Source organism: Coffea eugenioides, chromosome 2 (genome assembly GCF_003713205.1).
Source record: "Coffea eugenioides isolate CCC68of chromosome 2, Ceug_1.0, whole genome shotgun sequence".
Lineage (NCBI taxonomy): Eukaryota > Viridiplantae > Streptophyta > Magnoliopsida > Gentianales > Rubiaceae > Coffea > Coffea eugenioides.
Genome location: NC_040036.1, coordinates 15,685,917 through 15,758,005, shown reverse-complemented (window position 1 = coordinate 15,758,005; position 72,089 = coordinate 15,685,917). Strand labels below are relative to the sequence as shown.

General features: G+C 33.7%; 5 protein-coding genes and 3 pseudogenes across 7 annotated transcripts in view; 2 read left to right on the top strand and 6 right to left on the bottom strand.

Annotated features, from left to right (window-relative positions):
* Positions 1-2,498, bottom strand: part of LOC113762422 (BES1/BZR1 homolog protein 4-like) — a 4,963-nt gene extending 2,465 nt beyond the window's left edge. The window contains exon 1 of one of the 2 annotated variants that reach the window (XM_027305873.1): positions 2,037-2,498. In XM_027305873.1, coding sequence (XP_027161674.1) covers positions 2,037-2,252 — 216 coding nt within the window. In that variant the 5' untranslated portion in view covers positions 2,253-2,498. The remainder of the gene's footprint in view (positions 1-2,036) is intronic. The other variant, XM_027305871.1, reaches the window with a different exon arrangement.
* A 9,252-nt stretch (positions 2,499-11,750) lies between these two features.
* LOC113763092 (heat stress transcription factor A-4c-like) lies at positions 11,751-14,172 on the top strand. Its single transcript, XM_027306800.1, has 3 exons — positions 11,751-11,942; positions 12,676-13,023; positions 13,145-14,172. The coding sequence occupies exons 2-3, from the start codon at positions 12,811-12,813 to the stop codon at positions 14,066-14,068; spliced, it is 1,137 nt and encodes a 378-aa protein (XP_027162601.1). The 5' UTR covers positions 11,751-11,942; positions 12,676-12,810; the 3' UTR covers positions 14,069-14,172.
* Positions 14,173-16,342: 2,170 nt separating this feature from the next.
* LOC113763093 lies at positions 16,343-25,157 on the top strand. Of its 2 annotated transcripts, XM_027306801.1 has the most exons (7): positions 16,343-16,494; positions 16,672-16,752; positions 16,849-16,891; positions 17,187-17,253; positions 19,403-19,483; positions 24,246-24,373; positions 24,918-25,157. In XM_027306801.1, the coding sequence occupies exons 3-7, from the start codon at positions 16,887-16,889 to the stop codon at positions 24,934-24,936; spliced, it is 300 nt and encodes a 99-aa protein (XP_027162602.1). In that variant the 5' UTR covers positions 16,343-16,494; positions 16,672-16,752; positions 16,849-16,886; the 3' UTR covers positions 24,937-25,157. The 2 variants fall into 2 exon arrangements, with proteins under 2 accessions (XP_027162602.1, XP_027162603.1); XM_027306802.1 differs by lacking the exon at positions 24,246-24,373.
* An 18,333-nt stretch (positions 25,158-43,490) lies between these two features.
* On the bottom strand, positions 43,491-44,690 carry LOC113757831 (isoflavone 2'-hydroxylase-like). Its single transcript, XM_027300938.1, has 3 exons — positions 44,406-44,690; positions 44,147-44,269; positions 43,491-43,685 (listed from the first exon to the last, which is right to left on the bottom strand). Exons 1-3 carry the CDS (start codon positions 44,688-44,690, stop codon positions 43,491-43,493), a joined length of 603 nt encoding a protein of 200 aa, XP_027156739.1.
* Positions 44,691-46,024: 1,334 nt separating this feature from the next.
* On the bottom strand, positions 46,025-48,118 carry LOC113757822 (annotated as a pseudogene).
* Positions 48,119-54,573: 6,455 nt separating this feature from the next.
* LOC113757813 lies at positions 54,574-55,612 on the bottom strand (annotated as a pseudogene).
* Positions 55,613-60,056: 4,444 nt separating this feature from the next.
* On the bottom strand, positions 60,057-62,365 carry LOC113763601 (cytochrome P450 81E8-like). Its single transcript, XM_027307452.1, has 2 exons — positions 61,478-62,365; positions 60,057-60,914 (listed from the first exon to the last, which is right to left on the bottom strand). The coding sequence occupies exons 1-2, from the start codon at positions 62,363-62,365 to the stop codon at positions 60,288-60,290; spliced, it is 1,515 nt and encodes a 504-aa protein (XP_027163253.1). The 3' UTR covers positions 60,057-60,287.
* Positions 62,366-68,435: 6,070 nt separating this feature from the next.
* LOC113757800 overlaps positions 68,436-72,089 on the bottom strand; it is an 11,234-nt pseudogene continuing 7,580 nt past the window's right edge.

Sequence of the window (72,089 nt, the reverse complement as noted above, 5' to 3'; positions counted from 1 at the left end):
AAAGGCGATTCTAAAGCATATCATGATGGAACCCCAAATATAAGAAAGATACCTGTCCCCCCCTCACCCCTTTCCCCTCTCCTCCAACCCAAAAAGTCTCTTTACCAAAAGACAGAGAAACATACAAATCACCATCATAGCAATGTCAACTGCATCGTTAGACAATTCCCTCCCCTTCCCCCAACCTACAAGGGGAAAAAAACAGAAAAAGGAAAGAACACCCAGCACAGTAAACCCCAATAACTCAAACAGCCATGACTGAACTGGACCACAGCTCCTCTTCATCCAATCCCACTTTATTCAGCAACTGTACAAAAATCCTCCACGTTTTTTTCTGTGTATGACCCGGGGTGGAGAACTTGAAAATGATATCCCAATTTCCTTGCCAGCTCAAATGAGAAGGTTGGATAACTAGCTCTGCTGACTTTTTACAAGGTTAAAACCACACGCTCTACAGCCTTGTTCAAAATCATCGCTGGCTCACTGCATGTAATTATCATAAAGTTTCTCATATCTACTTTCCCCATCTATCTCATGTTACTCCTACAGGCTACAACTACTATACCAATTTTGAAACCAACCCAAAAAGATAAACAAACAAAACTAGAAAAAGTGAGCAAACACTTTAGGCCCACAATTGACAATCAACACACCCCACCTCCACCGCAAAACCCAACAAGCCCACGCTTCCTTTGAGTAAGAAGAAAAAGGTGTTAAACCCGGGAATCTAGGAAGAGGATAGAACCCAGACAAACCTGAAAAAGAAATTTTTTTATAAAAAAGAGAGAGATTTACCAAGTAAATTAAAAAGGGAAAAAAAAAACCCAGTTTGGCGTAAACCCCATTTCATGATTTAGAGTCCAGTAAGGAGCCTTTGCTCCAAAATTGTACAGTTTTTAATGATATAAAATTTCTATCGTTTCGAAAAAAAAAAAAGATTTAGAGTCCAGTAAGTGCTACACCATTGGTTGTACTCTTCCTCTGAAAAGGTATACTCGTCCTAATCAAGTACCACCAGTAGTGAAAATATTGTATGAATTTTACATGCCTAAAATGCCCTTTTGAAATATGAAAATTTCATAAAAGAATAAAAATGTAAGCCACCGTCAAAGGTGAAATCTAACCACAGTAGATCTAAGCTGCAACTCGCAGACAAGTACAGGTGGAAATTTGACGGATGCCCTGACGTTTGGGTAGCTGAATTGACTAAACTACCCATATTAGTAAATTTAATTTACCTCTACAAACATGAACTTATCCCCATTTTCAAGAGGCTATTTTTGTCTAAGAGTGAATTCTCCAGGTGGGATGTCCAGAAACCTTCCCCTGACGATCAGACTGCATAGATTGAATCTAAGACGTTGTCTTTTCACCATCTTCTCTTTCATATTTTTTATTGTTTTTCGGGCTCAGCTAAAAAAATTCCAATAAGAAAAAAAGAGAGAATCTTTTGAGCTTCGAGCTTTTAATCTGCGGTGGTTAAAATTTGCAGTCTGAACGTGATCTACTTTCTTCCCAACTGCAAATTTTACAGACGGTTAATTTAAGTCATCTTTACCACTTTTTTTTTTTTTTTTTTTGTCAAAAGTCATCTTTACCACTTGAATAGCATTTTTATTAAAAAAAATAATATAGAAAAAGACTAATCTCCAACGCTACCATGCTAACGTGCGCTGAAAGCAAGTGGAGCGCAATTTAGCAGTCGGCATCCGGACAACTATATAGCAAAAGCAGTTCACTGGCTCAATCAACAGCTCAATAATGAACCGGTAAACCATGCTAACATGAGCTGAACGCACCCGGCGCTCTTTAGCACCCATTCAGTCTTCACTTCCAATAATGGCTACCTGGCTACTAACGTTCATTTTTAAAAAAAAAAAATCATAAAATACTTGAAAGTATTGTTTGAAGATTAAAAAGTGTTTTCAAGGGAAAAAAAACAATAGAATCAAATTCCAGATCGACGGACGATTGGAAACTTACGACATCACCGGCGAAGAATTTTTTCTTTTTTTGAATAGGATAAGTCGTCTAACCTTTCTGTAAGTGGTGCCGTCTTCTTCAACGACCCAACCGGCTTCATTACAGAGAGCTTTCAAGACTTCGTTATTATCGCAATGCTTGGGGAGCTTATAATTCCCGTACATCCTCAGTCCGGCGAAGATCTTGGCGGCGATCGCCCTCCGCCGCCGCTCTCTCCGCTTGTTGTTCTCTCTTTCCTTCCATGTCGGAAGCCTCGTCCCCGACGTCATCTAATGAAAAGGAAAAAAAAACAGATACGACGCCGTCTATCAACCAACTCCCACCCAGCTCCACCGGAAAATTGACAAAAAAGCACCGGTTGAACCGGGTTGGATTTATTTCGGCCGGTCTAATTGGACCGGGTTGGGTTTTCAATGAGTGAAATGATGAGATGAGAGTCGAAATAAATGAACGAGGACGGAGGATTTGAGGGGTTTAGAAGACGAGCGAGCTAAATATTGGGGTATGGGTGGGAATTTGCCACTGGGATTGTAAAGAATTTACGAGATGTGCCATTCATGGATTATTTTAATTCCGATGAAGACCTGGAAATGCGGGTCGTGCACGTGTTTAGTCTTTTGTAATACAGAGAGAGGAGATTGTCAATTGCAGCAGTTGCTGGGAAAGTCTGTGAAAACGTGGGATGATGCGGTTTTATACACGGCAGCGTTCTAGCTAAGGTTTCTTATTTATTTATTTACTTTTTAATATAAATAGGAGATTTCAAATCCAAAATCTCTTATTCAAGTCCTTTCGAATCATTCAATCTACCCCATTTTTTTTCAATTAAGATTCTGTTGCTTCATTTTGATCTAATATTATATTTTATTACTCTCTTGTTCTACTTTTTAATTTTGTTTAAACACTCTCCTTTAATATTATAGTTTCCCTAGAAAAATTGAAAAAAGTTTAGGTGAAATAGACTTTGATTAGATATTTAATGTTATTTATGAATGGACTAAGAGCTTGAAAATAATTTGAATGAACACAAATTTGACTGCAATGCTATATAGCATTGTCGAAAACCAATTAGCATTCACTATTGTGACACCTTATAACGAACAGGTATGACATTGGTCTTTTCAAACCTTCGTCCCTTGATTTTTGACGCTAATCAATATTATTGATATCAAACAGTTCGATATTTAAGGATTTACTAAATGAATACATGCTATGCTATTAAAATAAAGGGAAATTATCTTTATTTCTCAAGCATTATGCATCAAGGAATTTAGAGATATTCTATATAGATTGAAGATTGTTTTCAAAAAATTGCAGAATGATATTGTATTGCTTTTTATAATGTGATATATGTGAGTTTAAAAATATAACAAGGTGATTAGAAAACATATTTACGATGCACAATAAAAAAATTTTGCCAAAATATTTAGAAAAGGTTTTGAAAATGTTATAAATACATAATAAATGGATAGGAAGAATTCAATCGTATTCTTGAATTTGAAAGTCTTAGGGTAACAAATTTTTTCAAATAATATTTCACTTGTATTATAAACACAATTTTCAACTCAACTTTTTATATTCTCAACTTCTCTTTATTTTACATACATCACATCATAAAAAATACTATAGTAATTATCTCAAATAATACAGCGTCCAAACTCGCGAGATTTGACTGACTAGATTTCTAAGTTAGAGCTTTGAACAGTAAAGAAATTTATAGTTTTTCTTTATAAGAATGGTAAGACCTCTAAAAACACACACACACACACACACATATATATATATATATAAGGACCTCTAGGATTAGTTTTAGTAGTATAATTGAGTCTTCAATTTAAATAGTGTGTCCACTCCAAATGTGAAAACAAAAACATGCCGGTGGTAAACAAAAACACTAGCCAACTTTTATGCTAGCACGGGAAGGGATGAGGATGGAAGAAAGGTCAAAATCGTTTTGAAAAAAAATCAAGCTTTGTTGAGAAAAAGATGAAAATGACTCGCCATTTAATGCATCGAATGGTCAATCTATCAAAGAGTTTAGGGAGTGTAAACTTTTGACTTTTGGCGTTCTTCTCCTTTCCACAGCAAGAAACAGCTACAAGAAATTGAGTAAAAATTGTTGAAAACTTTTAACCGGACAATGAGATGAGCAATTTGCGTTGCCAAACGAATATATTAAACTAATACCGTTAATATCTCATTTTCAACCAATGAAATAAACTTATCTCAATTTTTAATAAAGTAAAAAAGAAACACCCTTTTTCAAGGTAATTTTGTAGTGCTATCTTTCATTAATTTAAAAATATCCTTTTGCATTTTTTTTTGTTTGCAAACTTGACACTCCCTTTTGCTCAACCTAACCATAAAAGATATAGGTTGAGAAAATGTTATTTTAGTTGTTATACTTAACAAAAATACAATCATCAGGGTTGATCTAATCGTCAATAAAGACTTTTAGAGTTTTTTCTGTTATCAGATTCAAAAATGAGATATATATTGTAATACTTTTTTTTTTTTTTTGAGGAACATAGAACCGAATTGACTAGTGTTTTTTTAAATACCCTTTGACAGTCCAAACTTGCTAGTATTATCAAACTATAATACCTCTGACGATGCTAAATTTTAGCATAATTTACTTTCACTCTTTAGTCCAAAAGCTCCAGAATACTAAAACGAGAAGGAATTCGTCAAGAAAAAAAAAAAAAAGGAGCAGCATGGGAATTCGTCAAAAAGGCCGGAATTCGTCAGGAAAAGGAAAGAGAGCAGCGTTTGACTAGGTTCGGTGCGTGGGACCCAGATCCCAAGTGTCATTATCCATAACTCGACCGCTATTGCACGTGCGTCGCGGGAGACAAATTAGACTGGATTTTATTTGAGTAAATTACACCAACCCCTTGTAGTTATACTTTTGTCTCACTTTGCCCTCTAGTTGTCTTTCTCATCACTTTACCCTTTGTTAGACCTTGCGCTTTTTTTTTTCTTGTTTTCTTTCTTTCAAAATATAGCATAAATTAATTTTTTTTCCATTCACTATATGGGATAATAAAATAAATAAAAAACATTTGGTTCAAAAAACAAGGAATCAAGATTACCATTGAAGGCATAGTCAATAGAATATTGAATAATTATAATTAGTGCAAAATGATGTACATAGCTTATGATCATTTAGTTATTCATAGTACAAGATTTTAAAAACAAAAAAAAAAAAAATTGCATCAAAGAACTGATTCCAAGTATGCAAAGGCAAACAAGTATAAGTATGGCAACCTCCCTCCATCACCCCGCCATTGCCTACAAATTCTCCCGTCCCCCGTCCCGCTTTCCCCGCGGGTGTCCTCATTAGGCTAATAAAAATTTGTTATATAATTTTATTATAGTTAAATTTTAGCAAATAATCAAGTACACATAATCAAATTATTATTTATTGTAATTTTACAATTGAAACTTATAAAAACAATCAAACAAAAGTTATTTGAATACAATCCAACATGATGAAATAAATACAACTAAAGTAGTCAAGTTTTCACTTTTGGCACAAATACAATCACTAATTCATTATTGTGCTTGTGCTTTTTTTCGAGAAAAAAATATTATTGTATTAAGTGTAATTAGGGATTTAGTATAAATGTATTAGTAAATTTAGTAAAAACTAATTAATAATTTGTATTAGTACACATATATAATTATTAATATAATTGATAATATCAATTATATTACATATACTAATATACATTATATAATACATATAACTAATAATATCATTATCATAAGTTTGTAACTAATTAAATTATATATTATATATATAATTATATACATATATTTTATATATTTATTTTTTTAAAGCGGGTGGTAGGGCGGGGTTACATTCCCCCTCCCCATTAGCCCCCCGCGGGGCGGGTGCTCGCGGCCACCCGTCCCCATTGCCATCCTAAAGTATATAGTGCACCGGTGAAATGAAAGAAATGAGAAGAAGCAAAAAGAAAATGAACAAGGAAAAAAATGAGAAAATTACTATGGGAATAACTTGTCTAATAACACATACAAATCAATCAAATAGGGATTAATTACTGACATACAAATTTGAATGAGTTAAGTGAGACAAGCGTATAGGTAAATGTGGGCTTAGTATCGTTTACCCATTTTATTTTTCGGTTAAAAATTGAAAAACATAATATTATTACTTATTTGGAATAAAGGGGAGTGGGTTGACCTAGTTTGAGAAATCACTGAATCATCATTAAAATGATTCGAAATTCCAAATCCAAATCCAATGTCTTGTAAAACTACGGCCCAAAGAAGCACCAACAGTATTTCAGCATTAGACTTGAAGCCCAATATGTAGCCAATCAGTACTTCAAAATTAGCTACGCTGAATTTTTGGTCAAATGATGAATTTACAATAACAATTACTTCATGGATATCAATCCAAAGTTGGACCTGTATTTTTTTTTCCAGGTTTGAAACTAGATTGTTTGTTTGTTTGATGAAACTTAAAAGTCTGGATGCAATTTAGATCCATCAGCACACAAAATAATTTTAGTTTGATTATCTCAATGTGACCCAAATTCGATTTGTGTTTCCTTTGAGTACATGTAGTGGATAATAGTGACAAGGGCAGATTTGAAAACACATAAAGTGATAGGAAATAGTAGTAATACCAAACTAATAAGTATATACACAGACTTTATTAGTACTGTAGAGACTTTATTGTGATAGAGATATTGTAAACGGTAGTTTTTATAGGCCTAGTCAAATACTTAGATAGATATTATCTATCTATCAATACTAGTACACAAAGTGGGAGAAAAGCAAGGGTTGTAGTGTTAGCATTTTCTATGACCTTTTAGATTTTAGTTGTTACTCTCATTGAATGGTTTCTATAACAAATCCATCAAAACTAAATCATGAACTCAAGATTAACTTCTAATAACTTTCACAATTTTTTGTTTAGATTTTTCTTACAAATATAATATAAGGTGTAGTTTTACTTCAGTATCTTATGATAACCAGTTCTCATTTATTAATTTTGTGTCTTATTAACTAGTCAACTAAAGAAAAGGGCAGCTTGGCCCTCCTTGGGACTCAAAAAAATAACTAAAATTATTAAACCTAATTATTTTATTATTTAATTATCATATGTCGTAATAACTAGAATGTGGGGTAATATTGAGGCTTAAGGTCAATATGAAACAAGCCTTTTTTTTATATTGAAAATAAATATATAGGACTAATTCAGTAGGCTACCTTTGGAGATCGATAATGTTTAAGAAATTTGGAATTGGATTATATGGCAGCAGTTTTAATCGAAGTAACGAAATATTAAATAAAAGCCCCCCGGGGGGGGGGGGGGTGTGTGGAAATGTTTGACTTAGCCAATAATTAGAATAACTATACAAGGACCTCATTATCTCAAATTATTCGTTCTAATTGCATTTATTTAGGTGGTAATAATTTTGAAATTTAGCATATTGCTTCTATGATAATATGACTTGTATATATGTTAATTTGTTTGGATTCATGCTTAGATGAGCTCTTTTAGCAAGCAAACATTATTATATTCATGTTTAGATATGTTGGGCCATGACAAGTGTTAGTACAGGTCCTTTGAAAAAGTGAAACACTGATGAATGATCTATGCCAATCCCTGCGACAAAGTTAGGAGGTTAGTTTTACTCGTATCGAGTATTTTGAGAATTCAGATTATTTGATGCACAGTTCGGAGTCGCTTGAAAAGATAATAGTTGAATGAACCTTGCAAGAACTATTTACCAAGTTGTTCAACTTTGTGCGTGGAAGAGAAGGACATATAGGCAGCCAGAAAAGGTGAAAAATTATTGGCAAAGGAACTGCCAGTGGGAGCTGAATTGGTGACACTGCAGTGGGAGTAGTGAGACATTCGTGTCAGTGGGAGTAGTGGGAGTAGTGGTAGTTTAGCATGGCAGGAAGCCCTTGAGATGGACTTCCATTTTCTTGTTTCTTGACAGTAAATTAATCTCTTTTACCCTCTTTACTTGTGTTATTCAAAGGATTTAATGTTTTTGGGCTTGTTTTCTTCTTCTCCAAAAGGACTAGGAGCTGAATTTTGTTAAAAGGTCACCAACTTACTGTTGGTGTTGGAGGGAAAAAATAAACACTCATTATTGGTCTGTCAACTCTTGTGGGTTGCATATGATGGGCTCGTTGGGTTCAGGAAAACAATTAGTAGGTGTCAAGATTTGGGAATCACACTTGTAAAGTCCAAGAATCCAACAAAACTTGAAAAAAGCATTACATTTGTCATCATGTAGTGGAAGCTGAGGCCCCCCCTCCCCCCGGCCCTTTTTTTTTTTTTTTTTATTTTATTTCAAAAAGGGCTAAGCATTAAGAAAAAAAAAAATTCAGTTGGACAATAAATTACAACCCATTTTTAATTTTTTTTTAGCTTTTTTTTTATGATCCTAAAAGGTGAGTGTAAATTTCATTGAATCCATCTTTTAATTCACTAAAAGTCATGATGCAAAGATATGCCAAAATGTATACATTTAGACGGTGTTTGGTAAGTAAGTATAAGAGACAGGAGTCACTATCAAAATTAACGTAAATAGGTATGAGATGCAGGAATCAATATAAAATATTAGTGATATACATATATATTGTATGATGGACAACCATGGGAATTGTTCAGTGGAAATACAAATGTTGGATCGATAACCCCTTTTATTTTCATGGGTTTTAAATTGATTAAATCTTAAATAAAATGAAATTCACTCCATTCCAAACCAAACACAAATGACAAACTCGTACTCATAGCAGGGTTCCAGAACACAAACCAATCCCCTCCTTAATTCCTCAAACAAATCATCTTCTCATAAATGCAAATGAACCATCTTGCATGCATTGTCGTACCTTGAGGAGAAAGGCAAAAAATAATCAACCTTTCTCTTTCATTCCAGATTAAAACTCTAGAATGAAAGACTATTCCAAGACACCGCGTGCTAGGCTTCACACATTTATCCAATAAAAATTCAAGAATCCAGCAAAACTTAATGAAGAAAAAAAGGCGTCACCTTTCAGTTACCGTGTAATGATTGCTACGGCGCACTCTAACCTTCTTTTGACAATAAGGCAAAAAACAAGAATACGTACATACATAGATGCATGCATGAGCGTGTCTATATATATACACGTCAATTGGACAGACAATAAATTACGAGCTATTTTTTATATTATATTTTTTTACCATGCTAAAGAGTGAGAATATAAATTTCCATTGAATCCATTTCGTAACTCGGCGAACTTGTGTTGGAAAGATATACCAAAATGTTTTCATTTAGACGATGTTTGGTAAATAGGTATGAGTCATACGAATTCAAATCAAATTAATGATATACATACAGATTGTATGGTAGATCATCGTGGAAATTGTTCAATTGAAATACGAGCGTCAAGTTTTACCCTCTTAACATTTTCATATGTTCTAAATTTATTACCTCTTAAACAAAATGAAATCAACCCCATTCCCAAACCAAACTGTCTGGATGAATGACCAAAACTCATAGTATTAATGGTAGGATATATAATTCAAATTCACGAATGTGAACCAAACACCTCCTTAATTCCTTAAATAAATCATCATCATCTCATACATGCAAATGAACCAGCTTGCATGCATTGTCTTGCCTTGAGGAGAAAGGCCAAAAAAAAAAAAAAAAATAAAAAAATCAACCTTCCGCTTTCATTCCAGATAAAAACTCTAGAATGAAAGACTATTCCAAGTCACCGCGTGCTAAAAATTCCAAGTCACCGTTTTTATCCATAAAAATTCCACAAAACTATCCACAAAGTCGTTAGCCATCTCATTACCACAAAAGCACTCACGTCACTCAAATGTAAAATATATGTATAGAACCAAAAAAAATATATATATTACTTTAACAAGAACCAAATAAAATAAAATATCTCAAGAAAGAACTCTCCAACGCAATCAACGACGTGAAAAATGAATCACGTAGAAAAATAGAATAATAAAAGAAAAAATCAGCATCCAATCCAGACGACACCGTTGCTGTCAACATCTCTACTTAAATCAACAACTACGTAATCAATAATTCAGTTAACCTGGTAGATGTTTTCCCCATTTCGTGTGTATTAGTGGAGTCGTTTATTATTATTATTATTATTATTAGTTTTTTGTTTGTCATTTTCTGTTTGATTGTGAGAATAATTTCTTCGAGGCCACGCAGCTTGTTTTGGAAGACATGCATTACTTGGCAAACGGCATGCATATAATAAGCGAAACGTGAGACCCTTTGCCCTTTTTATTTTTTTTTCCCGTCATGAAATTTGATAAAGGATTAGAAATCCATCCAAATCATTTTAATTGCTTGAATAGCTTAAGAGACATTTGGGTTTATAATTTAGTAATTATCTAAATGCGTTTTAATCATTAGAATAATTAGTGATTTATAAATTCAGATACCTTTTGAGTAATATAAACAACTAGATGGATTTAAGAAAATTTCAAATCCTTCGTCAAATCTCTCAATCCAAACACAGCATGGATATGCATTGACACAATAGGTATAAGCACACAAAAAAAAAAGGTGCAAGCAAAATTAATTTTTTAATGCCTTATAAATAATGTCCAAAGAACTGTCTCAGTTACTTAAATTCAAATTCAACATATTTGAATGATCAATTACAATTATATAGTACAATTACTGTGACAATTGCAGAAATTCCTTCCCACGAGTTAATTGAAAATCAAATGACAACATAGTCATAGTTTATTGGGATGATATAAGTAAGGCCTGTGGACAACCACCTGATAAGTTCAATGTTTTATTATTCAAAAGTACGTTACGTCCAGTTACATGTTTAGCATGAAATTGCATGCCGCGAACTTTGAAAAAAGAAAAAAATCCTAAGAGCAATTTAAAATTTTCCCCAAATTGCTTGCTTTCATTGCATTTGTCAACCATTTAGCAATTTCATGATCAGATTTTCTTGATTTCAATGGGAAAATTCATAATATGTGAAGAAAAATTAGAATTTTGCATATATTAAACGTGCACGTGAATTGAGTATGGTTATCCTCTTTATCAAAAAAAAAAAAAAAGCATTGGTTATCCTCAAGAAGAGATGAAGTGCTAGCATATGTGGCTGGGGACTATCAAACTGCAGCATTTCAAAGACTTTTTTTTTTTTTTTTGTGTGTCAAAAGCACTTCAACAAAGTTAGAAACAAATTACTTCATGATTGCATAAAAACAAACCAAATGCCAATTTTGGCCAACCTTTCTCCAACCAAAAAGCTTCCGACAACACATGCAAATTAGTTGAAGTGCCAAATTTGAGACACAAAATGCTTTTAAATAGTGCATCAACTTTTTCAACCCTTTCATTTGCCAAAAATAGCAGAATTCGATTTATTATTGATTAATTTATCCCGCACTGTCTGCGTCAGTGTGTATACATTAAATGTATATCAGATCATTTTAATTTAAATTTGGACACAAAATTTTGCATATAGATACTTACTGTGCACGAAACATTTACCCTTTATATTATTATTTCTACGTGCTAGGACTGAAATTTCTTTCCATGTATCAAGTCAATTCTTACGACATGCGACGTTGAACATTAATTGTGTCATAATTGTTCGTTTTGCACGAAATGTTCATCCTTATCTGATGTTTCCAACCTTACAAGAAAAATCCTCATAAATTGATCCTTATAAATTTACACTCCCAGTCCTATTCATCCGTCTTCTCATTTCAATTTTCATGAACACTTGGAAAACTGAAAACCCCACCCATTATCTTGTACCTGACGGTTCAGACCTTGATTGGCTAATTCTTGCAGATCCCAAAAAAACCGTAAACATACTACCTACCTTAACCGACCGTTGAAGACCCTTTTGAGAAATTTCTGGGTTTCTCTGTCTGAGCGACCGTCTATCATTTTCTTTTCCTCTTTCAGGTAAAATCTCAAACACCTTGCTTACAGTTCGACAGAACGAATTCTCTGCTTATGCATATGTGTATTTGATTATACATATATGCATATGCAGATTCTTGTTAAAAAATTTGATGCTTTTGCTTGAAGAAGGGGACATTGGTTGATGTTTTAACGGCTTTGAGGTTTAAGTGTTGCAAGTGATTTTCAAAGAAAATGACCCATTTGTTGACTTTTTTCATTTATGGTGAGGAATTTTTGTTTTCTGGGATGAATGTTGGAAGGGTTTAGCTTTGTGGGGTTGATTTACAGGGCTGTTGGTGATAAAGGGTTTACGAGTTTTGCTTGGAATTGTTGGTTATTTGTGAAAAGACTTGAATTTTGACTGAGTTGGTTAAGGAATTTGAACAGGAAAGTCGTGGGTTTTGGAATTGATAGGAAGTTTGTTGGTTTGTTTGAGAGGGATTTGGGGCTGCCAAAAGACTTGAGCTTGGTTGAATCCAAGGAAATTTGAGGAATTTGGGAATTTATCTTGGGGTATGGTTGTTTTGGCTATATAATTGTTGTAACATATGAGAAAAGAAGGGGTTTGTCTGGGTGGATTTTGGTTTTTGATTGGATCAAATGAACCTGAGACATTTTCATATTTTGGGGCTCTGGTTTTGACTTTTGTTGGGAAATCTTGATTCCTAATGTCATTTCGCTTGCCAATTTTTAAGTGAAAAACCGAGACTTCTTCGTGTATGGTGCATTTCAGGATCTCTGAACCTGGTTTCAAGTGGTCTTTCAGGGACTTGAGGGAAGGGAATGTGATCTTTTGTGGAAGGGTTTCGACTTCATTGAATACTAATCCAATTGAGCGTAAAAATTCAAGGCTGAATTTTGCTACTTGATGGATGAACCTTGCAGTTCAAATGCGCTGCCACCTTTCCTCACGAAGACATACGAGATGGTGGATGATCCTTTGACAAACGCCATAGTTTCATGGAGTTGCAATAACCGAAGCTTCATTGTCTGGAACCCTCCAGAATTTTCAAGGGATCTACTGCCCAATTACTTCAAGCACAATAACTTTTCCAGCTTTGTCAGACAACTCAACACATATGTGAGCTAGTTTTTTATTTTCTTTGTGTTACTTTTTCGTGTTAACTTTGTTCACATGTGTAATCTCCTTTGTTAAGAGTATATGTTCTAACAATTTTGGGCATATGTAACTCCTTTGGCAGGGATTCAGGAAGATTGATCCTGAACAATGGGAATTTGCTAATGATGATTTTGTCAGAGGGCAGCCACATCTTCTAAAGAACATTTATAGACGTAAGCCTGTTCATAGTCATTCTGGACAAGGTGCTGTTGAGTCTCAGTTAAGTGAATCAGAAAGACGAAGGTACAAGGATGATATTGAGAGGCTGAAGAGCGATAAAGAGGCACTTCTTTTTGAACTACAGAGGTATAAACAGGAGGAGCAAAGATTTGAATTACAAGTGCTGGGTACGACAGAAAGTGTTCAGCTCATGGAACAGAAGCAAAAGAACATGATGTCCTTCTTGTCTAAAATTTTGCAGAGACCTATACTTGCTTTGGAGCTCATGCCGGAACCACATATTCATGAGAGAAAGAGAAGGATTCCGGGAAACAGTTATCTAAATGAAGACATCAGCAGGGCAAATACCCAAATAAATTCTCAAATTTTGCAAAAAGAGCATTTAGATGCAAGTTCTCTTTTAGCTTTCAACAAAGATTTGCTGGAGGAGTTGGACTCTACACTGTCATTCTGGGAAAATATATTGATCAACGTTGGTCAAGCATGTGACAGACTTACTTCATCTCCAGCCTTGGTTGAATCTACAAGTTGTGCTGGGAGCCCTGTTGTGTCTTACACAGAGCCTAATGCTAATGATGTCTCCGTTGGGCCCAAGATCTCTGAGATTGACATGGACTGTGACCAGAATACTAACACTGCTGTCATCAACGATACTGCTAACTCAGACGAACTAGTAGCTATGAATTCCACTAATGTACCCACTAATGGACCAACTGGGGTCAATGATGTATTTTGGGAACAATTCTTGACTGAAAATCCTGGTTCTAGTAATTCATCAGAAGTGAAAGTAAACATCATGATCATGGCAGGTTTTGGTGGAACATGAGAAGTTTAAATAATCTTCCAGAACAGTTGGGACATTATACTCTTCCACCAGAAAGAACTTGATGTCAGTAGGTCATGTACCGCACACGCCTTTTCTTTTTGTGGGGGGGGGGGGGGGTTTCAAAATACTTTGAATGCTTAATCGCTGCCTCTTTGGCTGGTTGTGAATACAGAGCTGAGTGTTTTATTGGCATTAGATGACATTTTACATATTATTTTCTTTTGCTCTTTATTCCACTTTCAAATGAGTTTTCTTTTTGTTGTTCTTCATGAACATGAACAGCTATAACAAACATAATAATTCTATAGTGAATTTTGTTACTCTTAACAGGTGTGGAATACTTGTTCCTTTCAGTATCATCTTGGTTGGTTGATAATGTTAATGACTATATCCATAAATGTTTTCAACATGGATGGGGAGATCAATGTTGTTGATTGTTTTCTCGTGTTCTGTCTATGCTACTTGGAGTGATCTAATTAGCAAAATTTATGAGCATGGTATATAGAATTACTGATTTTATAGACCCTGCTCGGAAAAAACTTATTAGGTGCAGATGTGAATTGGTGACTTAATTGGTTATTGTGTACAATTACAGAAATTAGGTTGGAACCACATCCACAAGTCAATAGATTATGAAAACCAAATGATGGGCGTGTATTAGTGCATAATAATTGAACAATTACTGATTTCTTTTATTCATCTTAGATTTTAGGCTACTCTCTCTCTCTCTCTCTCTCTCTCTCCCAAGAAGGGATACTCTTTAGCGGGATTTTACATCCCTTATTTGCTTTAGTTACGCAAATGCTGCTTCATGTTAGTAACTCAATTTAAAGCCCATGCATGGATGTTAGTAGCAAATCTGAAGTTTAAATTTATTAAGTTATTAAATTGTTAACTGTTAAAATCCTTACATTTGAGCATATTTTGCATTAAATGATAAGTGAATATATTATTATTACTTCTTATTTTTTGGAGTAAGTTTGGTTTAGAAAATTAAGTGCCATTAATTAATTAAAATATTTTATTTTTTGTTATCAAACACGTCTGAATATGATAAGATTTGAACGCATTGAATTTAAGTATTGAATTAAGTTATCAAATAGGTCCCAAGATTTAGTCTCTAAGTGATTGTATTAATTTCTAATCAACATGGATGTTTCCTTCTTGTAGAATTCGCCAAGGTATTTTGTCTAAAAAATTGATGTAACGTTATCCCCTTACTTATATTGATCCACGTCGAAAACCAACTTGAAATTTAAAGGGAAAAATAAAAGAAAAGAAAAATCAACTTTCAAGTTAAACGTAATGTTGAAATTTGAAAATCCTTTGCCAAGAATCGGTTTCGCGCCTTCAGTGCTGCTAAAGAGAAGATTATATATACAAGACAGGTATAGTACGAAATATATTACATACCTATATTATATATATATATATATATTTTCAACATCACAATTAAAACTTTGGCGCAAAAATACGAATTTGACAAAATTGCTCATATAAATTTGTAAGTCAATAGGATGAAAAAGTTTGAAAGTAAGAACTAAAATTACCGGCAAAATTACTACTTTTTTTTCAAGCTTATAATATAGAAATGCCACTTTTAATTCTTATTCTTTTATATCATACACTAAATTTATGAAAACTTTATCACTTTATTATGTTTATACGTATAAATTTATAGAAATTATGATGTCCATTGGTGCTATTTTATATATAATTAAATGAAAAGATGTCATTATTGTAATATAAATTTCAAAAAATTCCCAAAAATTGAAGTATAAATGGGGATGTGTAACATGTCAAAATTTTGTTACACATTTTTTTTTCATAAGGTTATATGAAAGGTTGAATATATTTCAGAATATTTTTTGAAATGTATGATTATAAAAGTTTTTTTTTGAATTATGCATACAAACTTGTACTATCATAATACGAGTATTTTTTTTTTTGCCAACAACGATAATATTTGTATAATCTACTATCTTATTCTACGTGGAGGAGGAGTTTAAAGAGATTGTATAAGGGGTTAATAGGTGTACAAATCTGATTAAATCAATAATATTCTGGCACCACTATTGGATCATAATACAAGTACTTACGTAACATATTCATTTTCTCTCTATTTACATCAAACAATGGTATATTGATTACAAGCAAAAGTTCAGGGGAGCCAGGTCTTTTTTTTTTTGCCGGATAATACTAATTTGTACGGAATGGAGGGCGAAGAACCTTCTGTTTAAGTGCTAAATGAACTCGAACCAAACCACCACACTTCTTTTTAACTTCTACCGCCAAAAAAGGAAAAAAAAAACGGAAAGAAAATATATTTCCCGAGAAAAAAGAACGATTCATAGGGCATTCAAGGGTGATTCCTGTTTCGGATCCGGAAGCTTGCGGAGCAGAAGCTGGAGGGGCAAGTGGCATGAGTTACGCTATGATTCTTTCTTACTTTTTCACTGTATATGTTCTTTTTCCATTTGCTGATCAGACTCCAATTTACCCCTTCCCGGACGTTTCTGTTTTTCTTCTTTTCTCCCCCTAGAATATTCTTGCTTGTTTAATATCTCTTGCTGATTCATGTTTTGCTTATTAAATTTATGTAGTTTCAGTTCCGAAGCAGGAGGGGATGAAGATGAGTTGATGTTTCGTTGTTTATGATTTTGTAATTTATCTTAATCCTACTGGTATGCACATTGATTTGACCTTCCTTTCATATTGACCTTGATATGAATTGTAAATGCTTGTTTCGGATCTTACTTTTGTCTTCGTTTGTCGTTTAGTTTCCTATTAGGGGAGATAATTGGCACAGGCAAGTTTGATGAGGTATGTTGTCTGCTTTTAGCGTTTTTGAAGTGATTTTGTTTGGACAAAGAAAATTTGCAAGATTTATTTCAGATTTTGTTTTGCTTGCATCATACACACAATTTCCAATCACCTTTTTATCTCACATACATCACATCAGAAAAAGTACTACAGTAACTGGATCAAATAAATCATCCAAATAAATTCTTATCCAAACAAACTTGGTTTTTCAGATTTCAAGTAGTTGTTCTGGGTGGTAGCGAAGCCAAGGCATTGATTTAATTGTAACTAACTACATGTGATGCATTTAGTGCAGAATTGCCGTAAAAAGGGTTATATATTTTGAGTCTACTCAGTTGGATGGAACCATTATGGTCGTAAAGGTAATTACGTTTAGCTTAAGTTTGATTCTAGGACTGAATGGAGAAGAATCATGTGGAGACATTTATGAATAAAAATAAGCAAGAAAATGCTAATATGGGAAATGGCTTGTATATAGAAATTTGGGTAAAATACAAGAAACCCTCTTGTGGTTTCGCGAAAAGACACCTTACCCCCCTATTATTTAAAAACCTCTACATAAACACCCTAACTTTCATAACTAAAATGGAAATTACCTTTTGAACCGGCTGAGCTACCGGCAGCAGGTCAAATACTCTCATTTAACCCGTGGCCTGCTAAATTAGTAGGAATTGACAATCCAATGTATATCCAGAAACGTAAGCTTGAAAGATTTGCCTTGGAACTTTGAATCAAATGCCAATGCAAGTATTAAACACACACACACTCACGGTGGCAATTGTTTTGCTCTTCTCAGTTCTCCCCTGCCCCCAACCCCACCCATAACCCAGAAATGATAAAAGGAAACCCATTTTTTCCAACTTCCCACCTCAAACATAACTCCACTGGATTACGAGTGGTATAATTCCCTTCCCCCCACTGCCGTTACTCATCATCAGATTACCGACAGCCCTGACTGGAGCATTCATTCTAAACCTATGAAGCCATCTCAAGTTGTTGGCCATGGGAGCACTCGCCCATCTGGGAGTCTACAATCCACCCCCTGACCACCAACATCATTCTGCTGACGATTCCAACAATTACATCTTCATTTTCGATGAGAGCACCTGCCCATCCCTCGTCCCCATTCCCGTTCATGTCGTTGCCGCTGCCATCAAGACTAAAGTCCCTGTACTCCAATTTCAAGATTTTCTGCTTTTACAAGAAGGGCGAGAGCCAGAAGCAGAGGAAGAAGCGGAATCGTCAACCTCATCATCATCATCACCCTCACCCTCACCCTCACACGACTGGGACAGAAAAGGTGATGATGATATTTTTCTGCAGAAGATGTGCACCATCTGCTTTTCTTACCATCATTTCTTCGTGGAAACGAATAAGTTCCTGGGCAATCTCCTCAGCTGTAGCTTCAATCTAGAGGCAGAAGGCCATATTCTTCTCCTCATCTGTAGCGGCATGACCACTCCCCTTATGAGTGGATTCCCAAATTTTTCCCAAACATCCCCAATCAATAATTGAGTGGGCACTCAATTCTATGTTTACTACTACTACTATTGAAGAAAATTGCTGAAGAAAATTGATCCCTTGTTCTCTGAGATCCGATTTTAGAGTATTAAAATTGCCATTTTAGAGTCTGTCTACCATTTTGCCATCTCTGAGGAAGAAAATCGTAGGAGTGGCTTTGATTTCCCACGAATTACTGCGCCCCTGTTCCAAACTAATCTGGCATATCCATCATCACTAGGTCACACACCCGGTTACAGGTCCATTTCCGCTTTAGTTATGAAGTTTAGGGTGTTTATGTGGAGGTTTGTAAACGATAGGGGTAAGATGTCTTTTCGCGAAACCACAAGGGGGTTCCGTGTATTTTACCCTAGAAATTTATCCGAAGTTTTGACTCGCAAAATTCACTCTAATATGGGGTTCAAATTCATCTTTGTGAATGTACTTCGAAGTACAAATTTGTGAGAAAAAGGCTCTCTCCTCCCTGTTCAGTAATATATTTTCCTTTTCTTTTTGGGTCTAGAACTTTTTCTTTGTAGAATGAACAATTTTTAAGTCATGGGCTGTTTAGTTTATATAGAAAACTATTTAATTTAAGAGGTTGAAGGAATAAATTGACCTTGTCAATTGATTGTGAAATAATGGAACCAGTGTAATCCTTGATAATAACGAATATACTAATACAAAGTTGTAAAAGTCATATGATTCAAATATCTTTTTCACATTCTCGTTTAGCATCCTCGTGCAGGTGTGTGTGTGTGTATACACATATAAGAAAACAGGTTTAGAGCACTGGATCTGTTTGGAAAAGAACTCCTGCAGCAGAATAAAGTCAAGTTTTCTTGAGATGCATCTAGGCAACATTTGTAATAATCCCTTGCCAAATCTGAAGCATTAGACTGGGCTAATAAATTTTCTATTGAAATTGGAGATTACTTTTAGCTAAACTTGGATTGAAAAGAGAAGGCCGAGCTATCAGATCTTACAACTTGAGATGTGATATTCTTTCAGTTCCTTGACAGAAGGCATCTTTGTCTTGCACCAGACAATGTTGAGTGTACCACTTATATTTCTTGCAACATCCTTGGTAAGGTGAGTCATCTGCTGAATACTCTTGCACTAGGTTGCCAGGCTTACTTCTGTGAGAAGATCAAAAAAGAATGATAAAAGGGAAGACCTAAATACATGCTTTGGTAGTTAGTTTTTTTGGATACAGCTGACAGTAAACATATTTCTTGATCATGTTATTTTCTCAAGAAGCAGCATTTCTTTTCTTCTTTTTTTTTTGGGAGGGGGGGGGGGGTTCTGGGATTGCGCATAGTATTTAGTTTTTAAGTGAAAATCATTTGTTATTTTTTCTATATAGAATTCTGCTTTCCATCATGCATTTAGTTGTTGCTTTTTTTAATAGGTAAAATGAAAACTTTTGAATCAGCACTGGAAGTTTATAAAATAGAAATAATCTCAAACACATGAAGAACCTATGCTATTTACATCTGCTATCAATCTAAGAGAAACACTTAAAAAGGCAGTCATTACTCTTATGCCAACATCCAAGTTTAATAAGTTTTTGGAATCTTTTCTCAAGTTAATACCACGTGTCGAATCATATCCGAGATTGTCTGCATAATATGATACACCATCGCAGCAAAACAAGTCTCTTGAGTTGATCAACAAAAGAGTTGCCAGACCAATTATGGCCCGCTCATTGCAACTCCAAATAATTACTTTCCTCTATAGGTAGTGAACATAAATTACACTTTCTGCTAGATCACAGTAGTCACTTTACAATCAAAGAATAAATGCTTAATGCTCTCATCCACTTGTGGCACGGTACACACCTCACTGAACCCACTTGCATACCCCATCTTTTCAATCTAACAAGAGTGGTCAAATTGCATATACACAATAGTACAAATATGAACCTTGGGATATGGTGCTCGCCTTAGACCATGTTATACCAATATATTTTTGTCCCATGTTGTCTCACAGCTTGCATTGCAGAATTTACTGAAAATTCCCCTATGCTGTTAGCTAGCCAACAGACTCGCATTCAGTTGTTACTTGTATCTAGTAACTTCTTGATTTTTTGATTCATTCAGTTGTATGTCACTGGAGCTTTTAACTCTTTATCCTATCAAGGTCAGGAATTGCAGTGATGCAGAAAGGCAGATGACTGTAAAAAAAAAAAAGGAAAAAAGTGGTATTTATCATAGTTCAATATGGCTGTGATTGACGAGATTTTTGAACTTATGGATTATGCACTCTACTGCATTGAGCCTACTTTACATCATTTTTTCCGTTCACATACATTAACCTGTGGAAGCATTTCAAGATTTTTCATTTTTTAGTATTACTAAATGAGAACCCCGTGGATCAAAGAATTTGACATAAAGGATAGTTGTACATAGAATTGGGAGTAGGGTGGAAGACCTAGAAGGATTCTCGGCTGAGGTTGTCAAACACATGGTTGCGTGGATAAGTACCTTCTAGACTAGAAAAACCAGATAGTGCGTGCAATTTTCGAAGTACATGGTTATTAATAGGTTATGAACTAAGATGGACATATTCCAAACAATGACAAGAGTAATTGAGGAACTAAATGGGATACTGGAACTGATAAAAGAGCTGTGTTGGACAAAGAGAATGTCCATTGCCTGTTTCTTTTCATGCTGCTTCTCAGTGGGAACTTAGGATAGCTAAAGTGTACAATAAATAGTTGGTCATGGCTGAACTGCTGCACTCCCTGAGAGTAAGGACCCACGGACCCTCAGAATATGGCACCATAGATGGTAGAGAAATGCCATTTACATGCTTTAGACCCCTTTTATCTGATTTAAAAAATTTGCAGGGTATGTCTGCATGACCTTCAACTACTGAGAATAGTTTGGCATTCTATTCTCTTTCCCCCTATTATGAATAGCTGCATTTGTTTGTATGCAAATATAGTACACTTTTCTGTTAGCCAGTAATATTTTAATGAGTTGTGTTGTTGCATCATGATTGTTAAAACCAATCTGCTGCATGCATAATATATAAATTGTGCCCTTTGTAGGAATTACCTGTTTTTGTATCTGCTTTCTTCTTTGCTATTCTTCCACCTAAATTTCCCAGAAAAGCAAGCATTCACCAATCCACTGGCAATAGTTCCATGCTCTGTGCTCTTCTCCAATCTACGGTTACTTACTGTCAAATAGCTAACAAAGAAGTGGAGCTGAAGCTCTCTGTTTGTTAGAATGTCTTCCTTTGTTTTTGTGTGCCTCTGTTTTTCTTCCGTTTCCTTTTTTTTTGGGGGGAGGGGTGGTGTGGGGGTGACATGTCTGTGTGTGGATAGTGAAAAATGAAAAAACAAGGTGGTAAAGGAGGAAATGCTGAAAAAGAAAAGCTGCTGCTATAAAGGCTGTTTGGTCAATTTGTTGTGTGGGGTTTTTTCCTGATTTGAGGGGGTGGGGATTGGCTATGGGATCTGTTGCCTGTTTCAGTAGAGGACATTATATGTGAACATTATGCCTATATATGTTCTCTTTGAGTTTCTGCGTAATGAAAATATGAGAAAGGAAGTGATCACTAGGTATTGCTGGTGAGCTGAATGGAAATGGAGCTGCAGTGGTTTTTTAGTTTGGATGATGGATGGGGTGGTTGGCAGGCAGCTATTGCAAGCTATGGCTGTGTTGTGGAGGGATTAGTGTTTCCCAGGGCTTAGTGGATACATTTTAGGATGATATTTTTCCAAGATTTATAATGATTTTACTATTATTTCTGTATATAATCAGTTGATTTACTCATATGGGCAACAAATTTCTACAAGCAAGCAAAACAACACCAGAAAGGGTTTCAGAAATGTAGAGTTACTATATGTGCATGTTGGTGTCTAGAAAAGCAAAGCTAATGAGAATTTGCCTTTGGTATTATTTATATCTAGAATGGTAAAGATAACAGAAGCTCTTTTTACATAAGCTAACAAAACTTTTTTATTCTTAAAAGGATACAAAAAATACAGGAAAATTTAGGTACTGATCATATTCTTCATCTATACAGTATAAGAGAAAAGCCTTCCCCCTACTTGTGTGAACAGCTAAGCAACAACTTTAACTTTCAATCTGACTTTAGACTTTGAATAAGTCAGGACTTCTCCCTAACTTCAGCAATGCATGTGTATCTATTCTTTATTTATCCAGAATTACAGCATAAGGTTGGATAAAATAAAAGAAGTTTAAGCATAGCAAAATAAGATTGAGAACACAAATGGTCTCTTTTAGTTTTTCACCATCTTTATTGTTACTATGAGTACAACTATTTGTTATGTTCATGATTAATAGTTACCTTACATTTAAATTGAGCATGCAATGTGTGTGCGATGAACTATAGTATAACAAAAATATTTCAAAACACTAAATTTCTTATAGCCACTACATCCTTGTATAAGAATGATTTTTCTAAATTGAATCTCTTAAAAATATAAAATTCAGAATTGTATAAAAGATAATATCACTCTGAGGGCAGCAGATGCTTTGTGCATGTCTAGTTTATTTTACTTCTATACTCTAGCATATGCCCTCAGCTTGCTTGTTCTCATTTGCCTTTGTAGTAGTTTTTGCCTAAAAACAAGGATAATATAAAATAAAGCTGATTCCCTCATGTGACAAACATTTTTTCCTGTGGCAAAATTGATCCATTGGAAATATGTAATGTAACAGTCATTCTAGAACTTCATGTTTTTGATAACATGTCTTCGTACGCATAATATTGTTTTGTATAAGAAGCCAATGAATAAATTGTTTAGCTATTTGCCATTAGCACGCAATGCAACTTCTACGTGCATATTTTCTTGCAGAATTTTGGCATTCCTTCCTTGGATAGATGCTCGTCTCTCCAGCCCCTTCTCTAAACTATTGCATTTTCCTCAAGATTTGTCTCTTCTCTGTTGTTTACCTTTGCTCTTAGGACGTTGGTAGAATAGTCACTGTGTTCACAGATTAAAATTTTGAAGTCATAGTAATTTTGTTGCATAAGTGCTAGAGATTCGAGTTGTGCTTTTCGTGTGCTTCACTTTAATATAGCACTCCTATGCTGTACATTATGATGCTACAGGTGTCAAAACAACTAATCGTACAGCTAGAAGATTTTATGATTGATTATTAGTATAATTATTGGGATTTCAACATTCCTGAACTGGACAATTGCATTTTCAGTGCAGTAGCACATTATGCCACATATGCAACAATTGAATTCTGTCAGCTAGTAAATTTTTCCTCAGATAAGCTGCATCCTCCAGATGTTCTCCATATTTCTGCTCGTATCAAACCTTTGCTTTTGTTCTTTCAATTGCTTGAAAATTAGACCAGTCATCTCTTTGTTCGTCTTTAAATGAAAAAAAATCAACGATTTCATTTGAAACCTTAATGTTTGTAATGTGTTTCATTTTGTTTCTTTCAATGTTATCATGAGTTTTTTTTTTTTAAATGTTATCATGAGTTAATCCTTATGTTATTTCTGTATGCAGTTTCGTCCTCTTTAATATGGGGGATGTTCAATTGAGAAAATATTGATGGATAATGGGCTTATAACTGTAAATAATGTGGTATACAGGCTAACTTTAAATCTCTACTTTTTAAACTTGAACTGTAGCTCTAAATCTTTACTAAAGTAGTTTGTTAAATTGTCATAAAGCTAGTACAATAGGCCTATGATGTCTGAATACTTTTGGTATTGGTTTACGTCATTCAACAGGCTTGGATGCTGTAAGGAAAAGTGCTTTTGATCAGCATTTTGTGGTATATGTATATTTTTTAATCTGCTTTATTTCTGCTGCAATTTCCATGGTCACTGCTTGGTTGATGGCAACATCTATCAGACTTCCAGGGTTTTCAGTTGTTGCTATCATTTCAATTCCGTTATGTGCATATCAGGTGTTGTCAATGGGCATTTTCTGCTTAGACACACCATTTTGCATGAAGAGGAAATTCCTCCATGGTATAACAGGTACAGGATGGATTCCCACGCTTGGATGATTGCTTGGATGTAGTTCTTACTTTGGAGGAAATTGGTTTGATGAGACCTTGTTGAAGTAGTGTTAACCACAGTGCCCTATGTTTCTTTCTTTTTTCATTGTGTGCTAGTATGTGTTTTTGTTGTGTTAAGATGTTTTCTGGATAAATGGTGGCTAAATTTCAAATTACTTTCTTAATAGAAACATTACTGTGGTGAATGCAGTTTAGGAGGCTACTTCCATTTTATTTTTCTGCCCGCTAAATTGCTCACTCAACTCTTCTAGAAGACTGCTATCACAGTGTATTCATGTTATCAATCATTTTAAAGGAAAGGAGGTTTTAAGCACATTTTGGTCATCTTGATGTAATTTTCAGCTTTAATGAAGCTCATAAATATCACCGGTTACTCTAGATTAACTGTATTAGTTGAATTTGGTTGATCTCAAATAAAACAACATATGAAATCAGTTTTTGCATGCAACGCATTAGCAAACATGAAATAATCTAATATGTCCTCCTTGTCTGAAACTTTGCAGAAACCTATGCTTGCTGTGAAGCTCATGCCACAGCTGGATATGCATGAGAGAAAGGGAAGATTCCAGGAAACCAATTTCTAAGTGAAGACATCGGCATGCAAAATACCCATGTAATTCTTAAATTTTGCTTAAAGAACATTTAGATGTGATTTCTTTTTTAGCTTTGAACAAAGATTTGCTGGAGCAGTTGGACTCTTTACTGCCATTTGGGAGAATATATTGATCAACATTGGTCAAGCATGTCAGAAACATGCTTCATCTCCAGCCCTGGATGAATCTACAAGTTGTGCTGTGAGGCCTGTTGTGCCTTGTGTCTTACAGAGAGGCTAATGTTAGTGTTGTCTGTTGGGCTCAAGACCGTTGAGATTGACATGAATTCTTAGCTGAATACTGCTGTTTTGCCAATTCTGCTGCCGCAGAAGAGCAAGTAGCTGTGAATCCCACCAACGTACCTTCTAATGTACCAATAGGGGTTAATGATGTATTCTGGGAACAGTTCTTGACTGGAAATCCTGAAGCCGTTGATGCATCAGAGGATCAATCTGATAGGAAAAATACAGAGGCAGAAGAATTGAAATTGAACATCATGATCATGGCAGGTTTTGGTGGAATATGAGAAGTTTAAATAATCTTCCAGAACAGTTGGGACATCTTACTCCACTTGAGAGGAATAAACGTCAGTAGGTCATGCGTCTGCTGGGGTTGATATTTTCTAAATGCTTGATAGTTGGCTCTTTGGTTGGCCCTATAAGATGACTTTCACATGATTTTCAGCGTATCTTATTCTTTATGAACATAACCAGTAATAATAAACTTAATGATTTTGTCATAAAGTAAATAATTTGATACACTAACAGGTCTAAAAGACTTATTTTCTTTTAATCTCTGCTTCGTTGATAGTGTTAATTAACATGGCGTGCTTTCAACAAAGATGCAGAGATTTATGTCGTGGCTAATAGCGATAATCATAATCATGTTGTTTTCGTGTGTTTGATTCCGTTCCATTTTTAAGTTGTAGGATTTTATGTGGTTCAGAAACAATTATTAGTCTCATATTTGGCCAGGTGCCTTGAATGATTATTAATTGCAACTACATATGATAAGTTTGGAAATACATATATTGGTAAATAGGTTATCAAGGTAATGCTCTTTCAAAACCAAATGAGGACGCATAATCAATGCATTGATTCAACAATTATCTTATCCCTTTCTTATAATCAGAGGTATTTTTGACGTAGAATTTCACTTCCCTTATTTTCTTTAGTTAAGCTGAGGCCTGTTCAAGTTGGAATTTGGAATCCCGTGGATGGTATTGTTTGTTGCTTGCTTCGCTTTCTAGTATCATTAATTCAATATGTTTAGGAGGACGGATATAAGGAAAAGTTGCCAAAAAAGAGAGAGAAAAGACCACAATGGAACAAATTTTCTACTTCTTTTTTTTTTTTTTTTTTTTTTTTTGTTTTTTTTCCTTTTTTCTGTACATTAAGAAATAACTACGGGAGTTGATCATCCCTCCAACTTACTAGGAAACTCCAAAAGAAAAAAGCGCAATCCATTACAATCCGCATGATGATTTGGGTACTTAGAAGTCTTGAGTATGGTAGAAGTCTACGTACAAACATAAAACTCCAAAATTATACCCAAGACAAATTGTCAAAATTTGTACCCAGATCAGATTCTTAAAACATAAGCTGGAAAAAAAAAATACAATCCGCATGATGATTTGGGTACTCAGAAGTCTTGAGTATGGTAGAAGTCCATGTACAAACATAAAACTCCAAAATTATACCCAAGACAAATTGTCAAAATTTGTACCCAAATCAAATTCTTAAGATTTGTGGTAATCTAATATTAATCTACTATATTACCTTTAATCATCATCCAAAATAACTAACGAAGATCTGGATGCTGCCTATAGACTATATTGCCATGCATAGGATCGGGTCGCTGCTCATAGCATCCCTCATGAGCACACCAACACCACACAGTTCCCTCGTAGACGTATCTCCTTGTTTCTATTAAAGCTCCCGCCTGTTGTTGCTGCTCTCCTTGAGGCTGAGCTTGCTGCTGCGCCTGTTGCTGCTGCTCCTGTGGCTGCTGCTGTGGTTCCTCTCCTTGAGGCTGCTGCGCCTCTGGCTGCTGCTGTGGGCAATAAACATAGCAAACATGGGGAGACCACCAGTCGCTGATGAGCGAAACTAACCGGACACATGCCTCAAATCCTGCGAAGAGAAGTGGGAACACACTAAATCCCCCCAATCTAGGTATCTTGACCCCAAAAGCTGCAACCGTATCCCAAATGGATAGGCCCAAATGTGTTGCAACAAACAATAAACCTAGCAGTTGCAGAGCTGATCCATACAGTCTGGAGCATCTTTGGGTAGTAGGATTTCTCCAGTACATAAAAATGTAGTATTTCTGATGAGCTCCCTCTGCTTTACCCCTCTCCACGTATTTGTAGAAGAGGAGCCCAAACAGAGTAACTGATAAGACATTGATGAAAAGAGGACACTTCATAGCCTTCAGCTTATGAAATAGGCTTGGACTAGGTAGACTAGGTGCTGGAGTTGGGGTTGGACAATTGCTTTCTTTCTGTTCCAGTGTTCTTTCATGGAATTCTGCAAAAGCCACAAGACCTTCAAGAGCCAAAACAATAAATCCCAATACAAATAGAACTGCGCTACATAAGCGACGGTTACAGCAACGACAAGCATTAGGAGCCGCTGCCGGGTCATGATGAGCGACTGTTGAAGCCAAACAGCCAATAGGGATGCAATAGTGGCCTACTCCTTGGCCTCCTTGTGGTTCCAGTTCTAGTTGCTGAGTACTTTCTGCCATTTTTAGTGCTTATATCAAGAGAAAGGATGCCCTTCTAGGTTGTGGGTCTTCAATGGTGCTATGGTATGAAGCACTTCTATGTTTTCAGTGGAGTATGAACAAAGAAAAGGAAGATTTTAGGAGAAAATGATAGAGAGTGTATGAAGAACATGAAATAAGAAATCTGGGAGAGCTATGATAGAGAACTAGGAAATGGTTTCTTGATAAGGAGGGTAAGAAGTATGGTAGGGAAGTAGAAAATGGTTTGTTGATAAAAAGGGGCGAGGACAGATTTCTTTATAAAGAGGGGAGAGGACAGAGTAAGACCGTGGGAGGAGGAGGAGACTCTTTTGATTCCTTGCATGGCTGGCTATTGTGGGAGCGTTCTCTGAAAGGGCAAGACGTACAGTACAACTTTTCTTTTTGGCTTCAGTTTTTATTTTTGGCTTCATTGGTTTTTTTTTTTTTTTTTTTTTCAAACAGTAGACATATATTTCATTTTGGAACGTTTTCCAACTTTGATGACTGATCTAATTCCACTAATTTTGACTAAAATATCTAATGTATTGGTAAAAAGATATATGATGTTAGCATCATTTTAGCTACTTCAATCTTTTGTTCGAGCCCTTAGTGAAGGAATAGTGAAGGAAAGCAACGCAAGTAAACTTTTAATTATGTGTTAGAATAGTGGAGTTAAAATGTTTTAATTTTCTCTAAAAATTTGTTATAACAAAATAGTATTCCATATGTTTTTCCAAAATAGTGGAAATGAACATGGATTTTTGTCCCATTGCAATTGTAATTTTTAGATTTTTGTCCTACTTTCCCATGTTTGTAATTGAAGCCCATGTTGCCTACCTTCTTTGTCAATTTTCTGAGCTTTTTAGAGTTAATCGCATCTTTGACTTCATTCTAATCCCTATAATTCGAAGTATACCCGTAAGTTGCCTTGCAAAAAGCATAAAATATGGTGACGCGGTTGTAAAATTTTTACATTGAAATCGAAAATACAATTTGATGTCTAAATTGATCAAAAAAAAAAACTATAACGAACGAAATTGATTTTAATGGAAAAGTTTCGGGGACCAAAAGTGATGAATTTTCCAATAACTTAATACGTATCAACTTTTCTTTAGTTTTAGTTTTTAATTTTACTCATATTCTTACTATTAAGGTAGAATAATAATAATTACAAAGTACCTAATTTGAAAGATTCCATGACGTTCTCTGATTTAGCATGCATGTTAACGTCTATGGGTTTTTTTTGGGCATACATGTATCCCCATTTTTGGAGAATCATAGTATACATGCATGTAATATCATAGGTCAGAAAGTGACTCTAACTCAGAAGTGACTTTCCTAGAAAGCGATTTTTCTGCAACATCTAAGGTTACTAAATAGGTAAAGAGTGTTGACAGCTATAAGTTGTCAAATGTACAAAACTTTGGGGGTCTGATTGATTTACTCTCTTTTTGTCATATATGTCCAGCTAACCATGGAACCGTATTTCGGGCAAAATTCAGGAGAATATGCATTTGGTATCCAAGTCCGGTTCCCTATTACTTGGCAGAAGAATGAGGGACCTAAATTACAATAATGTCATGGGAAATAGCTGGAGCAGTGCAATATGGACATGGATTTTTCCTAACACTATGGCGTTGATAATCAGTTGTTTTGCAATATATATATATATATATATATATAGCAGGAGCTGGGACCCCATACATGCTTGTAAATATATGTAAGATAATGTGGTTCTGGGGTTTTTCGGCATCCTTCATATACATCAAACGAGATAGTGTGAGAAAATCAGAGAAATTAGCTACTATTATTATAGAGATGTAAAGGTAATGCAGACAATTATTTCTCTAGGGCATAGTGAACTTAAGTTGGCGCTTCTTAAAAAATGTAAGTCAGCTTTTTTACTAAACAAGGCCTTGAGTGAGTATTCAGGTCACCCCTGGCCTTTGCTTAAAGTCAGTTTTTTTTTTTTTTTTTTTAAATGTAATATCCAAAGTCGTTCCTTACCTTATACAAGTCATTCTTAAAGTCACTTTACCACTGTAGCGGTAATTAAAGCATTGCCAGTTTACCTAATCTGGCACGATGACTGTTTTTTTTGTTTTAAAACCTGATTATTCAACTTCGTGACTGCACCACCATAAGCTTTGCATGGTACTTGGGATTTCTGCGTAGGAAAAGACACAAAAGCTTTATCAGTCAGAAAAATGTTTTGTTTTGATAGAGTAAATGTGCATAATATCCTACCATTTTCCTAGAACACTAAAAGTTGAAATGGTACGTAGAGATTATTTTCTAAATATGGGAAAGTGATCATAGCAAGGGTCCTCAACCTTTATTTAGTTTAGCCAGTTGCAAATCAATTAAGATCCTTGTCTTACTCTTAAGAAAATAAACTAGAATAGCTAAAACATATTCCTCAACAAAATGAAGTGTCTTAACGCACAAAAGAGTGAGTTTTCTTCTCTACTATTACGTTTATAATTAGAGTAAATTTTTTCCTACACTATAAGTATATAAATTTTTATTTTTATTTTTATTTTATTAACATTAGCAGACTTAGATTATACCACACAACATGAATTTAAATTTAAAATTTAAATCAAACATAGGCAACGTACATCCAAATTGTTAGTGTAAAAAAATCACTGCATGATCAATGTATTAAAAAGTTAATCCTTATAATGATTAGAAAATATTAGTTTTCTACATTAATTTACCAACTCTACCAGTAAAATTACAGAAGCAATTTATTCTACCAGTCAACCGTTTATTGGCATTTGGCACTAACAATTGGCAGGTGTCGACAGAGGACGGAGGAAAATTTGTCAGCCTGAATTGATGATCCGCAGCATTTTTGTTGGTTTGCCGTTTGAGCGTACTGATGCTGTAGTGGACAGAGAAAAGCATATTGTCTCGTTCGTCTTTCAGAATCAACATCAAAATTGCATGTTTATGCATCCACAATGGCCAAGAGAAAGTAAGCTTGAATTCCAACCCCACCCCACCAACAACAACAACAAAAAAGAAAAGAAAGTACGTTTGCAATTTTTTTTTTTCAACCTGCAATTTGAATTTTGATCCTCTTGAGAACCATTAAGGGAGGGAGCTCCGCAAGCTGACTGTTGCTTATTCACTTCTTGTACCTTACTCTTAGCTTAATAAATGGCTTTATCAGAAGACTAGGAAAGATTTTTCTTTTTTTTTTTATCCTTCTAATTTTTTTTCGGGGGAAGACAAGAAAATATCACATAATTCTTTTTTCTTTATGATTTGCAGGATGCTGAAATTTTCCTTATTGGCATATGCGCTCTAATCATCTACTGCATGTAAACCCCTCATTAGAAAAGGTACATGGCTAAGAGAAGATAATCGTAAGCACCATTACTTTTGGAAACTGAAAATAACTAAAGGAGAAAGCTAAATTAGTCAAGAAATAAGTAACGGTAGCAACAGGCCAAAAAAGTTTGATAACCTTGAATGCCTATGAAAGCAAAGTGGCTATTAAAAAAAAAAAAAAAGGGTTCCTATAATCCAAATGCCAGATTTCGTAGTTTTTAATTTGTATCTTGTCATATTGGATAGGTATCCATAGATATGTATTATCAAAGATCTTTGAGATATATGAATATGGTGTGTACTAATTAATTGGCTTTTTCAAAGATTTTTCCTTGCATGACTTTGCAGGGCTTTAACCAAAATGTAAACCAAGTTACGTGTATCTATTTGGATTTACACGTGTACGTACTATAAGGAGGGTTTCGCTCGATAATGTACTATCTGGGAGTATTCCAGCTGTATTGGGGAACAGTTGATGCCGTAAAGGACTTTATGGCCTTACCACTACCTGTTTTGTTTGTCTTTATGCTTCATTGGGTTGGTGTCCTTCTAATTTTATCGAAGTTAGACATCCATTATAGGGACTGGGACGATAATTACCATCAAAAGAAAAAAAAACGAAAAGAAATCTTAATATGGTGAAATTAAAGATAGGCAACACTTGGTTGGCATCGTATACAGCAGCATGATAGTACCAGTTTGCTGCTACACAAATACGAAAATAAACGTGCACCAGCAGGGTACTGAGACGAATGGACAGTAAAACAAAGGGCATTTTTATATTCTAAGTGACTAAGCAACTAAATAGGGTAGGGTGCAATCCAATCGAGCCGAGCTTGACTCGAGTCAAAAAACTTGAATTTCTAGTTTGAACTCGAGTTCGTCGAGCTCTTGAAAGTTGAACTCGATTTTATTTTGCATTACTTAAACTCGGGCTCAAGTTCGTGCTTATTGAGTCCAATCGAGCTTGTTTCGAGCAATCGAGTTTAAAAAATATAAATTTATATTTTACATAATTTTAAACAAGGAACAAAATAGAAATTTTATACTAATATACGTGTGTGTAAAGTTTGATTGACTACGATAAAGTTTGACGAGATTTCGAGTTTCACATATTAAGTTCAAATTCAATTCGTCAAATAGTTTGATCTACTCAACTCGATAATTATGAGTTTAAATTCGGATTTTGACTGAGCAAACTCGCGAGCTACTCAATTGAACTCGACTTATTTGCACCCCTAAAATAGGGGAAAGGAAAAAGAAGAGACTAAAGTGGTAATTGTGATTAGTTGTTAATTTCTTTGAATCGTTTATGCATTGAAGTGAAACTTGCGTTACATGCATACCTTCTTTCTTCCATTTTTAAGAAATATAAATTTTATATTTTATATAATTTTAAACAAGGGACAAAATAGAGATTTTATACTAATATATGTGTGTGTAAAGTTTGATTGACTTCGATAAAGTTTGACAAGATTTCGAGTTTCACGTATTAAGTTCAAATTCGATTCATCAAATAGTTTGATCTACTCAAACTCGATAATTATGAGTTCGAATTCGGATTTTGACCGAGCAAACTCATAAGCTACTCAATTAAACTCGACTAGTTTGCACTTTGCACCTCTAAAATAAGGAAAAGGAAAAAGAAGAGACTAAAGTGGTAATTGTGATTAGTTGTTAATTTCTTTGAATCGTTTATGCATTAAAGTGAAACTTGCCTTACATGCATCCCTTCCTTCTTCCATTTTTACCGATTCTTAGGTCCATTATACCTAGGCGTAGTGGTAGTGTAATGCCTAAATTTGGAATGCCGCCAAGCATGAGGGTAAGGAACCAGTATTGGAACACACCTTTTAGCCTAAGACTGCGTGTTTGGATTGACATCAGAGGGTGGAAAAGAAAGGACTTAAATACCTACTCTTTGGAAGTTTTTAAGGGAGAGGAGGAGGAAATAGTAGGATTTAAAATGCCCAAGCATACACTTTTCTTAATTCAGTTTTGGACAAAAAATAAAATATCTTCCGGCATGAATTATTTGACAAATTTTGAAAGGAAATTCATAAGAATTCCATAAGATTAGATATTTTAGCATGGAAAACTAATGCATGCCTGAACAATTTTCCATTAGTAAACATTAGTAAAAATGCGACACACTAATACAGCTCAACTACTTTTCTTCTCTTATCTCCTCATTAAAGATTTCCCTTTGTCCTTTATCTTTTAAACCATCAAACTAGTCCTGGGCCTCCTGGCAGTAAGATGTCAATAAGAGCTGGATGGAGTTGTGGAAACAAACCTATACCTGTGGCCTTGACGTAATAAGTTCTTTTTGATACAATTACTTTTAAGTCCATTTCATGAAATTGTGATTATATGATCTGTGTCTATGATCTGACTTTGTTCCTTGTACTTAAATAGGAATTTGGATATGCGAAAAGCAAGCTTGAATTAGGGTAAAGTATACTATTTACCTGTTATCACTGCCTACCATCAATGATCAAACATGGAGAAGAGAGTAAAGTAATAACTATTGACATAGGCAAAAAAAGATTACGAATCAAAAGAAAACAAAATCCATGCCTAAAATCAGTAGTACAAGATATCCACGGAATGGAATTAAGATATAAAGGACATTAAACTACATATTCAATTCTTTGCAATTGAAACATCTTCTGCATTTAAATTTTTTTTGAGCATTTTCTGCATTAAATTACCAACTTGATGTGGAAACACAAATTGTATCTTTAGTTGAAATATTAAAGCTGGCAATATATTGGCATTGCAGAGGTGTGCCGATGCCTTTTCATTTTTTTTTTGGCAAACTAAGATGTCTGTGTAGAAAGCAAGTTTAAACTTTTTTTTTCAGCTGCAATTTGAGCTTCTTGAATCTTGAGTAGTCACCCAGTAGGTGTAGAACTAAAACTAAATTCACACCATGTAAAAAGGATTTTATCCACATTTTATCTTACTATTATTTATCTTATGGATTTTTCTAATGGATGCCCTCATTAATATACATAATATTCACCTAACATATCATGTATATATATATACTAATAATTATTATTTTCCTTTGCATTTATATACTTTTTCTAATTAATTTTACCTGCCCTCCATTGTATTTATTTATTTTTTCTAATTAATCTTACATTTTTAAAATTATGACATCTAAAATATATTCTAACGAGATAGACACTTTAGTTATTTTATCGCTACAATCTTTTTCTTTTCTTTTCTTTTCTTTTTTCACTAAACCCATGGAATTACTATAATGATAGCCGTCCAGTCAAGAAATCTTAACGTACCTTCAAAAAATATATATGTATATATATACACTAGGCAGGGAATGCCCACGCATCGCGCGGTGTTTGACACGTATGGTTAAAAAGAATTTTTTAAGTGTCTGTGGTGAGCAATTAAATAAAGATAAAAATAAGATAACAACACATATTAAGTAATATTAAGGAAATATAGCTTTCTGCTGAAACCATTATAAAATACTGAATGTAAAGGCTAAAAAAATAACACGGGCTTGGAAGTCGAAATGGAGAAAACTGAAAAATGTGAAGGAGGAAAAATTGAAAAAGCCATAACTGAAGCAGTCGACAATAACTCAGCAGTATATCCACCTTATTAGCCGTTTAATTGGGATGTAAATAGTATTTTATTGTTGGTAGAGAAGTTGTTTCAAGCCCGAGCTTATAATTATTAGTGTTGATATAATTATGAATGTTTCAGACAATTGAAATGGAGTTATATTGCAATTACTCAAGTTATAATTACGTGGCTCTATTTGCATAATAACCCATTTTGGTAATTGCACAAAAACACAACTTATATGAATTGGACCAAACGCACAAATGATTGTCAAATAAGCCCACATCCCACAAATACCCAGATGTATCTATAAATACAAGATTTAAATGTACAAACATGGGGCTTTAATGTAAAAACAATTAAACACATGCTGCAATCAGTTGCACTAAAATGTTGAAAAAAGTAACACATTTTTCAAATTCCCAAAATGCCTCCACCTATGAGGTTGAAATTGAACTTCTTCTTTTGACCAAAATTCAATCTTATATAGTATAAGGATACCTTGGTGTGAGAGAGCGCTCCACGGTTATGGTCTATTCTTCTCAAATTCAATAGCTGTGCTTGTTCCCATCATTAATGCTTCACTAGAAAATTGTAACCATCTTTTCAAAGAAAGCTATATATATGGAGACATAAAAGAGAAAGGTCCTAATTGATCTTTTCCATGGGATGTAAATTTGAATCTCTCTAGATACACGTAAATTAGTTATAGTTTGGGTAAAGCCCTGCAAAGTCTTACCAAAAAAAAGGAGAGGGAAAACCAATTAGGGTACTACATATCAATGTACATATCAGTTGTTCTTCAACAAGCTTTCCAATACATACTTTAGGAGTAATCCAAGTGTCTTTTCCTAAATTCCTAGTTTTAGGGAAGAAAAAGATTTTAGTAAAACTAACTTATCAAACTATTTGTTGCTTTGACACAAATTATTGATCAAAAATTAAAAATATTTAAATGAATATCTAAATTCTTGCATTTTGGATAGAGAAAATAGCTTAGTTAAACTTATTTAAAAGCCTATTAATATTTTTCACTTGAGGTAAAGCTTACCAACTACGAGCAATTAGGTAATATATATATATATATATATATATATATATATTTCATTAGTGCAACTATTTTGAAGACTACTTGGTGCAAAAAAATGGTTACATGCTTTAAGAAGATTCATAAATTTTATATGAAAATTAGTATTCACAGATTTGTACTAAAATCTCAAATTCTACTGCCTTAAAGTTACTGTTCATAATTTTCTATTATAATAAATCCTATTTTAAATTCTAAACTAACTTTAATAATGTCAGTCTTACAATATAAAAATAAGAATGTATAATATCGTTCGTATTGACTTGAAAAACTAGGAAACTGCAAAAACAAACATTATTTGAACCACAAAAATAGGGTACTCAAATCGATTTTTAACAAGCAATTAGGGTCAAAAGGAGTGCAAGTCCAATTGCGATTTGCATATTCTAAAAATGCGGGTACCAACCCTGTTCATATGTTAGGGTAATTTTGTGATGTTCTCTATTAAAACAAAAATTAATAATGGAAGATCATACCACCTTTTATCAAAATTTTACATTTGAGATGATGTACTTTATTATTTCAATAATTTCAAGTTGTTTAATTTGTTAACCTTGTTAAATATGTAATTTTATGTATATTTTTACTGTATATAGGTATTATTATAAAAAAACTTGTTTGCTATGAATATAAAAGGAATGATAGTTTTGTGATCCTTTTTAATGAATGATGAATCAATGATGGAAAGCTTTAAACTTTAGTTTAGTTCTAATTGTCAATCATTAACATGCAAAAGTTCGTATTTCTTTTTCTAAACTTAGGTACTGATTTGGGAGTTGGGTACTGCTATTGTTGTGCCGGACTGCCAGGTACGCGGTCATGCGAACACCCATGACCATGGGCCTTCACATGGCCATGGTTTAGGCTCAAACTGAAATTAGATCCACGATTGTTAAATTGAAACCGATTCTGAGGAACCATAAACAGGGCCAAAATCGTAATCAGGTTGGTCCCTATTTAAGTTCACCAAAAATTGGAACTAGAATCAAAATCGGTTTTAACCGTCTAGTCCTAGTTAAAAAAAAAATCCAACTTAATAAAAAAATTGAGACTTTTTCCCTTTCTCATTTCAATTTCAACGAGAAAATTATGTACATTTGTTCATTTGTTTGTTTAAGTTATTGAAATGAATATGAGGTACTTTTTCATAAAAATCGGTATTTTTTCTTTTCGTTGTAGTTAATGATACATATACAGCCTTATTTTTCTTCTACACTCATTTTTCTTTAGTTTCTCCTCATTCTAAACTCATTATCATTATTTTACTACCAATTTTATAAACATAAATGGCTAAAGCCCTGTTTAATAATCCAGTTCAGCACTTAAATTTAATAAATTTAGATCTTAACATATTCAAACCGTTTAATGGATTTAGATCTTAAATGGCTAAGGCCCTGTTTTATATACGTGCATAAGGGTTATTTATGGAATAAAAGTTTAATCTCTCTCCTTCAAGTACTTTTTTAATATATTTTTTTCTAATTGGACTAATTTTATTATCAAAACCTTAACCTCATGGGAGGTTTGTGTAATTTTTCAAACTTTAGGGAAGCTAGTGAAATTGTTAGAAACTTCAAGGGATGGTTTCTGAAATTATCCCATAAAAATATGCACTTTAGTAATATACGTGTAAATCCAAATTTGCATCTTTAAATCAATAGATGTGTACATATGTATCCTCAAAGATGCACATATGATATACGCACACATACAAGTGCTAGTACTAGTAAAAAAGGATAATTTTGTCATTTCAACCTCAACATTAATTTTTTTTTATAAATTATGAACCATAATCCAACCCTATTTATAAATTTCCCAAAATTTACACCCTCTTTATTAATTTGAAATATTCCCATTTTCCAAAATTTTCTAAATTTTTAAGCGATTACATGCAATTGACTTTTTGCCTAGTATTTTGCTAACTCACTTTTTTGTAAAAGACCATTATTACATGGCATCTGTCTTTGAAATTGCTTCATTTGGATTGAGAACTTTGATTAAGGGTGGCAACAGAGGCGGGTGCCGGGGGTAGAAATGAGGCGGGGTCGGGGGGAGAAAATTTCTCCTGCTTTAAAATGGGGTGAGGGGTGGGGCAACATACACCTATCCCATTCCTCACATATAAAAAAAAAAAATATATATATTTAAATTTATAGATGTATATATAATACATAGATATACACAATATAATAATTTAGTTATAATCCAATTCTTTATATTTAATGTTTTGTTCCCTACCATTAGTCTAGTTCGATCTTTGCTTCATTTTTGGGCTTTCTTCTATAAATTGTGAGTTATTTGATGAATATGCCTGTCATTCGATTGGCCAAATTTGATGTTTATTAATGATTTTGCTCTATTATATGATTTATTTTAAAATTCATCAAACTGAGCAGTCCATTTTCATCTTGACAGTTTGTTAATCTTATTTAGTGTTGTTTACAATTGTGTTATCGTAAGTAAACATACAATTGTGATTTGGTCCTATTATATCTTAGTTGGATGTTTTAATGTTATTTTCATGATATTGACAGGTTGTAAATCTTTAGTTATTAGTATTTGCAACTCGTGGAATGATTTAAGATTGAGTATTTGAACATGTCTTCATTGAATATTTTGGGATAGAATACATGATAAAATTGTCTCATGAATGAGCAGATTGTTAAATATGGTAAATTGATTTCTTCCCCCGTAAGGGATCTCAAGGGAAACAGAGTAGGGGGCGGGAATGGGGGAGTTATCTGACAACCGGACGAAAGGATCCCGCCCCAACCCCACCCTATTGCCACTCTTAACTTTGACGAAAAATTTGAAATTCATCTAAATCGCTCTAATTTCTTGGATTGCTTAAAAAGCATTTGAGTTCACGATTCATCAATTATTAAAACACACTTTAAATACTAGAATAATTGGTGATTTAGAAATCCAAATTTCTCTTTAAATAATCTGAAGAACTAGAGGAATTAGAAATGATTTCTATTCTTTCGTCAAATCTCTCAATTCAAATGTAGCCTAAAATAAAAAGAAAGATTTATGCATATTATGGTCGTCTTGACCCATACCTCTGTGGTGAGCATTCAGAACTGAGATTGTCATATCACTACTCCATAAGCAAAAAAAAAAAAAAAGAAAAAGAAAAAAAGTGCAGCTCATATGGTGCACATGGTCCACCTAAAACCTTCTTGTGCCGAGACCCTTTGTTGTCATAGTTCTTGGAGTTGTATATTACCATTTAAAAACGTAAAAAAAAAAAAAAAGGATAGAAGATAAGTCATACGGAGTCCCGGTCGGATGAGGAAACCGAAGTAGTAGTTTGCTATCAGCCCATCACTTCTTGTTTCTTTTATTTCGATCCCGAAAAAGAAAAACACAAAACAACCCAAAATAAAAAAATATTTCGTGAAAAACAAAAGAAAAAGAACAAGCCATGGAAAACACGAGGGTTAGGCCTGTTTCAGATTCAGAATTCTCCAGAGCAGAATCTGCAGGAGCAGGTTGTGAGTTTTACATAATGCTTTTTTGAATTTTATCTTTTTTTAAATAAAGTTTTCCTATTTCTATTTACCAAGTATACTTTCGTTCGTCCTTCTCAGACGTTTCTCTTTTCGTTTTTAAATTTTTCTCTAGATAATTCTTGCTTGTTTAGTTTTTGGTTATCAAATATCCTAAATTTCAGTTATCAAAGTTTCAATTCCAGAGCTTTCGAAATCAGAAGGCGATGAAGGAGAGTAATCGTTGATTACATTTTATTTCATATATTTCTTTAATACTAATAGCTTGTACACTAGTTTCACGTGCATTCTATTTTTGTAGTAGGATGGGCTTTTATGTTTGCCATATTCACCTTTGATATAAATTGCTCGTTTGTGTTTTTTGTATACTTTGGTTAGCATTCCCCTTCGTTAAAATTCGGTTGAGGAGAGACAATTGGCACAGATTGATGAAGATGTGTTTCATGGGGGTACAGTATTCTGATTCTCGACTTGGTGGCGGGCCTAGCGGTGGTGGGGAGTTTAGGGTGCATGCGGTGGATTTAGGGTAGAAATGTTGACTCCTACCGTGCAATGAGCTATTGATATATATTGCCTTGTGAATCAGCTTAAGAATTAGGTTTTCAGTCACAAGATTTCATCAATACGAGATTAAGCAGTAGATTCTGCAACATTTTTGAACAGGCGGATACAGAAAATCATCCAAAAGTTTGTCTGGTCGTAAGTCCTCATATAAGTGGGAGATTCTCTGGTCCGTTCAAGTATTATACTTCCGAGTTAAACATAACCACTACAATCATGAAAAGATACATGCTGAAGAAATTGTAACTAAAAAGGTATCATAAAACTTTCCCATATAATTTGTAGTAAAAACCCTAAATGTTTACCGGGCCTTCAGTCATATCAAACTCTTTATTTAATTATTTTTTCTTGTTTCCTTCAATTTGCTTCATAAAGACACTACTGGTCTGTCTCGTTGGTCCTTTTCATCACTTAAAGAGTAGGATAATATATCTGCTTTGCTCCTTTGTTTTTCTAATGTGTTTCGCTTTGTTTCCCAACGCCATCATGAGTTACATTCAATCGAAAATATAGCTTCGTCCACTCCAATTTATCCAACATACGAGTGGTTCTGGCCTACTTGCAGCTATAGGTGGCAAATAAATCCATTTAATTAAATTTACCCATACCCGCTCATGAATAGATGGATATGAGTATCTTAAGTTTTTGTATATGGGTATAAATGGGTTACCCAATAATACCCATTTAATAAATGGGTATTATTGGGTAACCCATCAAACCCAATTAACCCATTTAGAATTATTTTCCCCCAAATCTTCTCTCTTACCCCGCCCATTTTTTTTTTCAGATTTTTCATTTTGTTATGATGTTAACTACTTTTATTTCATTATTATTGTTATTTGTTGGTTTTATTTTATCATTTTATTTTCTCTTAATTTGTTAACTTACTCATTTTTTAGCGTTACCAATTTATGATAAAGTTTTAGCCTCTTTTCCTACATTTCCAAAATGAAAATTTAAATTTACACATGAAAAAAAATTAGGGGTTCAAAATTTTTGGATTAAGTTTTTATGTTAATTTTTATAGCACTTAATTTAAATTTTTAAATTTTTATTATTCAATTATTAAATAGTATGTAATTTTGCGACATAGAGCACGGATAGGAAAAAAATTGATAATTAGGCTTATTGAACATTATAAGTAAATATTTAAAACTAATGATGGGTGCAAAAAGTAGTATAAATTGATAACTTAGTTTGCAAAAATGAATTTAAATGAGTTTACAAAAGTTAAAATAAATGGGTTATAAATGGGTAATTGGGTTACCCAATTTATTTTTTGACTTACCCATTTATACCCATCTAATTAAATGGGTATAAATGGGTTGACTCACTTATACCCATTACCCATTTTATCCAACCAAAACCCGTCCAAGTCATCCATTTTGATACCTCTACTTGCAGCTGCTGCTAAGCCATTTTTTCCCCCTTAAGAAATAAGGATTGTTGGAAATTACTTTTGCATAAAGTAATTTATTAAGTCTGAGTGATTCATTTCTTTTCTTAGTTTTAACCTAGTTAATTGTTGGTAATCCACTTAGTTAAAAGCCTCAAAAAAAAAGGGAAAATTTTAAAAAATCTTAACTTATGTAGGGATAAAATGGGCGATACAAGAATTTTGACACCAAAAAGCAATGGCTCGTGCTTTGTTAATTGGAAGATATAGGCAATTTGTTTGTTCAATTGTGATTCTGCTAGTACGTACAAAATATGCTCTTTTGACGTATGAACTACTTTTTGCAATCGGTTTATGTTTGTTATGCATTGATTTGGCAGGCCTAGATGCCAAGAAGAGAAGTGTTATCATTATGGACTTGGTTTATTTTGTTGGCTACCTTTTTTTCGGAGGGTTGATTGCGGGGATTTTTTGGATGATGGCAACATGGTTCGAAACTCCAGGCTATTGGAGAAGGGCTGCTTTCGCTTCACTAACATTCATGGTACCTGCGGGCCTCTTTGCGGTCATAGTCATTGCCATGCATGGCTTCTATTTGCTTAGACATTTTATTCCGCATGGGAATGCATGTGTATAGTATAATAGGTCCCCAGGAGAAATTGGTAGGTCTGGGCGAGAACTTGATGGTGGAGCGTTAGCCATTGCTATCCTCTAGTTCTCTTTTCTTTCCTCTTGATGCTAGTGCTTTTCTTATATCAATAAAAAAAAAAGATTCAAAGCTTGTCCTGTGGTAAATTATATCGTTTTGGTAGATGATTGGTGGACAAGTTTGAAATCCCTTTCTTTGAAGAAACATCAATCTGTTGGGTGAACCCGATATATGAAGGATGGCTTGGAATGAAGCTATATATGCTGAACCCTACACGTGTTCAAGTGACATGGGCAACCGATGGATGGTCTTTCCAACTACTCGGTTTTACGTGTCTTTGGCCTTAAAATTTTAAGAAGAGACTATTTGACAAGAGTATTCGAATTTCAGTTGACCACTTTTACCGGCACATTATGCCTGTGATCTTAATGGAAATTTTAGGTCTTAGTCTGTTTCCTATGTATCCTCGGTGAGTGATAAATTGTTTAAAGCATGCATAAAAGCCTAATAAGTCTTTACTTGAAGCTCTTGGGCTAAAAGTCTAAATCTACCCTAAGTATATATTTTCGCAAGTTGGATGTGAGCTAGTGTGTTTTTAACTGATTTTGGAAACCTAATTTTAGTTTTTAATTTGCATTAAGTAACTTTTTTGCATTCTCAGTTGATTTTGATAATCTAATTTTAGATTCATTGGACCCAAAAATCTCGTGAACTATTTTTGCACTCTGCTTTTGCCGTACTTCCCGTCATTTCACTTTTACTCTTATTTCACTTCTAGGTACATCTTCATTTTCTTTCTTCCGTTTCTCCTCCAACATTTAATCTTTTTTTTTTTCTTTTTTGATTGCAAAACATATAATTGATTTTATTAAGAGAAATCCGCAGCAAGCGCGAAATGAACAAAAGAAGGAGGGCAAGTCCTCCACTCACAATAATCCAAAAGATCTATTGCAAGATCTAGGCACCCATGACAATTCCCAACTGCTAAAATTCTGCAATAATTCAAGAATATCATCAACTAGTACCCCTCATGCCGAGTCATCAGATTCCATATGTTAGATAATTTTGATTAATCTTTGAGAGTCTCCTTCCAAGTTGATCTTATACAACTCTAACTCTAGCACCAATTTAACAGCAAATTTTGCTGCATAAGATTCAACGACATCAGGCTCAAAAACTCCAACAAGTTTCTTTGAAAATCCGGCTAAGAAAAGTTCTCTATCTTCTCTTATTAGTTGTTACCACTCCAACGCCTAAGAAGCCTTCTTTGCGGAAAACTGCCGTCCAAGTTTGCTTTCACAAAACCAGAAGATGGTTTTGTCCAGCAAGAATTTGACGGCTGTGGCTGTATAAAATTTGTTAAACAACTTGTTGGTCTTGAAACTGCATCGGGAAACTGATGTAGGAAATTCATAGAAAATGATACCAAACTGAGGGGATCACAATATTCTTCATCAAAGACTGCTCCGTTGCGATTACTCCATAAGTTTCAGGCATTGACTGACAAAATTGTGTCTAGCGGAATGTTGTATCCTCCAATGTTACAATCCTCGGTAGACTCATGTGCTAATAACATTGGAGCTGCTGGATACAATCAAAAAGTTTCTAAGATGATGTTGTGAAGATAAAAGAGATTGGCTAAGCCATGTTCTTCGATTATTCGATCAGTTCCTACTTGAGTTTCCAGTTCAGCTCTAGCTTTCTCCAATACTTCAGGATTATTGAGAAAACGGGACAAGGCCCATTCCATTGTCAATGCTGAAGTGCCTGTCCCAGCGTTAAGCAGGGCCTACAATTAATAGCCAAAAGAGTAATCAATGTTTGTGACAATTAAATGGCAATTGCATTTCGAGATGTTTTTACTTAACCTAATTGGATATAATCATTTAAGGTAGCTATCCCAAGTTCTATTTAAAGCTAGTTGACTTTACGATATAAAAGCATTATTACAAATATTAGAAGCATATTAAGATAGAAACAAGAATTATTTTTCACTTTCGGTTTAGTAACACTACTATGATTTTTCTTGTCCTCAAATACGAACAAAAAAAGTATTGAAAATTGTGTTGTTTTTCTAGTTAACTTTTTCTTCTTGTTTATTTACTTTTTTGTTTTTAACTCTTCTGCTGTAAGTGCTATTAGGCTAAGGAATCATCTGGTTATACAATTTAAACATAAAAATTACTAACTAACTATAAGAAAAATTGGTAAAGATTAAATGGAATTAAAAAAAATAGAGCACTAAATCACCATTGTGATACCCTTGATAATTTCGTTAGTGTAGTACTCTGGCTGGGATTGTTGCAAAGAAAGCATATGATCAATCATCGTGTTACTATCTTTGTTATGACCACGATGTTCTTCGATTAATCCCTGCAAGAAAGCATCCATTTTAGTAGTAATCCTAGCCAAGTTGTTCTCATAGTTCTGGTAATCTTTTTTTTTTGGCAATCCCCATACACGGAGTGGGATGTCATCCCCTTATTTTATTAAAGGAAAGTGGAAGAACATAGTTTTGGTAATCTATCAGCATTAACAACGGCAAAAAATCTCCCGGGTTTGATGCACCAGCATATTTGAATGCCTCTTCGATCAGGTCCCTAAACAGCTTTGCTTCATGGTGCTCTTCATCTTCATCTAGGCCAAAATATCGTTTACTACAAACAATCCTCATAATAATATTGAACGAAAGTTCAGATGATTTAGACTTCAATTCAACCCTGGCAAAATTCTGGAGAGATTTCTTAGACAATTTGATAAGCAAGCGCCTGATTTCGTCCTTACTGATGGACATTTATCCTCCAAGAAATATATTAGAACATTTATCCTCCTACAAGGTTTATTAAAATATTCATATATCTTCTTATAATTCGTTAGTTCATTTGTGGTACTACTAAATTCATGTACTTAAAGTACTATATTCATGTACTTATATTAACTAGTAATAACTCGTGCAAATCTTTTTTCAATATATAAAACCTTTAATATATTAAATTTCTATGCAAAACTTTGATTATTGGCATAATATAAACTAAGAAACTATATAATGAGCAAACTTAAGTAATTGGCAATTGTATAAAATGTTTATTTGTACAAAGTTATTAAAAGTTTATTGTATATTTTACAGTTATAAAAACTCTGAAGATTAAGTTGTTGGTATAATATTGACTAAGAAACCATATTATAAACAAAATAAACCAATTGCTAATTGTAGAAAATGTTTATTATATACAAAGTAATTAAAAGTTTATTAAACTCTAAAGATGGAAGATTGTCATATTTAAACTAAGTTATTGCATATTTTACTTTAATTGTGATAGTAAAGTGTATACAACAAAACTTGAGCAAAATACATACTAAAACATTACGATTTGGATACAACAAATTTTTATCAATTTCAATAATTCTATACATTTTCTGTTATATTTTTATAGTTATCGATAATTTTTTGAAGTTTTCTTAGCCAATATGCCATAATATAGTGAATTTAATCATCAATTTAACCTTTTGTCTTTTCATTGACTGTTTATAACCTTTTGTCGTCATATTAATCTTGATTTTCTTCTAAACCAATATGTATATAAATCATACTTAGTTTTAATTTTAACACATAAAAATATAATAATTGGAAATAATTTTAACACATACAATAATTAGAGATGAAGAATATTATTGGTGAATATAGTTGTAAACGGGCAGTTTTTAATTTTAATTACCAACATTTTTTAGATGTAATTTATTGAAACTTTTCATTTTTCTTATTAGTGTCGTGATTGAAATGCAATAACTTTAATTAAAAGACATAAGGGTAATTTAGGCATAACAAAAACTAAGATCAAAATATGCTTACACTTATACTCTCTATTGCCAAGACTCATTACACTTTTTATATAGTAATGATAATGATATTAGTGCATATACTTTTGGTCTTATAACACCAATAAATAGAAGACTACAAGCCTCATTTGTAACCATCGGAAATACAAGTGAATGACAGATATAGTCCTACTATTTCTTTGTCTCTATTTTAATCTCTTTATTCTTCACTCTTCTTAGTTTGTATTATTAGTTTTACAGCGTAAATCTATTTTTAACTCATCTAAGTTGTGAAGTTTGACCCCCTGGTGATCAAAAAAAAAAAAAGGCACTTGATGCATCTTCTTGAACAATCTTGCTAATGATGGTGCGAGCTTTGCACATAGCTTCCAATGGCTCAGCTTTGGGCATAGTCAATCCTTTCCCTTCAGACAAATCAATTCTGTCCTCGCCAATTCTTTTTCATTCAAAACTCTGAACCAAAGATCCCAATGCAACACCGATCACCCACTGTGCAAGGCTAGCACCAGGACAAGACCGCCTTCCCATCCCAAAGGGCAACAGCTTTGAGGGTGCAATTTCAACCCTTTCAAATCTTTCAGGTTTAAAGCTCTTGGGATCATCCCAAGTATTTCGGTCCCTGTGAATTGCCCAGGCATTGACAAGCAACATCGTGCCTCGCGGAATGTTGTATCCTCCAATGTTACAATCCTCGGACGACTCATGTGGTACTAACATTGGTGCTGCTGGACACAATCGAAAAGTTTCTAAGATGATGTTATGAAGATAAGGAAGATTGGCCAAGTCATGTTCTTCAATTAATCGATCAGTTCCTACTTGAGTTTCCAGCTCAGCTCTAGCTTTCTCCAACACCTCAGGATTATTGAGCAAATGGGACAAGGCCCATTCCACTGTCACTGCTGAAGTGTCTGTCCCAGCGTCGAGCATGACCTACAATTAATAGCCAAAAGAGTAATCAATGTTTGTGACTAATTAAATGGCACTTTTAATTATTTCGAGATGTTTATATTAAACCTAAATGGATGCATAAGGTAGCTCTCCCATGTTCTATTTATAATTATTTGAATTTTTGATATAAAAGAATTATCACAAAAATTAATTAGATGCATGCTTATGACAAATTTTCCCTCATAATATATACCAAATACAAAAATGACAACAATTATTTTTTTTTTTCATTTCCGGTATATTAACACTACTATGATTTTTTTTTTGTCCTCAAGAAGGAAAAAAAAGATACTGAAAATTTTATTCGTTTTTTAGTTGATTTCTTCTTATTGTTGTTTATGTACTTTTCTTGGCGGTGGACCAGGGAGAGTGCACCTTCTTTTCAACTGTTCATATTTAAAAAATTCTCTACGATCGATCCCCCTCTTTATTTTTTAACAATTTGAACCCTCCTGCTCTAAGTTCGATTAGGCTAAGGAATATTTGGTTATACATATTCAAACATAAAATGCAGCAAGTAATTATAAGAAAAATAGAGCACTATATTTACCAGTATGATGCCCTTAATAATTTCGTTGGTGTAGTACTCTGGCTGTGATTCTTGAAAAGAAAGCAGATGATCAATCATCGTATTTGCATCTTTGTTATGAGCGCGATGCTCATCTATTAATCCCTCCAAGAAAGCATCTACTTTAGCAGTAATTTTAGCCAAGTTCTTCTCATAGTTCTGGAAATCTATCCACCTTAAGAATGGCAAAAAATCTCCAGGGTTTGATGCACCAGCACGTTTGAAAACCTCTTTGATCAGGTCCCTAAACAGCTTTGCTTCATGGTTTTCTTCATCTTCATCTATGCCAAAATATCGTTTACCAGAAACCATCCTCATAATAATATTGAACGAGAGCTCAGATAATTTAGACTTCAATTCAACCTTGGCAAAATTCTGGAGTGAGTTTTCAGACAGTTTGATAAGCAAGCGCCTGATTTCGTCTTTCCTGATGGACAAGAACATGTTCAAACGACTGGTGGAGAATATTTCGATGGCAAACAACCGCCGAAGATTCCTCAGATGATCACCATATTGTGAGCTCCCTATAAAGGTGTGATTGTAGCCCAAGTATTTGCCTATGAGGAATTGAGGGCGGTTGGCGAGCACGATATCATTCTTGGTGAAGCATTCCTCCACCAGTGATGGTGAAGACACCACCACTACAAGGCGGTTGCCGAATTGTAGAGAAATTATGGGACCATATTTTAGAGAAAGGCTGTGGAAAGTTCTGTAGAGTCGTGGTTTTAGGAGATGGAGATGCCCTATAATGGGAAACGTCGGTGTTGGACTTGGTGGGAGGTTTGGTACAGACCTCTTGTATAAAAGCTTGAACCCGAGAAAAAAAAAATATAGGCAAGAGCAAGGTAGTATAGCCAAACACCTTCCATGCTAGCTCAAATAGTCTTAGAATAATGAAATTTGATTCGAAGATCTGTAGCATAAGTAATGGGATTGTAGATTTATATATATATCGACCCTTGGATGCTGAAATGGTGAAAAATTAGAGAAAGTAAAAGAAAAGTTTTCATGTTTGAAGACTATTCAAAGCCGTATGAATTTTCACTTTAAATGATGTGAACTATAGTTTTTGACTTTCATGTCAACATTATTATCAATCAGATGTTGTTGATTTGTCGACAAAATCGAAGTTCAGATGTGATCATTTCAATCATATGACTAATCATTTCTCCTTCATCCTGTATCGTCTAATCGAAGTTGGACTGTGATTTGTGAATCCCACACCACACGTAAAGCAGATTGAAAAAGTAGGAACAATGCATGATAAATTTTGTTGCAAAGTTAGATTAGTCTTCTAATTGGACGACAACTAGGCAATAAGTTAGACCACATTTTTTTTTTATTTTCGACGAAGTGAGGAATTTTGAATTCGAAATTTTTCACGTACACTCTTTCACTCTATACCATCCAATTTTTCCTTCCCCTAATTAGACTACTTTGTTAATACAGACTAACAACTCTTTCGACTTGGGATAAAATTTTCTCAATTACGTCTCGACTTGTGTTGGGAAATGCAATTTGTCATGTGATTTGACTTCTGTAAGATGGTTATTCATTTCATCTCTTAGTTAATCTAATTCCAAAATTGGTCAGATCAGGAAACTTCATACTAAATTGAATGGCCGTTGCCCGTTTGAACTGCATATTAATCACTTAATGTGTTTTTTTCTTGGACACAAGTTACTTACTAAATTGAAGGTACTGCATATTAACTACTTATTTACTAAATTGAAGGGCCGTATGGCGTGGATCCCTTCAAACGGGTTTCTGGGTGGTAATGTGTTAAAAGTGATGGTACTACAAAAATAGCCAGAGTTTAATTTTGCCTTTCTTCTTTTTTTTTTCTTTCTTTTTGAAAGATTATAAATCCTTTTTTGAGGGTTTGGCTTTTCTGTTTTTTTTGATTCTTTAAAAGCCATCCCAAAAAATAAGTTGATTCTCATTCTCGTGTAACCGATGAAATGTCTGTCTCAGCGTATAGCATGGCCTGTCATTTGCAGAATTATACATTCAAATTGGCCAATAATGTTTGTAATATCATCTTCCAATTGCTTTTAAAAAAGTTAATTACAAAACATACGTACTGGATTTGCCACTTAAATCGCCTTTCAGCATGCTTAATTTATACAAGGTCAAATTAGGGGGAACATATACTATATAAGTTCCAAAAATCTTTAATTGCATTTTGTCCCCCATAATTTGTACTTCAATAAAACTTTAAATATATACAATTTACCACGAAAATGATAGGGAAATGTTGCGAGAAGCCTGTTCTCTTGTAGTGGATAATGAAGTTCAAAATCATATCAATAAAAATTATTTTTGAAAATACAAAATTTAAATGATAAGAAAATAATGTTTCGAAAAATAAATATTCTTTTAATAAACAATAATATGTCACTTATCTAAATGAGGACATATTTATTTCTTATAAGGAAACTTTTATTCATTTTTCACATATATGTCCATGATTGGAAACTTGTTATTATGGTAATGTGAATCATCAAATGTAAGGATGGCAATAGTGCCCCGCGGGGGGCTAATGGGGCGGGGGGAATTTTTTTCCCCGCTTAGAAACGGGGCGGAGGAGTGTACCCCCGCCCCACCACCCGCTTTAAAAAAAATAAATATATATTTATATATATAATACATAATTTAATTAGTTATAAATTTATGAAATAATATTATTAGTTATATGTATTATATAATGTATATTAGTATATGTAATATAATTGATATTATCAATTATACTAATAATTATATATGTGTACTAATACAAATTATTAATTGGTTATACTAAATTTACTAATACATTTATACTAAATCCCTAATTACACTTAATACAATAACATTTTTTAATCAAAAAAACCACAAGCACAATAATGAAATAGTGATTTTATTTGTGCCATAAGTGAAAACTTGACTACTTTAGTTGTATTTATTTCATTACGTTGAATTGTATTCAAATAACTTTTATTTGATTGTTTTTATAAGTTTCAATTGTGAAATTACAATGAATAATAATTTGGTAATGTGTTGATATTTTAATACTTAATTATTTGCTAAAATTTAACTATAATAAAATTATATAACAAATTTTTATTAACCCCGTCGGGGCACCCGCAGGGGGAAGCGAGGCAGGGCGGGGACAGGGGCGGGGGGAATTTGTAAGCTCTCCCGTCCCCCGCCCCATTGCCATCCTTAGTCAAACGTGAATCAATTCACCCAATATCTCATAGTAATTCATAACACACCACAACTAAAATTGTTCTTTTTAGTTATTTTTCTCAACAGAGGCTAAATTTCAATTATCATTCCCTTTTATACAAACAATATTTTACATGAGGTTAGGATGGCAGCTCTTATTTAAATAAAAGTAAAAAAAATTACCACATTTGTCTTTATTATTGTTTGATTTAAAGAGAATAAAATTACCTTTATTTGCATTCCTATTTTCACTAAACACTGTTGACTTTTAAATGTCTCATATATTTCTGGACCCGAAAAGGACTTCCATATAAGCAGAAATAATCCACGTCAAGATCACACTTTTCCGACTTTTTTTTTCAACAATATATGAAGAAATCAGCCGCCAATAAGAAGTTGACAAATGCTAATAACATGAACAACTTTAGTATCTAAGTTATATCTCAAAGAAGAACAGAATTTTAGACTCAAAAAATAAAAAAAAAACTAAAAATAATTTTTAGATCCCACTGCAATATGGATTTTATTGTATTAAAAAAAAGGCATTTATATCCCACTGCTATGTGAATTTTCTTGTATTCTTTTGGTATGTAAGGAACTGCATTTGGAATTATCCTTTTTGACCTTTTTCCCTACAGTATAAGAAAGATTGGTAAATAGAAAATGCAGGTGTTTTCTAATTAATACTGGCCTGCATATTTTAGCAATATAAATAAAACTAGTTTTGTACCCGTTTGTTGAACAGGAATCTTCGAAAAATAATAAACTATTTAGTCAATTTTATAAAAATTTCGATATGAAATACAAACTTAATGTATATTTTATTATAACCTTTCTTAAGTATATTACTATATGCGCATTATAATATAAAGTATTCTTATAATATAAATTCGAACATCTAATTTTGTGAATAATAATTCAAAAATAAAAAAAATAACATTCGACAATACCAAAACATTCAAAAACTTGAAAATAAATAAAAAGTGCAGTAAATAGTATCAAATAATATTCTACTCTTCAGAAACTTATTTTTGTTTTTCTTCTGTTTGAACATTCTCCTCGATTTGTCCGTGCAAATCAGCATTTATTAATTTTCATTATCACTGCTTGATAGCAAAGCAGGATAACTAAGTATAAAAAAATAAATAATTTATCACATTCAAGGTTGTGTATAACAATACGTAAAGATTATAATTTAAGAAAGTAAAATAATATATTAAATCTACCTTCTCATGCAAATCTTTTTATGAAGATTCCCTTCCTCTGTGGTTTTTGTTAAACCCTCTGATAAATGATTCATATGAAGTGTATTCAAATGTTGTTGATTAGAATCATCTGTTATACTAATTGAGATCTGGGAAGAAGATGCTTCATGTTGGTATTGGTTGTCGGTTCCACCAATCTGATAATGATTTATCAAAATTAAAGGCAAAAATATTATATGAGATATAATATGTGAAATATAAGAGAAATTTATTACTAATTCAAGATATATTACTAATCCTATGTGTTCATAAAAAAAATAAAAAATAAAAACAAAATTCAAGATATGTTACTAAACTTTTACAATTGAAGATCAATATGCCTTTTTTTTAAAAAAAATATGTATTGAAAGAAGATGTACCTGATAATCAAGATGAGTGGAAATCTAAAATCGATACTTTAATGTGCCAATCGCTTGCACTAGGGGTGTGCATCGAATTCGAAATCGGTAATTCGATAGTTTGAATTCGGAATTTTTTGAAATTTTGGTATCTGATAATTCGACCGAATTCGATTTCGAATTCACCAATTCCGAATTCGAATTCGTACCGAATTCAATTCGGAATTCGGTAAATTCCGATTTCACCGATTTCACCGAATTCGGAAAAATTTATATATTATTATATAATATAATATAATATAATATAATATTATATAAAATATATATTAATATTTATATAAATTTTATATTATATTATATTATATTATATAAATTTTATATAATATTATATAGTATAAATTTTATATTACATGTATAAAAAATATATTTATATATTAAAAACGAATTTGAAATCGAAATCGGAATTCGAATTCCGATTTCGAATTGTGAATTCGAAATCGGAAATTCCGATTTGAAAATCTCCATTACCGAATTCGAACCAAATTCGAAATATATGAATTCGGAAAACCCGAATTCGATTCCGATTTCCGATTTATCGATTTCAAAAATTCCGAATTCAATTCGAATTCGGTCGGTAAATCGAAATTTTTCGATTTTGCACACCCATAGCTTGCACTGAAAATACCTAACCATGAATTTGATGCTTGAAATCAATATATTAGAGGTTATATGTAGTGTAGGCATAAAAAATAAGAATTGATAAGAACATTAAAAGTAGGTTTATCTTGATTTTTAAGTTGTTTAAAGTATGTAACTTTGGATAGGAAATAAGAATCCTATAATATTAAGAATTCTTATAAGAAATAAAAGTGCATTCTCAAGACAGATTTTACCTACTTGAAAGACCATCTCAACTATATCGAGTCTTTAAGTGCATGGACTCTTATGGTGTGGGTCCATATACTAAATACTCCCCAGTCCCCACCATCTGAGCAGAGATTTATTGTGAATCCTATAACCTAGCAATGAGTATAACCTGCATGTTTTGATTAACAATGAACGGGTTTATAGGAATTTATAAATCCGTGCTCAAATAGGAATTTATATCTGATCGTACGGGTCAAATACATATAGTTAATTGGATTCAATTAACTTTTTCTTTTCCATAAATTTCGTGCTACGCACTATGTCTTGATAATGCACTTAATAATAAAATTTATTAAAAATCCTATTTCCAACATCAGATATTGACTTCTGTTATTAATGGTTTCTTTTGAAATTAGTTACTTTTCTACTTCTTGTAGTAATAACAATTCTTATTTACTTCGGTTCCCTATGCAGTACACAAATTATTGGCATGAATTTGGAGATATATCTAATAGAGATATTTATGTCTCTTTTATTTATATCGCATTACTTTCCAGTTCCTATAAGAATTCTTATAGGAAATAAGAATTGATATATCTATCTAAACAAAAAAGGAGCAATCCAGTAGGAAACTACTTGCCGTCTCGTTAAGCCACATAGAAAAGAGAAAACATGAAGGGATAAGAATGAGAATATGACTTTATTATATATATATATATATATATATATATATGATTGTGAGGCCTCATAATCTACGGAGAATTTAAAGGGATGAGTCGGTCCCCTAAAAAAAAAATCTTTTTCAAAGCCGAAATACTTTTCTTTTTCACTGTGGAATTCATTCGACATTGAAAAGTTTGAAAATTCTCTCGGTCCAACTTCTTCTATTTCTGCTTTTTTTTTTTTTTTTTTTGTTCTTGCTTAATTTCTAGTTTCTATTTCTGAAAGCGCTATTAGGCTAATTAATGATACCTTGAGGAGATTACCCAAATTCTAATCTTCTAAGAACATATAAATCACAAGGAACCTTATGTCACTTGATTTTCCTTCTTTTTCCTTTTTGTTTTGTTATAAAACATCAAACATATAGAATAAATTAAAAGGCAAAAGGATAGTGTGTTTTCAAATTACTATTTAGAATATGCAGTGTAATAAGCGGACTTGGATTCTTGCAGAGAAACCAGATGATCGATCATGGTGTTACTTTTTCTTCTCATCAATTAAAACTTCCAAGAAAGCATCTAGTTTTCCTCCTTCCCCAGTCAATTTATTCTCATAGCTTTGGTAATCTCTACACCTTAATATGTTTATTTTTTTTCTCAAGTAAAAAAACTTTCATTTGCATCAAGAACTTCTTGTCAACTCCCTTACATTGCATGCACCGTAATCAGAACAGGGGAGCTGGCTAACTGGAGTATAAGTATTGAATTATGTTTTATAAGTGTTTATAGCACAGTTCTTGATGTATAACCAATACGGAAGAATAGAATGCCGAAGTGAATGCAAACTTTTACCTCCTCACATTTATTTTACTACCAGTGTTTTCCGGAATAAATCGTATGACCAAGAAGATAGGAAACTGACCTACTTGGATAACGAACTATATAATGAAAAAGAAAGAACAGATTCAATGCATCCGTCAAATCCTCAGCCAAGAGTGTTGAAAGCTTCCCAGAGCAAATTCTGTGGAACAGGGTTGGTGAGATCGGACGCCTGCAATGCTGCAGCCCTGAGACTGAGAGTCTTGATTGTCGTCAAATTGGCCTGATAGAAGCCATAACTTCTGTAAGGCAAATTGTGCTTCTTGCAGAGGTCCTGGACCGGGGGCGAAATTCTCCTGAGATGGCACCTTGGCAACCTGGGGAACAAATGATGCTCAAGCTGGAAATGCAATCTGCCGTAGACCCAATCCATCCAAGAAGGGCAAAAGATGTCAATGGTGCCACCGGTCTGTTTCTGAAACCAGTCGCTCCCTTGAGGACCACATAGGTGTTTGTCGTGAAACGGTGCAAACAGAACTGAATATGTTGGAAAGCAGTTACAAAGAAGCTTGCCTGCACAAACAATATCCTTTCTTGCCAATTGGGAAGGCATGAGATCAGCAGAGGGAACCATGTCCAGAAAACAAAGATGCCCAAAATGTTCAATGCCCTGTCAGACACTTTTCTTTTTAAAACAACAAGAAGAGAGTCTGCGGATAAAGATTTATTCTTGCAACGACCATTCTTGGGTAAAATGTGAAATGCTGATAACTGACAAGAAATCTTGCTATTGAATCAAAAGCGATCCATAAAATCAAGAAGTCAGCGACCTAAAGAACCTTGCAGAGACTGTGAAAATAGGCAAATGCTGAAGATCCGGGTCCTGGTCAAGGCTGTTGCACGCAACGTGGTAGGCGTTATGTGTCCATTTCCACCAACCAATGCTGATTCCAATAAGGCAATTGCTGGTGAGGAATTGGGCTAACTTATTGAATCCTCTGGTGGTCATGACTGGATAATGTCCGGAATCATGACCCAAGAAAGTCACCAGCACCCGCGAGAACCTCAACAAGGACCAAAAACATACGTATCCAGAAATTGTTGCTATACAACACACCGCAGACGCAAATTGAAAACAACAATGTAACCAGGCTATGCTTCTGCAGCTCTTCAGCCGTGATGTACTTCTTGTTTTCTTCATCCATTGTTGACATCAGTGAAGAAGATAACTGAAATTGGACAATAAACCGGCCCCTGATCTAGCTATAACTATTCAAGTGGTGGTTTGTTAATTAATCAAAACAAACCCTCTATAGTCTATACACCTTAATAATGGCACGATATCTACCAAACAACTTTACCTCATAATACAGCTTTCTAATGGTAGGGTATCTCCCAAATAACTTTGCCTCATTATTTTCTTCATCTTGGCCAAAATATCTATTGCTTGGCAGCTGAAGTTATATCTTATACGGTTGTAATAAAAGTGAACTTCAAGATCTTTCTTTGTGTCAAAATGGTACTATGAATCTCCTCTGTGTTTGTATAAATTGGTGTACCTCTTACTTTTCCAAAATCGAAAAAATGTGTGATCTGTTTGGAGACTTTTAATTCCATTTCATTATTATTATTATTATTATTATTTTAATATATTTCTGCTTTCTTACATGCTTCCTTGTTTCATATGGATCATGGTCTATAGCTTTGATTATCGTTTGAGCATCACCGTCTCCCGACTTCTCAAAATTGAAGTAAACTTTCAACCAACTTCGGCCCTGTGGAAAATTTCTCCCGACTTCGGCCTCTTTTCTTGCAGAAATTTGTGCAATAAGTACAAGAAATATGCAAAGCAGAATGGTACAGCCCTGTGGAAAATGCAAAGCAGCCAATAACAAGCTGGCGATAAATGCTAATAACATGAAAAACTTTAGTAATTAAGTTATCTCGAAGCAGAACGGAATTTTAGCACAACCACGAGATGACATGAACTAAATTCGGTTTCTAGATCCAAAAAAAAAAAAATCTTGGATTCCTATAAGGATTTTGTTATTTTCTTCCACTATCTAAGGCACTTACTTAGTTACTTCCATTTGGAATTTTTTTTTTCTTTTTTATTCCCTCGAAATTTATTTTTAAGTGTAAACCCCTTAATGTCTAGTGACCACATTGAGCCCCAACTAATGTTAGGTCAAGTAGTGTCGGACCTCTTTCAAGGAGTAGTTCTCCTTATGTTATTTTCTCTATTCAAAAGACTCGAACCAAAAACCTTATTTAAGAGGTATTAATTTCCTTACCTTGTTATTTTCTTTCACTGCCTAAGTCACTTACTTCATTTGGAATTTTTTTTTCTTTTTTTCCTCGAAACCTATTTTTAATTGTGTAAACCCTCAATGCCTCGTGACCGCATTAAGCCCCAACTAATCTTAGGTCAAATGTCGGACCTTTTTCGAGAAGTAGTTCTCCTAATGGTGTATTTTCTTTATTAGTCTATTCACAAGACTCGAACTAAAAACCTCACTTGAGGGATATTATGATCATTACTACTTGACCGAATGAACGTTGTTCCTTCAAAATCTGTAATGTAGGGAAGATCATCCGGAAAGGAAAAAAAACTGGTACTTTCTATGTAATGGCCTCCTCATATTGACAATTTAACTCAGTGAACACAAATTATATTTTAAATGGACCCTTAACACATGCTGAATATTTGATTTTCACAATTGAACCGAACGTACAACTAACCCTGCTGCTTAATACTGCTACAGATGCTGTCTTGAAGGGTGACCAAAGAAAAAGTTCTTGTGAACCACAAGCCATGAAAGTGAAAAAGCACATGTACCAAGCCTACATATTTGTCCTCCAGTATTTCTTGCTAAATCTTGTCCAGGAAATCCTCGCATACTTTAGAATTCTATTGTATTTGTACGCCCATGAGTCCGTGACTGACTCCATATACCCACTTTTTTCCTTTTTCTTTTGAACTTTTCTTAGTCAAATGTATTGTTTTGTTGAAGATTACAGTTTAAAAGCATTTTGTGCTTTTTTCTCCTTTTCAATTTAGCATGTGAATTAAATTTACATCTCTTTTCGTATTGCATTCAAATTGCCTAGACATTTTGATTTAGGGAAAAAGACCAATTTCATCCCTAAACTTTTTTCTAAAGTTGATTTAGTCCCTAACTTTTATTCCTGGCCAATTTGCTCCTTAAATTTAATTTTTGAATCCAATTAAGTTCTTTTGCGGAGGCGCCATCACCTAAAAACAATCGGATTTCTAATTCAACAGTTAAATAAGGGTATTTGGGAACTTCATGTATGAATTGTAATCAAACTGAGTAAATTAACAAAATCATTAATTTTTGAAATATTTTTAAAATTTAAAACTGTTTTAAGGTATTTTCAAAATTTTTAATAAACTTTTTAACCCTTCCCCTGCCTCACCTCTCCTTGCCATCGCCGCCATTGCCTCCACTTCCTTCCCCTCCTCAATGTTCTCGTGCTGAGAGTTACTCAAGAATATTCACCTCACATCATCCATTCCAACAAATGAAAAGGCATTCAACAAATTCAAAATGCATTCCGACAACTGATACATAGACCCTTTCTACTAGCTACCAGTTCCACGGGGTCTTACAGCAGCACAAGCAATTTGTTTTGAAATGTGTTTGACAAATTCAAATCATCTTACACCTCTACAGACTTATCTAGCTTGCAGAGTTCAAATGAGCCAGCGAGAAGTCAAGAGCTGCGGGATTAGGGGTCCTCGAATTTCATTTGTTCAAATATAAAAAATTCTTGTATTTCTAAACTCTGTAAGTCACTAAACTCCGTCATGAAAATTTTGAAGTATTCTTGGACGATACAGCATGAATTTTGTACGAATTTGTGAGTGAGCTAGACAAAGCTATCTTTTTGTGTGGGCTCAAATTTGTAGAAAAACAAAGATGATTTTCAGAAATTGTGAAATCTATTAGTATGAAAGCAGAGGACATCAGCAAAAGGCCGGAGTGATGACTATGACAGTGCACCAATTTTAGCTAAAAAATGCTCCAGCAACGATTGTGCAAATGGCTGGGGTCTTCTTTTCTCCATCAGCCAAGCCATAATGGTAGCAAATGTGATAAAATTTGCATATTTATGCTATTTTTACTTGAGCCAGAAAGCATTTGCAGATTTCTCTCTTCAACTTTCTCAATTACAATGTAAACTCAAAGGTGGGGGAAAGAGGGTGAGGAGAGAGAGGTGAAAGGAGAAGGATAGGAGGGGAAGGAGGAGGTGGGTGGTTGGTGATGGAGGTTGGTAGTGGAGAGAGGAGATAATCCAAAGTTTTAAAATGCCTTTGATTAATTGTTAAATTAGGAGCCAAACTGCTTTTAGATGGTGGCTCCGCCTAGAAAGTCTTAATTGGATTCGAAAATTAAATTCATGTATTAAATTGGTCAGGAATAAAAGTTAGAGATTAAATCAACTTTAGAAAAAAGTTTATAAACGAAATTGGTCATTTTCCCTTTTGATTTTATCAATCATTAACATTTCAGAATTTGTAAGGGTACGTGCATACACACATGCAGACACACACACACACACACACACACACATATATATATATATATATATAATTCTCCAAATCTGGATTTCATGCAAAACTTTTAGAGATTATATCATTATACTTCTACAAAATTATGACGTGTTCCTAAGTGTAGATTATCAGCAAATATAGAAATTAGGCAGGTCCAATCATCCAACTCGTTCGTGGATTATCTCGAGTTAGTACAAGTTATTACATAATGTTTAGTTCACAAACTTTGATGAACTAATTTGCATCTCAGTATCACAACTTTTTTCCCCCAGTAGATTCGAGCCTCGCATATTTTATTGTGAGTAGACTGCATCATTCCTCTGTACCAACTAATCTTGAAGAATAAATAAAAGGATAATTTCATAAACTTCCCTTGAGGTTTCTAACAATTTCATTCACCTCCCCTAAGGTTTATAAAATATCACTAACCTCTCTTGATAGCATTGTATGTCCAATTGCTTACATCACATTGGAAAAAAATTACTCATATACCATAAGATATTGTGTCTTATCGAAAATTAATATATGATAATTAAGTAATTAGGTCACTAATTAATTGTTGGTAACTAATTAATGAAAACAACTGTTGGAAATTTTTTTATAATGAACAATAACCTGCAATTACAAAATAGTATCAATTGATATGCCAAATATTTGTTCACCCTAAGAAATTAATACACCAAATTGATACACCAAACAACAATTTGTCTAGATTTTTTTTAACTCTAAAAATCTTTACAGCTATCTTGCGATTACACTTGCAATATTTGTTCTTGGTGCTAAAGCATGTGGGTAAATTTCATGATTTCTCCTTGTAGGTTGACAGGCCATAGTTTCTACACCTATACTTCACCTAAATGATTTATTAAGCACTCATTTAAAGTGCAAAAGTTTTAAATTTTAAATTTGAGTTGACATACATTAGTTGTACATCACTATTTCAAACTTTTTAATTGAATTTATGTATTAAAATAAATAAAAAAATCCACAAAAAAAAGTATGGGAGATTTGGAAGCCATCCAGGAGACCTCCGCTAAAATCTCCCCAGCAATACTTATATATATAGATATTAGTGCATATACCTTTGGTCTTATAACACCAATAAATAGAAGACTACAAGCGTCATTTGTAATCTTCAGAAGTACAAGTGAATGACAGATATAGTCCTACTATTTCTTTGTCTCTATTTTAGTCTCTTTATTCTTCACTCTTCTTAGTTTGTATTATTAGTTTTACAACGTAAATCTATTTTTAACTCATCTAAGTTGTAAAGTTTGACCCCCTGGTCACCAAAAATAAAATTAGGCACTTGATGCATCTTCTTGAACAATCATGTTAATGATGGTGCGAGCTTTGCACATAGCTTCCAATGGCTCAGCTTTGGGCATAGTCAATCCTTTCCCTTCAGACAAATCAATTCTGTCCTCACCAATTCTTTTCCATTCAAAACTCTGAATCAAAGATCCCAATGCTACACCGATCACCCGCTGTGCAAGGCCAGCACCAGGACAAGATCGCCTTCCCATCCCAAAGGGCAACAGCTTCGAGGGTGCAATTTCAACCCCTTCAAATCTTTCAGGTTTAAAGCTTTCTGGATCATCCCAAACTTTAGGATCCCTGTGAATTGCCCAGGCATTGACAAGCAGCATCGTGCCTCGCGGAATGCTGTATCCTCCAATGTTACAATCCTCAGATGACTCATGTGGTACTAACATTGGTCCTGCTGGACACAATCGAAAAGTTTCTAAGATGATGTTGTGAAGGTAAGGAAGATTGGCCAAGTCATGTTCTTCAATTAATCGATCAGTTCCTACTTGAGTTTCCAGCTCAGCTCTAGCTTTCTCCAACACCTCAGGATTATTGAGCAATTGGGACAAGGCCCATTCCATTGTCACTGCTGAAGTGTCTGTCCCAGCGTTGAGCAGGGCCTACAATTAATAGCCAAAAGAGTAATCAATGTTTGTGACTAATTAAATGGCAGTTTTAATTATTTCGAGATGTTTATATTAAACCTAAATCGATGCATAAGGTAGCTCTCCCATGTTCTATTTATAATTATTTGAATTTTTGATATAAAAGCATTATTATAAAAATTAATTAGATGCATGCTTATGACAAATTTTCCCTCATAATACCAAATACAAAAATGACAACAATTAAATTTTTTTTTTCATTTTCGGTATATTAACACTACTAAGATTTTTTTTTGTTCTCAAGAAGGAAAAAAAGATACTGAAAATTTTATTCGTTTTTTAGTTGATTTCTTCTTATTGTTGTTTATGTACTTTTCTTGGCGGTGGACCAGGGAGAGTGCACCTTCTTTTCAACTGTTCATATTTAAAAAATTCTCTACGATCGATCCCCCTCTTTATTTTTTAACAATTTGAACCCTCCTGCTCTAAGTTCGATTAGGCTAAGGAATATTTGGTTATACATATTCAAACATAAAATGCAGTAAGTAATTATAAGAAAAATAGAGCACTATATTTACCAGTATGATGCCCTTAATAATTTCGTTGGTGTAGTACTCTGGCTGTGATTCTTGAAAAGAAAGCAGATGATCAATCATCGTATTTGCATCTTTGTTATGAGCGCGATGCTCATCTATTAATCCCTCCAAGAAAGCATCTACTTTAGCAGTAATTTTAGCCAAGTTCTTCTCATAGTTCTGGAAATCTATCCACCTTAAGAATGGCAAAAAATCTCCAGGGTTTGATGCACCAGCACGTTTGAGAACCTCTTTGATCAGGTCCCTAAACAGCTTTGCTTCATGGTTTTCTTCACCTTCATCTATGCCAAAATATCGTTTACCAGAAACCATCCTCATAATAATATTGAACGAGAGCTCAGATAATTTAGACTTCAATTCAACCTTGGCAAAATTCTGGAGTGAGTTTTCAGACAGTTTGATAAGCAAGCGCCTGATTTCGTCTTTCCTGATGGACAAGAACATGTTCAAACGACTAGTAGAGAATATTTCCATGGCACACAACCGCCGAAGATTCCTCAGATGATCACCGTATCGTGAGCTCCCTATGCCGGTGTGATTGTAGCCCAAGTATTTGCCTATGAGGAATTGAGGGCGGTTGGCGAGCACGATATCATTCTTGGTGAAGCATTCCTCCACCAGTGATGGTGAAGACACCACCACTACAAGGCGGTTGCCGAATTGGAGAGAAATTATGGGACCATATTTTAGAGAAAGGCTGTGGAAAGTTCTGTAGAGTGGTGGTTTTAGGAGATGAAGATGTCCTATGATGGGAAATGTCGGTGTCGGACTTGGTGGCAGGTTTGGCACAGACCTCTTGTATAAAAGCTTGAACCCGAGAAAAAAAAGAATATAGGCAAGAGCAAGGTAGTATAGCCAAACACCTTCCATGCTAGCTCAAACAGTCTTAGAATAATGAAATTTGATTCGAAGATCTGTAGCATAAGTAATGGGATTGTAGATTTATATATATCGACCATTGCATGTTGAAATAGTCAAAAATTAGAGAAAGTAAAAGAAATGTTTTCATGTTTGGAGACTATTCAAAGCCGTATGAATTTTCACTTGAAATGATGTGAACTATAGTTTTTGACTTTCATGTCAACATTATTATCAATCAGATGTTGTTGATTTGTCCACAAAATCGAAGTTCAGATGTGATCATTTCAATCATATGACTAATCATTTCTCCTTCATCCTGTATCGTCTAATCGAAGTTGGACTGTGATTTGTGAATCCCACACCACACGTAAAGCAGATTGAAAAGTAGGAACAATGCATGATAAATTTTGTTGCAAAGTTAGATTAGTCTTCTAATTGGACGACAACTAGGCAATAAGTTAGACCACATTTCTTTTTATTCTTGAGGAAGTGAGGAATTTCGAATTCAAAATTTTTCATGTCCACTCTTTCACTCCATATCATCCAATTTTTCCTTCCCCTAATTAGACTACTTTGTTAATACAGACTAACAACTCTTTCGACTTGGGATAAAATTTTCTCAATTACGTCTCGACTTGTGTTGGCAAATGCAATTTGTCATGTGATTTGACTTCTGTAAGATGGTTATTCATTTCATCTCTTAGTTAATCTAATTCCAAAATTGGTCAGATCAGGAAACTTCATACTAAATTGAATGGCCGTTGCCCGTTTGAACTGCATATTAATCACTTAATGTGTTTTTTTCTTGGACACAAGTTACTTACTAAATTGAAGGTACTGCATATTAACTACTTATTTACTAAATTGAAGGGCCGTATGGCGTGGATCCCTTCAAACGGGTTTCTGGGTGGTAATGTGTTAAAAGTGATGGTACTACAAAAATAGCCAGAGTTTAATTTTGTCTTTCTTCTTTTTTTTTTCTTTCTTTTTGAAAGACTATAAATCCTTTTTTGAGGGTTTGGCTTTTCTGTTTTTGTTGATTCTTTAAAAGCCATCCCAAAAAATAAGTTGATTCTCATTCTCGTGTAACCGATGAAATGTCTGTCTCAGCGCGAGTATAGCATGGCCTGTCATTTGCAGAATTATACATTCAAATTGGCCTATAATGTTTGTAATATCATCTTCCAATTGCTTTTAAAAAAGTTAATTACAAAACATACGTACTGGATTTGCCACTTAAATCGCCTTTCAGCATGCTTAATTTATACAAGGTCAAATTAGGGGGAACATATACTATATAAGTTCCAAAAATCTTTAATTGCATTTTGTCCCCCATAATTTGTACTTCAATAAAACTTTAAATATATACAATTTACCACGAAAATGATGGGGAAATGTTGCGAGAAGCCTGTTCTCTTGTAGTGGATAATGAAGTTCAAAATCATATCAATAAAAATTATTTTTGAAAATACAAATTTTAAATGATAAGAAAATAATGTTTCGAAAAATAAATATTCTTTTAATAAACAATAATATGTCACTTATCTAAATGAGGACATATTTATTTCTTATAAGGAAACTTTTATTCATTTTTCACATATATGTCCATGATTGGAAACTTGTTATTATGGTAATGTGAATCATCGATCAAACGTAAGGATGGCAATAGTGCCCCGCGGGGGGCTAATGGGGCGGGGGTGGGGGGAATTTTTTTCCCCGCTTAGAAACGGGGCGGGGGAGTGTACCCCCGCCCCACCACCCGTTTTAAAAAAAATAAATATATATAAAAATAAATATATATTTATATATATAATACATAATTTAATTAGTTATAAATTTATGATAATGATATTATTAGTTATATGTATTATATAATGTATATTAGAATATGTAATATAATTGATATTATCAATTATACTAATAATTATATATGTGTACTAATACAAATTATTAATTGGTTGTACTAAATTTACTAATACATTTATACTAAATCCCTAATTACACTTAATACAATAACATTTTTTAATCAAAAAAAAGCACAAGCACAATAATGAATTAGTGATTTTATTTGTGCCATAAGTGAAAACTTGACTACTTTAGTTGTATTTATTTCATCACGTTGAATTGTATTCAAATAACTTTTATTTGATTGTTTTTATAAGTTTCAATTGTAAAATTACAATGAATAATAATTTGGTGATGTGTTGATATTTTAATACTTAATTATTTGCTAAAATTTAATTATAATAAAATTATATAATAAATTTTTATTAACCCCGTCGGAGCACCCTCAGGGGAAGCGAGGCAGGGTGGGGACAGGGGCGGGGGGAATTTGTAAGCTCTCCTGTCCCCGTCCCATTGCCATCCTTAGTCAAACGTGAATCAATTCACCCAATATCTCATAGTAATTCATAACACACCACAACTAAAATTTTTCTTTTTAGTTATTTTTCTCAACAAAGGCTAAATTTCAATTATCATTCCCTTTTATACAAACAATATTTTACATGAGGTTAGGATGGCAGCTCTTATTTAAATAAAAGTAAAAAAAATTACCACATTTGTCTTTATTATTGTTTTATTTAAAGAGAATAAAATTACCTATATTTGCATTCCTATTTTCACTAAACACTGTTGACATTTAAATGTCTCATATATTTCTGGACCCGAAAAGGACTTCCATATAAGCAGAAATAATCCACGTCAAGATCACACTTTTCCGACTTTTTTTTTCAACAATATATGAAGAAATCAGCCGCCAATAAGAAGTTGACAAATGCTAATAACATGAACAACTTTAGTATCTAAGTTATATCTCAAAGAAGAACGGAATTTTAGCATAAGTGCAAACTCAAAAAATAAAAAAAAAACTAAAAATAATTTTTAGATCCCACTGCAATATGGATTTTATTGTATTAAAAAAAAGGCATTGATATCCCACTGCTATGTGAATTTTCTTGTATTCTTTTGGTATGTAAGGAACTGCATTTGGAATTATCCTTTTTGCCCTTTTTCCCTACAGTATAAGAAAGATTGGTAAATAGAAAATGCAGGTGTTTTCTAATTAATACTGGCCTGCATATTTTAGCAATATAAATAAAACTAGTTTTGTACCCGTTCGTTGAACAGGAATCTTCGAAAAATAATAAACTATTTAGTCAATTTTATAAAAATTTCGATATGAAATACAAACTTAATGTATATTTTATTATAACCTTTCTTAAGTATATTATTATATGCGCATTATAATATAAAGTATTCTTATAATATAAATTTGAACATCTAATTTTGTGAATAATAATTCAAAAATGAAAAAAATAACATTCGACAATACCATAACATTCAAAAACTTGAAAATAAATAAAAAGTGCAGTAAATAGTATCAAATAATATTCTACTCTTCAGAAACTTGTTTTTGTTTTTCTTCTGTTTGAACATTCTCCTCGATTTGTCCGTGCAAATCAGCATTTATTAATTTTTCATTATCACTGCTTGATAGCAAAGCAGGATAACTAAGTATAAAAAAATAAATGATTTATCACATTCAAGGTTATGTATAACAATACGTAAAGATTATAATTTAAGAAAGTAAAATAATATATTAAATCTACCTTCTCATGCAAATCTTTTTATGAAGATTCCCTTCCTCTGTGGTTTTTGTTGAACCCTCTGATAAATGATTCATATGAAGTGTATTCAAATGTTGTTGATTAGAATCATCTGTTATACTAATTGAGATCTGGGAAGAAGATGCTTCAGGTTGGTATTGGTTGTCGGTTCCACCAATCTGATAATGATTTATCAAAATTAAAGGCAAAAATATTATGTGAGATATAATATGTGAAATATAAGAGAAATTTATTACTAATTCAAGATATATTACTAATCCTATGTGTTCATAAAAAAAAACAAAAAATAAAAACAAAATTCAAGATATGTTACTAAACTTTTACAATTGAAGATCAACATGCCTTTTTTTTAAAAAAATATGTATTGAAAGAAGATGTACCTGATAATTAAGATGAGTGGAAACCTAAAATCGATACTTTAATGTGCCAACCGCTTGCACTGAAAATACCTAACCATGAATTTGATGCTTGAAATCAATATATTAGAGGTTATATGTAGTGTAGGCATAAAAAATAAGAATTGATAAGAAGATAAAGAGATATTGATAAGAACATTAAAAGTAGGTTTATCTTGATTTTTAAGTTGTTTAAAGTATGTAACTTTGGATAGGAAATAAGAATCCTATAATATTAAGAATTCTTATAAGAAATAAAAGTGCATTTTCAAGACAGATTTTACCTACTTGAAAGACTATCTCAACTATATCGAGTCCTTTAAGTGCATGGACTCTTATGGTGTGGGTTCATATACTAAATACTCCCCAGTCCTCACCATCTGAGCAGAGATTTATTGTGAATCCTATAACCTAGCAATGAATATAACCTGCATGTTTTGATTAACAATGAACGGGTTTATAGGAATTTATAAATCCGTGCTCAAATAGGAATTTATATCTGACCGTACGGGTCAAATACATATAGTTAATTGGATTCAATTAACTTTTTTTTTTTCCATAAATTTTGTGCTACGCACTATGTCTTGATAATGCACTTAATAATAAAATTTATTAAAAATCCTATTTCCAACATCAGATATTGACTTCTGTTATTAATGGTTTCTTTTGAAATTAGTTACTTTTCTACTTCTTGTAGTGATAACAATTCTTATTTACTTCGGTTCCCTGTGCAGTACACAAATTATTGGCATGAATTTGGAGATATATCTAATAGAGATATTTATGTCTCTTTTATTTATATCGCATTACTTTCCAGTTTCTATAAGAATTCTTATAGGAAATAAGAATTGATATATCTATCTAAACAAAAAAGGAGCAATCCACGTAGGAAACTATTTACCGTCTCGTTAAGCCACATAGGAAAGAGAAAACATGAAGGGATAAGAATGAGAATATGACTTTATTATATATATATATGATTCCTATAAGAATTCTTATAGGAAATAAGAATTGATATATCTATCTAAACAAAAAAGGAGCAATCCACGTAGGAAACTATTTACCGTCTCGTTAAGCCACATAGGAAAGAGAAAACATGAAGGGATAAGAATGAGAATATGACTTTATTATATATATATATGATTGTGAGGCCTCATATTCTACGGAGAATTTAAAGGGATGAGTCGGTCCCCTAAAAAAAAAATCTTTTTCAAAGCCGAAATACTTTTCTTTTTCACTGTGGAATTCATTCGACATTGAAAAGTTTGAAAATTCTCTTGGTCCAACTTCTTCTATTTCTGCTTTTTTTTTTTTTTTTGCTGTTCTTGCTTAATTTCTAGTTTCTATTTCTGAAAGCGCTATTAGGCTAATTAATGATACCTTGAGGAGATTACCCAAATTCTAATCTTCTAAGAACATATAAATCACAAGGAACCTTATGTCACTTGATTTTCCTTCTTTTTCCTTTTTGTTTTGTTATAAAACATCAAACATATAGAATAAATTAAAAGGCAAAAGGATAGTGTGTTTTCAAATTACTATTTAGAATACGCAGTGTAATAAGCGGACTTGGATTCTTGCAGAGAAACCAGATGATCGATCATGGTGTTACTTTTTCTTCTCATCAATTAAAACTTCCAAGAAAGCATCTATTTTTCCTCCTTCCCCAGTCAATTTATTCTCATAGCTTTGGTAATCTCTACACCTTAATATGTTTATTTTTTTTCTCAAGTAAAAAAACTTTCATTTGCATCAAGAACTTCTTGTCAACTCCCTTACATTGCATGCACCGTAATCAGAACAGGGGAGCTGGCTAACTGGAGTATAAGTATTGAATTATGTTTTATAAGTGTTTATAGCACAGTTCTTGATGTATAACCAATACGGAAGAATAGAATGCCGAAGTGAATGCAAACTTTTACCTCCTCACATTTATTTTACTACCAGTGTTTTCCGGAATAAATCGTATGACCAAGAAGATAGGAAACTGACCTACTTGGATAACGAACTATATAATGAAAAAGAAAGAACAGATTCAATGCATCCGTCAAATCCTCAGCCAAGAGTGTTGAAAGCTTCCCAGAGCAAATTCTGTGGAACAGGGTTGGTGAGATCGGACGCCTGCAATGCTGCAGCCCTGAGACTGAGAGTCTTGATTGTCGTCAAATTGGCCTGATAGAAGCCATAACTTCTGTAAGGCAAATTGTGCTTCTTGCAGAGGTCCTGGACCGGGGGCGAAATTCTCCTGAGATGGCACCTTGGCAACCTGGGGAACAAATGATGCTCAAGCTGGAAATGCAATCTGCCGTAGACCCAATCCATCCAAGAAGGGCAAAAGATGTCAATGGTGCCACCGGTCTGTTTCTGAAACCAGTCGCTCCCTTGAGGACCACATAGGTGTTTGTCGTGAAACGGTGCAAACAGAACTGAATATGTTGGAAAGCAGTTACAAAGAAGCTTGCCTGCACAAACAATATCCTTTCTTGCCAATTGGGAAGGCATGAGATCAGCAGAGGGAACCATGTCCAGAAAACAAAGATGCCCAAAATGTTCAATGCCCTGTCAGACACTTTTCTTTTTAAAACAACAAGAAGAGAGTCTGCGGATAAAGATTTATTCTTGCAACGACCATTCTTGGGTAAAATGTGAAATGCTGATAACTGACAAGAAATCTTGCTATTGAATCAAAAGCGATCCATAAAATCAAGAAGTCAGCGACCTAAAGAACCTTGCAGAGACTGTGAAAATAGGCAAATGCTGAAGATCCGGGTCCTGGTCAAGGCTGTTGCACGCAACGTGGTAGGCGTTATGTGTCCATTTCCACCAACCAATGCTGATTCCAATAAGGCAATTGCTGGTGAGGAATTGGGCTAACTTATTGAATCCTCTGGTGGTCATGACTGGATAATGTCCGGAATCATGACCCAAGAAAGTCACCAGCACCCGCGAGAACCTCAACAAGGACCAAAAACATACGTATCCAGAAATTGTTGCTATACAACACACCGCAGACGCAAATTGAAAACAACAATGTAACCAGGCTATGCTTCTGCAGCTCTTCAGCCGTGATGTACTTCTTGTTTTCTTCATCCATTGTTGACATCAGTGAAGAAGATAACTGAAATTGGACAATAAACCGGCCCCTGATCTAGCTATAACTATTCAAGTGGTGGTTTGTTAATTAATCAAAACAAACCCTCTATAGTCTATACACCTTAATAATGGCACGATATCTACCAAACAACTTTACCTCATAATACAGCTTTCTAATGGTAGGGTATCTCCCAAATAACTTTGCCTCATTATTTTCTTCATCTTGGCCAAAATATCTATTGCTTGGCAGCTGAAGTTATATCTTATACGGTTGTAATAAAAGTGAACTTCAAGATCTTTCTTTGTGTCAAAATGGTACTATGAATCTCCTCTGTGTTTGTATAAATTGGTGTACCTCTTACTTTTCCAAAATCGAAAAAATGTGTGATCTGTTTGGAGACTTTTAATTCCATTTCATTATTATTATTATTATTATTATTTTAATATATTTCTGCTTTCTTACATGCTTCCTTGTTTCATATGGATCATGGTCTATAGCTTTGATTATCGTTTGAGCATCACCGTCTCCCGACTTCTCAAAATTGAAGTAAACTTTCAACCAACTTCGGCCCTGTGGAAAATTTCTCCCGACTTCGGCCTCTTTTCTTGCAGAAATTTGTGCAATAAGTACAAGAAATATGCAAAGCAGAATGGTACAGCCCTGTGGAAAATGCAAAGCAGCCAATAACAAGCTGGCGATAAATGCTAATAACATGAAAAACTTTAGTAATTAAGTTATCTCGAAGCAGAACGGAATTTTAGCACAACCACGAGATGACATGAACTAAATTCGGTTTCTAGATCCAAAAAAAAAAAAATCTTGGATTCCTATAAGGATTTTGTTATTTTCTTCCACTATCTAAGGCACTTACTTAGTTACTTCCATTTGGAATTTTTTTTTTCTTTTTTATTCCCTCGAAATTTATTTTTAAGTGTAAACCCCTTAATGTCTAGTGACCACATTGAGCCCCAACTAATGTTAGGTCAAGTAGTGTCGGACCTCTTTCAAGGAGTAGTTCTCCTTATGTTATTTTCTCTATTCAAAAGACTCGAACCAAAAACCTTATTTAAGAGGTATTAATTTCCTTACCTTGTTATTTTCTTTCACTGCCTAAGTCACTTACTTCATTTGGAATTTTTTTTTCTTTTTTTCCTCGAAACCTATTTTTAATTGTGTAAACCCTCAATGCCTCGTGACCGCATTAAGCCCCAACTAATCTTAGGTCAAATGTCGGACCTTTTTCGAGAAGTAGTTCTCCTAATGGTGTATTTTCTTTATTAGTCTATTCACAAGACTCGAACTAAAAACCTCACTTGAGGGATATTATGATCATTACTACTTGACCGAATGAACGTTGTTCCTTCAAAATCTGTAATGTAGGGAAGATCATCCGGAAAGGAAAAAAAACTGGTACTTTCTATGTAATGGCCTCCTCATATTGACAATTTAACTCAGTGAACACAAATTATATTTTAAATGGACCCTTAACACATGCTGAATATTTGATTTTCACAATTGAACCGAACGTACAACTAACCCTGCTGCTTAATACTGCTACAGATGCTGTCTTGAAGGGTGACCAAAGAAAAAGTTCTTGTGAACCACAAGCCATGAAAGTGAAAAAGCACATGTACCAAGCCTACATATTTGTCCTCCAGTATTTCTTGCTAAATCTTGTCCAGGAAATCCTCGCATACTTTAGAATTCTATTGTATTTGTACGCCCATGAGTCCGTGACTGACTCCATATACCCACTTTTTTCCTTTTTCTTTTGAACTTTTCTTAGTCAAATGTATTGTTTTGTTGAAGATTACAGTTTAAAAGCATTTTGTGCTTTTTTCTCCTTTTCAATTTAGCATGTGAATTAAATTTACATCTCTTTTCGTATTGCATTCAAATTGCCTAGACATTTTGATTTAGGGAAAAAGACCAATTTCATCCCTAAACTTTTTTCTAAAGTTGATTTAGTCCCTAACTTTTATTCCTGGCCAATTTGCTCCTTAAATTTAATTTTTGAATCCAATTAAGTTCTTTTGCGGAGGCGCCATCACCTAAAAACAATCGGATTTCTAATTCAACAGTTAAATAAGGGTATTTGGGAACTTCATGTATGAATTGTAATCAAACTGAGTAAATTAACAAAATCATTAATTTTTGAAATATTTTTAAAATTTAAAACTGTTTTAAGGTATTTTCAAAATTTTTAATAAACTTTTTAACCCTTCCCCTGCCTCACCTCTCCTTGCCATCGCCGCCATTGCCTCCACTTCCTTCCCCTCCTCAATGTTCTCGTGCTGAGAGTTACTCAAGAATATTCACCTCACATCATCCAGTCCAACAAATGAAAAGGCATTCAACAAATTCAAAATGCATTCCGACAACTGATACATAGCCCCTTTCTACTAGCTACCAGTTCCACGGGGTCTTACAGCAGCACAAGCAATTTGTTTTGAAATGTGTTTGACAAATTCAAATCATCTTACACCTCTACAGACTTATCTAGCTTGCAGAGTTCAAATGAGCCAGCGAGAAGTCAAGAGCTGCGGGATTAGGGGTCCTCGAATTTCATTTGTTCAAATATAAAAAATTCTTGTATTTCTAAACTCTGTAAGTCA

Bases quoted from the DNA above. Each gene is read 5' to 3' on its own strand.
- LOC113763092 (XM_027306800.1), top strand. From the start codon at position 12,811: ATGGATGAACCTTGCAGTTCAAATGCGCTGCCACCTTTCCTCACGAAG. The intron at 13,024-13,144 runs GTGAGCTAGTTT...CTCCTTTGGCAG, and splicing joins TCAGACAACTCAACACATAT to GGATTCAGGAAGATTGATCC.
- LOC113763093 (XM_027306801.1), top strand. The intron at 17,254-19,402 runs GTAATTACGTTT...ATATTCTTTCAG, and splicing joins GAACCATTATGGTCGTAAAG to TTCCTTGACAGAAGGCATCT. The intron at 19,484-24,245 runs GTGAGTCATCTG...AACATCTATCAG, and splicing joins CTTGCAACATCCTTGGTAAG to ACTTCCAGGGTTTTCAGTTG.
- LOC113757831 (XM_027300938.1), bottom strand. From the start codon at position 44,690: ATGTCCATCAGTAAGGACGAAATCAGGCGCTTGCTTATCAAATTGTCT. The intron at 44,270-44,405 runs GTTCTTCCACTT...GCTTTCTTGCAG, and splicing joins TGATAGATTACCAAAACTAT to GGATTAATCGAAGAACATCG. The intron at 43,686-44,146 runs GTGATTTAGTGC...TATTAATTGTAG, and splicing joins TTATCAAGGGTATCACAATG to GCCCTGCTTAACGCTGGGAC.
- LOC113763601 (XM_027307452.1), bottom strand. From the start codon at position 62,365: ATGGAAGGTGTTTGGCTATACTACCTTGCTCTTGCCTATATTCTTTTT. The intron at 60,915-61,477 runs GTAAATATAGTG...TATTAATTGTAG, and splicing joins TTATTAAGGGCATCATACTG to GCCCTGCTCAACGCTGGGAC.